The sequence below is a fragment of the Lotus japonicus genome, chromosome 2, assembly GCF_012489685.1.
Source record: "Lotus japonicus ecotype B-129 chromosome 2, LjGifu_v1.2".
NCBI classification, from domain to species: Eukaryota; Viridiplantae; Streptophyta; class Magnoliopsida; order Fabales; family Fabaceae; genus Lotus; species Lotus japonicus.
The window spans coordinates 53,857,468-53,929,556 of NC_080042.1; the positions used below are offsets into that span (position 1 = coordinate 53,857,468).

Here is a 72,089-nt window from a genome sequence, read left to right on the forward strand (position 1 = left end):
GGGCAGGTAGTGCAGATGATAGAAAGAGCACATCTGGTGGATGTTTCTTCTTAGGGAATAATTTGATTTCTTGGTTTAGCAAGAAGCAGAATTGTGTCTTATTGTCTACAGCTGAAGCAGAGTATATTGCAGCAGGAAGTAGATGTACTCAACTCATGTGGATGAAGCAAATGCTGAAGATGTATGATGTTGAACAGGATGTCATGACATTGTACTGCGACAATCTCAGTGCAATCAATATTTCCAAGAATCTCATACAGCATAGCAGGACCAAGCATATTGATATTAGACATCATTTTATTAGAGACTTGGTGGAGGATAAAATAGTCAATTTGGAGCATGTTACAACTGACAAGCAATTGGCTGATATTTTCACAAAACCTCTTGATGCAATCACATTTGAAAAATTAAGAGGAAATCTAGGGATTTGCCTTTTTGAGGCATAGAAATTAGCATGCCACATTGTGTTAACGACTAGTTTATCCTTGATCATCATCATCAACTGCCGTTGTGAAATCAGCAGAGAGAAGGTTACTTTATGGTTTACTCATCCTATAACTACCTCCAACGGAAAATTGTGTTTCCTCAACCGCTTGTGCATCTATTTTCTTCTAGTCTCATTGTCTCTAATTTTCAATTCTTCTTCATCGTTCTGTGCTGTGGTTGTGTTTGCTCTCATTTCATCATGTCTCAAAGTTCAAGAAAGAATGATTATGTCAAGGCAAAGATTGAAAGAACTGCTAAAGGAGTTAAATGCATGGGTTTGAAGAGTGGGTCTTCTCAACCATCTTCTGTGTCAAAGAAAGCTCCTGGGAAGACGAAGACAAGAAACCCAGCAAGAAAGACCTACATGTCCAAGGTTCATAACAAAGAACCCACCAATGTCCCTCTCTGTGAGGATGTTACTGATGAAGAGGAAATCAATGCTGAAGACTCTCCTGTGAAATCGCCTTCTGATGTTGTGCCCGATGTTTAGACATCTGTGTCTCAGGAAATTTCTGATCAAGAAAACACTGGAAATGATTCCACTTCTCTTGAAGATTCAGTCAATACTACCCAGCCTGATGTCTCTGCCGTCTTCTTCGAAGGATGCTGATCCAAAGAATGGTAATTCTTAGGATACCAATTCTGCAGAGCCAACCCAGGCTCCAGCCCCTGTTCAGGATATCTCTGATGATGATTCTGATGATGTGCCCCTGGTTAAGTCCATTCCTGATAGCGTTGGTGCCAGGATGAAAAGAAAAAGAAGGGTCTCTACTCCTGAAGTCACTCCTACTCCACCAAAGAGATCCAAGTCATCTCATGTAACCTACAAGTCTAGACAAGCAAATGTGAAGGATACGGGAAAGCAAAAGGCTATCAAGACTCCGAGTGAGAAGAAGAAAAGGAAGATTCCAGTTGATGTTGAAGACTCTGAGTCAGATGCTGAAGCCGATGTCCAGGACATTCGACCCTCTGAGAAAAAGAAGTTTTCTGGTAAGCGTATTCCTCAAAATGTTCCTGTTATTCCTATTGATAGAGTGTCTTTTCATTTAGAAGAGAGTGTTCAGAATGTTGGAATGTGCTATGAGAAGCTTGTGAGAGAGTTCTTGGTGAATCTCTTTGTGGATGTTGGACTTCCTGAAAGTGTTGAATTCATGAAAGTATTTGTGAGGGTTGAATGTGTTGTGTTCTCACCTGCTGTGATCAATCAAGCACTTGGAAGAAGTGCTATTGAATTTTCTGATGAAGAAGTGTCCATGGATGATGTTGCCAAGGAACTTACTGCTGGTTTTGTGAAGAAGTGGCTCAACAAGAAATTATTGTCCACAGGAAATCTCAGTGTGAAGTATGCATTCCTTAACAGGATTGGTGCTGTGAATTGGGTTCTTACTCAGCATACCTCTGGTGTTTCTGCAACCCTTCCCAAATTGATCTATAGGATTGGCAAGTTTATTGTATTTGATTTTGGTGCTTTTGTTTTTTAGCAGACATTGAAGCATGCTGATACTTGTGCTGTGAAGCTGCCTGTTTCATTTCCCTAACTTCTTACTAAGATTATTCTCAAGCAGCATCCTCAGATTCTCAGGGCTAATGAAGTGGTTATGTCTCGTGGAGGTCCAATCACCTTGGATCAACGTTTGTTTATGGAGCCACATGTCCTTGACATTGCCATGCCAACCCGCAGGACATCTGCCCCTCCTCTGACTGAATCTGGCACTCAGGCCATCATTGCTGAATTACACGAAGTCTCCAAGGCTTTGCAGGAGACAATTAGGGTGAGAACTGCCAGGAAGCTCAAGGTTGATGCTTTGCTTCTCAAGCGTCAAGAAGAAGAACGCCAAGGAGGTGAGCAAAGTGTTGCTGCTAGTGCTGCTCAGGCTGGGAGCAATGAAGAGGAGGAAGGGTCTGATGAGAGTGCAGAGGAAAGTGCAGAAGTGTCTGGAGAGGAATCCAGTTCTGAAGACTAGATTGCTATGTTCTTTTGTTATTTTCTTTTGTTATTGGATGTATTTGTGCCTCTTTGCCAAATTTGTGCTAAAAAGGGGGAGTAGTTTGAAGTTTGAAGATTCTATCTGCTATGGTTTGTAATAATCTATGTTGCTACTGTGAAGACCTATATTGCTACTGTGAAGACTATGTGTTTTGTTAGTATTAGCTTTCAAGACAATGGCTATGTTTTGTTTCAAGTTGCATCTTCTGGTTTTATGTGGATAGCTTATGTGCAAGTAGCTTCTGATAGTACTTCTGATATGTTGATGTTGATGTTCAAGCTGATCTACTGTGAAGTCATCATATGCTAAGGTCTGATAGTACTTCTGTTTGTGTGTTTTTGCTGCTAAGTGTTTTGTCTCAATTATGCTAGTTGTTGATATGGATGCATCTTTTGAGGGGGAGTTCTGACTAAGGGGGAGAATTGATTCTCTATTTTTATCCTCTCTGGTTTGTGTGTTATTTTAGACCAAATTTGACAAAGGGGGAGATTCTTGGTACATGTTGCCTTGAATTTTGTCAAAACAACCGATTGTCGAAGCATATGCCAAGGCATCTGATTCTATGAAGTTAGGGCATCAATCCTCAGCTTGAGTTTCTGTTGTGGGCCCTTTGAAGATTAATTGAAGATTTTTTTTTTCGTGTTACTTGAGGAACAAGTAGCTATTCCATAAGGGTTTTATTTATGGGTTGTTATTTGTTGAAAAGATTGGTTTTTATCTTTACTTGTGCAATAAGTAACAAGATCTATCAAGATTGCGTTTTGAATTGCTGCTGCTGCAATCTGTTACTTCAGCCCATGCTAACCCTAGAGCTCATGCCACCGCTGCTAAAGTCTATAAAAGGATGAAGACCTAAAACTTGAAGACTATCGAAGTTATAGAGAGAGATCAAGTGTTTTAGGATTGTCCATTGTGCTTTGTCCTTTGTTAGTTGTGATCTTTGCTCACTGATTTTATAAAGCAAAGAAGGGTTTTGTGTGTTTGATTGCTTTCAAACTCTGATTGTTGATTGTGTTCACCAATCACTATGGTCGTGATTGATAGAAAGTGGGAGGGGCTCTCATACTTAGGTTGAGATTCTGAGTAGAAATACACTGGGTAGATTAGGAAGTGAACTATGAACTGCTGTGTTCATGAGTGTCTGTAATTTCTGAATCTTGAGATAGTGGATTTCCTTTCTTTGGGTGCAAACCCTCCAGACGTAGGTGAAAGTTTTTCACTGAACTGGATTAACAATTTTAGTGTTTTGTTGTTTCTGTTTTAAGTTCTGTTTTACTGTCAAGTGTTTGTCGAACCTATTGTCCCAGCGTCGTGCAGGACATTCGTACTATAGGGAACCTGAATTACAATTGGCATCAGAGCAAGCACCCTGTTCTGGTTGGGTGAGCTCCAGGGAGTTTGATTCAAGTTCTCATGGACAACAAGGAGGGAGGATTAGTCAATAGGCCACCCATTCTGGATGGTACTAACTATGACTACTGGAAGGTTCGCATGACAGCCTTTCTCAAGTCAATTGACAACAAGACTTGGAAAGCTATTGTCAAGGGTTGGAAGCACCCCACTAAGCCTGAGGTTGAAGGCACCTCTACCACTGTTGTGGAGAAACCTGAAGAGGAATGGACCAGTGTTGAAGATGAAGCTGCTCTTGGAAACTCAAAGGCTTTAAATGCTATCTTCAATAGAGTTGACAAGAATATGTTTAGGATGATCAATACGTGTACTGTGGCAAAAGATGCTTGGAAAATTCTGAAAACTGCACATGAAGGAACTACTCGAGTAAGAATGTCAAGGCTTCAGGTGCTTACTACTCAATTTGAAAATTTGATGATCACTGAAGAAGAGACTATCTCAGAATTCCTCATGCGTGTTCGTGACTTGTCTAATGCTTCATTTGCTTTGGGAGAACCTATGTCAGATGAGAAGCTTGTAAGGAAGATCTTGAGATCTCTTCCTCAGAAATTTGCTATGAAAGTCACTGTAATTGAGAAGGCTCAAGACATTGAGAACATGAAGGTTGATGAACTTATTGGCTCTTTGCAGACATTTGAGTTGAAACTGAGTGGAAAGTCTGAAAAGAAGAATAAGAGTATTACTTTTGTGTCTAACACTGATGAAGGACTGTGTTATTCTGAAAGTGACTTATGGATTTTGAAACTTAAGGATAATTGAACCGATTTTTGAAAGTGTTTCAAAATGATATTGAAAACCCCATTGGAGTTCAAGTAAGGACTGTGTTATTCTGTCTAAGGCAAGAAGGGCTTTTAATGAGGCATTGTGCCCGGCCAGCTAACATGGGAACCTCTCGAGCCATTGCTTGGGTGATGATGGGTCTTTGTTTTCGAAATATCACCTTTTGGAAAGAAAGAAAAAAACCCAAGTTAGTCCTCACATTTGTCGAGTTACTAATGTGATCCCTAATTTAGAAATTGAGGCGTTACAGGATTAGAGCTAGGTATTGAAGCTGAGAGTTCTTGAGAAAATTGGCGTGCTTGTTTTGTGTAAGCTGCATAATGTTTTGTGGGTGAATGCAAACATATTTAAGTTTAATTTGGTGTCGTCGACTTCTTGTTCTAGATGTTATGCAGTGTTGGAGGATGAGAGCTTCATTGTTTTAGAGATTGTCGGCATTCTGTGGAGATTTGGCTGAAGCTGGGAGCTCCGTCTTAGCCAAACTTCCATCTCACAGATATAACACCGTAATACATATTTACAGTAAAAGAACATATACAACAGGCAATTCATCTCATTAGTCATCTACCCTAGTGCCTCATGCCACATTAAATATTTACAGTAAAATAGTGACTATATACAGAAGAGTGAATAAATATGAAGCGAAAAGAGAGGGGTGAAACAAATATAGAGAAAGCTAGCAATTTTGCACAATCAATTAGTTAGGCTTGACTCTCGAAATTGCCCCCAGCAGAGTCGCCATCTGTCGCAACCGGGGTCGCGGCGGGACGGCGAATAACAGTTTTGAAATCAGAAGTGTCGCCACCAATATTTATTAACATGGAAAACATTGGAAAATCCATAGAAAATGGTTTTTGAAACCAAATCCAGATCCGGGAGTCGATTACGTGAGGGGAAGGTATTAGCATCCCACAACGCCCATTTATAAAACGGCACCTCTAATTAATTGTGCAAGATATTATAGCTTTAAAAATATTTGTTTCACCCCAAAATGAAATTTCCTTTTATTATTTAAGTAATATTCTAATTAACTATTTCACCAACTGAATACCTTTTTTATTGTTTTAATTATTTTATTATCATTTTGAAAAATGAAGATTGTAGCTTAAAAAAAAACAAAATGCCTACTTATTAGTCACGTCTGCTACCACTTGGGATTTTGTTTTACTTCTAATAATATATAATATAATAATAAAAACAACATCTAACGAAGTTAACAATTAAAAAAAAAAACTTATCCTAAGAAAGAAAAAAAAAGAAACTGACTGAAAGAGTAGTGGCGAAGTGCAGCGGCGGAGACAATGAAAACAGGGGAAGAGGTGCGAACTTAATTTGACAAAAATTTGAATTCAATTGGAGTGGTTCATACACACTTAATCATTTTGTTCTTCCTTTCTCTATCTATAGTACTGTAAAATTCGGTTTTTCATTCGGATTGTATTTGATTTTATTATCCATGCTCAACAATTTGATTACAAAGTTTGATCACTATGAACATATAGGGGTTGAAAATCACAGAGATACATGTGAGTTTGCAGTGTTACAATAATTTGTGCAAAGGTGAGATAAGAAAATGAAGAAAGACAACAATTACTTGGTGATAGAACCAGTTGCAATTAATTTCCTTTCCACTGCTCAGTGACCAAGCTCTCCTCCTCAGCCCTATCTATCTCAACACTCTGTTCTGATTTTTTCTTCAATATTCTGGTCGTGTTTCCTCCTCCCCCCCCTTTTACACTGCCAATTCTCTCCCTTTATATAGAAGATGGGACTTTGAACATTGGCAAAATAGCAAACGGTGCATTTATTTCTCCACTTGATATCCTTGACTTTGGTTTCTTGATCTGGTATGCTGCAAAGCTTTGACAATGGAGCTGCTTGAAGCAGCAAACTTGGACCTTTTGAACAATGGGATTGGACTCCTTGGATTCTATGCCAACTTGAAATTTTGCTGCTCCTCCATTCCCACGTATTTTTCATTCTATTCTTTTCTTCAAATGCTTCCAGGATATGCTTACTAGTGGTTGCAAGTAGTTTGGAAAGCATTTGATGAGATCCAAACTTTCAACAGCAAATCTTCAACTTCACCAGCATATCTTTAGGCCTCAAGGCTAGGACATAGCATGCAAGACAAGTGATGCGCATGCACCTAAAAGCTTTTTTCTTTTTTTTTTTTATAAAATTGAAATAAGAGAAATTTGAACAAAATTATAATTAGAAAAAGATAAAAAGGGTAGGATAAAATTAGGCGTTCACAGTTGCCCCTCTTTACTTATTATTTTACATAGAAAATATGAGAAATAAATGTTTCCATATAGCTATGGTAAAATAAAAGTAAAGACATGAACTCTAATTTTATCCAATAGCAAAGAAGGAATATATGTCCAAAAGAAGATTAAACCTCGAAGGGGCACGAGGTCCTGTTGCCAAACCTGTAGGGGCACGAGGCCCAGCTGAAAAAAAAAAAAAAACTGTAGGGACACGAGGCCAAACTGCCGAAACATAATCTTGGAGGGGCACGGAGCCCTGCTGGAAATTAAACTCAGAGGGGCCCCGAGCCCAGCTGGAAATTAAACCTGGAGGGGCACGAAGCCCTGCTGAAAAATAAACCTGGAGGGGCACAGAGACCTGCGCGAAATTAAACCTGGAGGGGCACGGGGCCCAGCTGGAAATTAAACCTGGTGAGGGCATGGAACCCAACTGAAAAATAAACCTGGAGGGGCACAGAGCCCTGCTGAAAAATAAACCTGGAGGGACACAGAGCCCTGCTGGAAATTAAACCTGGAGGGGCACGGGGCCCAGCTGGAAATTAAACCTGGTGAGGGCATGGAACCCAACTGAAAAATAAACCTGGAGGGGCACGGGGCCTGCTGAAAAATAAACTTGGAGGGGCGTGGAGCCCTGCTGAAAAATAAACCTGGAGGGGCACGAGGCCCTGCTGAAAAATAAACCTGGAGAGGCGTGGAGCCCTGCTGAAAAATAAACCTGGAGGGGCGTGGAGCCCTGCTGAAAAATAAACCTGGAGGGGCACGGGGCCCTACTGGAAAATAAACCTGGAGGGGCGTGGAGCCCTACTTAAAAATAAACCTGGAGGGGCACTGAGCCTTGCTGGAAATTAAACCTGGAGGGGCGCGGAGCCCTACTGGAAAATAAACCTGGAGGGGCGTGGAGCCCTACTGAAAAAAAAACCTGGAGGGGCACTGAGCCCTACTGGAAAATAAACTTGGAGGGGCACGGGGCCCTGCTGAACATTAAACCTGGAGGGGCATGGAGCCCTACTGAAAAATAAACCTGGAGGGGCACTGAGCCCTACTGGAAAAATAAACCTGGAGGGGCGTGGAGCCCTACTGAAAAATAAACCTGGAAGGGCACTGAGCCCTACTGGAAAATAAACCTGGAGGGGCACGGGGCCCTGCTGAAAATTAAACCAGGAGGGGCATGGAGCCCTACTGAAAAATAAACCTGGAGGGGCATGGAGCCCTGCTGAAAAATAAACCTGGAGGGGCACTGAGCCCTACTGGAAAATAAACCTTGAGGGGCGTGGAGCCCTACTGAAAAATAAACCTGGAGGGGCACTGAGCCCTACTGGAAAATAAACCTGGAGGGGCACGGGGCCCTGCTGAAAATTAAACCTGGAGGGGCATGGAGCCCTACTGAAAAATAAACCTAGAGGGGCACGGAGCCCTGCTGGAAATTAAACTTGGAGGGGCGCGGAGCCCAACTGGAAATTAAACCTGGTGAGGGCATGGAGTCCTGCTGAGATAATCCTGGTGGGGCACAAAGCCTTGCTAAAAATTAAACCTGGTGGGGCATGAAGCCCTGTTGAAAAATAAGCCTAGAAGGGCACGAGGCTCTGTGGAAAAATGAGACAGACCGGACTCGAGGCTCTGAATTTGAGGATGATTTGTTGATGCAAAATGGTTGATGGGTTAATGGATGTAATGACATGGAGATGTAATGATGCAAATGATGCAAAACTTTATAAATTTGGGATGATCTGTTTTTGTTTTTGTTTTTGTTTTTTTTTTTGTGTGAATTGTGATTCTTGTGACATCGGATGCCCCAGGATCCAAGGATGAGCTAGAACACGTCTTGATCAGTCTTCTGCTTTGTCTTGTAAGATATGCACTCCAAGTTAGGGTACCTTTTTAGCATGGTGCAGGTGACTCGTCATGAGATATAGCAGTGATCTTGACCATATTCATTAGGTGCTTTGCCAAATTTACCAGGATTAGTGGGTCAACATGCCAAAAGTAATTGTAAAAGAATTTTCAAATAAAAACAAGCTTCCCTTTAACGCATGCTCTCAATAAGATGCAAAATGAAACCAATGGTATCAAGAAGAACACACGACATCGTATTAAAAAGGGGTCATATTTACATACACAACTCGCTTATGAAGAAAATGTGTTCATATAGAGCGGAATGTAGTGGATATATAGAAAGTGTACAAAAGGATCAGCATAAGAAAAAGGATGGTCAAGCGTTCAAAGGGATGCCCTCTTAGATGAACAATGCTAGCTTCACTTAATCATGATTTTGAATACCCATTAACCAGCAAGATTTCCCCCATTTCATTTGATCCTCTGAAGCTTGAAGTTACTATGCAGAGACCTCATTTAACGACTTGAGAATTCAACAACCTCAAATTGCCCAAGTCTGAGCATTAATTTTCCATGAGTTCTTCCTTGAGCAGACTCAAATTCCACCTAGGCCGCCTTCTCAGGTTTTCAACCTAGTGTACTTGTGTGCCTTTTGTTTGACCTTAATTTTTGCCTGGGTCGCTCGTTCGAGTTTTCAACCCACCAGGTCGCTCTAATTTTTTCCTAAACCGCCTTTTCAGGTTTTCGATCTAGCAAGCTTTTTATTTTTTTCAAATTTTTTTTCTAGGCATAGTACTTCTTGACCGAATCAGAGTTTATGGGGTGAGATAGGTCTTCGCCGTCCATGTTAGTGAGGACCAGAGCGCCTCCTGAGAATGCCCTTTTTACAACATAAGGCCCTTCATAGTTTGGGGTCCATTTTCCACGATGATCCTTTTGAGTGGGCAAGATCTTCTTGAGGACTAAGTCTCCTTCTTGAAATTCTCGGGGGCGGACCTTCTTCTCAAAGGCTCACTTCATCCTCTGTTGGTATAGCTGACCATGGCACAATGCATTTAGTCTCTTGCCTTCGATGAGATTTAGCTGATCATACCGAGCTCGGACCCATTCCGCTTCTTCCAACTTAGCCTCCATTAACACTCTCAATGAAGGGATTTCAATTTCAACTGGGAGGACGGCTTCCATTCCATACACCAAGGAGAACGGGGTTGCTCCGGTTGAAGTGCGCACTGAGGTACGATATCCGTGCAAGGCAAAGGGGAGCATGTCATGCCAATCCTTGTAGGTAACCACCATTTTCTGGATGATCTTTTTGATGTTCTTATTAGCAGCCTCAACTGCCCCATTCATCTTTGGGCGATATGGGGAGGAATTATGATGTTGGATTTTGAAATTGTCGCACAACTCTTTCATCAAATTGTTGTTCAGATTAGTGCCATTATCAGTGATGATCTTACTTGGGAGCCCATATCGACAAATCAACTCTTTCTTAATGAATCTCACCACCACATTCCTTGTAACACTTGCATATGAGGCTGCTTCGACCCATTTGGTGAAATAGTCGATTGCCACCAAGATAAAACGATGCCCATTTGATGCTTTAGGTTCAATGGGTCCAATCACGTCCATGCCCCACATTGAGAATGGCCAAGGTGCTGTTAGGACATTCAGAGGCACCGGCGGAGCATTAATATTGTCGGCGTATGCCTGACATTTATAACACTTCTTCACATGATTAAAGCAATCTGTTTCCATAGTCAACCAGTAGTAGCCAGCTCTTAAGATCTTCTTTGCCATTGCATGCCCGTTCATGTGGGTTCCAAAAGAGCCTTCATGAATTTCATTGATAATTCTTTGTGCTTCTACTGCATCAACGCACCGGAGGAGAACAAGATCAAGATTTTTCTTATAGAGAACATCTCCATCAAGAAAGAAACTCGTTGCCAATCTCCTTAGGGTTCTTTTATCGTTTTCTGAAGCGCCTGGAGGATATTCCCTGCTTTGGATATAGCTTTTGATGTCCTGATACCAAGGCTTTCCATCGGGTTCTTCCTCTATAGCTTGACAATATGCCGGTTGATCTCGACTTTGGATTTTTATGAGTGGTACTTCCCCTTCCCGACTTATCTTAAACATTGAGGACAAGGTGGCTAGGGCATCAGCCAATTGATTCTCCTCACGATGGACATGGTGGAGAGTAACTTCGTCGAACCACTCCAACAATTCTTTGATGTGGGCTTGATAAGGGACTAACTTGGCATCACGAGTCTCCCATTCTCCCTTTAATTGATGGATAACTAGGGCTGAGTCACCATAAACCTCGAGAATCTTTACCTTAGATTCTATGGCTGCTTTGATTCCCATAGCACATGCTTCATACTCTGCTATGTTGTTGGTACAGTTGAAACACAACCTGGCAGTCATTGGAATGTATTGGTTCTCAGGAGAAAATAGGATGGCTCCAATTCCGTGCCCCATTGTGTTGGAAGCACCATCAAACCATAGGATCCATTTATCTTGTTCTGAAGGATTTTTCCCTTGAAAGAGTGCCATTATGTCTTCATCTGGGAAGTCGCATTGCATTGACTGATAATCATCCACAGGCAGGTGAGCCAAGAAATCTGCGAGAGCACTGCCTTTGATTGCTTTTTGTGTGACATACACGATGTCGTATTCAGACAACAAAACTTGCCACCGGGCAATCCTTCCAGTAAGAGCGGGCTTTTCGAAAATGTACTTGATCGGGTCCATTTTAGACACCAACCAAGTAGTGTGACTGAGCATGTATTGTCTCAAACGGCGGGCAGCCCAAGCTAGAGCACAACATGTTCGCTCTAACAGTGAGTATCTTGATTCACAGTCAGTTAACTTTTTGCTCAAGTAGTAGATAGCATGCTCTTTCCTTCCGGAACTATCATGTTGGCCTAGAACACAACCCATGGATTCGTCAAGTACTGTGAGATACATGATGAGAGGCCTACCTGCGACTGGTGGTACCAAGATTGGCGGATCTTGCAGGTACTGCTTTATTCTATCGAAAGCTTTTTGACACTTGTCGTTCCATTCTGTGGGTTGACTTTTGCGCAATAGCTTGAAGATTGGCTCACATATGGCAGTTAATTGGGCTATGAATCGAGCTATGTAGTTTAATCTCCCAAGAAATCCACGAACTTCTTTTTCTGTGCGAGGAACTGGCATCTCTTGAATGCCTCGAACTTTGTTAGGGTCAACCTCTATCCCCTTCTGACTGACTATAAAGCCTAACAAATTTCCAGATTTCACGCCGAAAGTACATTTTGCAGGGTTTATTCTCAGCCTGAACTTCCGCAAGCGTTCAAAGAGCTTCTGTAGATTAACGACATGGTCTTCTTCTGTCTTTGATTTTGCAATTATATCGTCTACATAAACTTCAATCTCCTTGTGCATCATATCATGAAACAAAGCCACCATGGCCCTTTGGTAGGTTGCACCAGCATTCTTTAACCCGAATGACATTACCTTATAGCAAAAGGTTCCCCACGGTGTAATGAATGTGGTCTTTTCTACATCTTCAGCAGCCATCTTGATTTGGTTGTACCCAGAGAAACCGTCCATAAAGGAGAAGAATTGGTGTTGAGCTGTGTTGTCCACCAGGACATCAATGTGAGGTAGTGGAAAGTCATCCTTAGGGCTGGCTCGATTCAGATCCCGGTAGTCGACACACATCCGCACCTTCCCATCTTTCTTAGGGACTGGGACGACATTGGCAACCCACTGAGGGTATTTGGCCACAGCGAGGAAACCTGCATCAAACTGCTTTTTCACCTCGTCTCTGATTTTCAATGATACCTCTGGCTTCATCCGTCTTAACTTTTGCTTGATTGGGGGACATTCAGGCTTTAGTGGCAATTTGTGTTCCACTATACTGGTGTCTAGACCGGGCATGTCTTGGTACGTCCATGCGAATACGTCATTGTAGTCGTGCAGGAGCCTGATCAGCTTGTTACGCTCACCTTCTTTCATAGAAGTTCCCACCTTGACTTCTTTTCTATCTACTTCGGTGCCCAGGTTAATCATCTCAATTTGTTTCTCGTGAGGCTGAATCTTTTTAGCTTCTTGCTCCATTAATCTTAAAAGCTCTGGGGGGACTTCATCATGGTCTTCCAAATCGTCATCAGCTTGATTAATGGTACAGCCAAAATCAGGCGTTGCAATACTAGCATTGTCATTTTCAAGGACATCACTATCCACTCTGCATGATTTTCAAATGTAAACAAAAGAGGATAGGAAATAAATAAATGATCAATAGTAGTTGGGTAGCATGACAAAAGAAGAGGTTGATAGAGAATTCAAAATGCATTTTATTGATGACATTCATTAAAAGGGAAACATATTAGCCCGACATACAAAAAGACATTTAAAGTTTTGCAAATCCATTTTACATAAAACATCCTAAGCCTTGGGCAGAGCAATAGGATAAACACTTATGCAATTACTTTGGCGTAGACTTGTAAACCATGGGAAGTTCAACAGCCTCCCAATTACTGAGCTCTACATCTGGTGCGCAAAGATGGATCAGATCAATATGTTGGCCTTCCGGAACATCTTCTTCTGCGACAGCCACTGGACTTAGAAATTCAAAACCAGCACTCCGAAGGATCTCCAATAGATCGCAAATAGAGACCCCCTCAGTCCTTGATTCCCTGTTTTCCAACCTGGCTAGTCTTCTTTCCTTTTTTTCCAAGGTGATTCTCATTTTATCTGCTTTTGTGGGTTTGTACCCGAGCCCATATCGGTCCTTATTTCCAATCAGCATTGGGAATTCAGTAATACCTTGCCCATATTTTCCAAGCCCACGACCGTGTTGGTATCCTCCTTCTAGCATCACTTTAGCGACCATCAAAGAAGCATCTGATGGATGTGCCTTTATGACCGGCATTTCCTCGCCCACATATGTTGCATTGACAATTTCGAGGGCCTGAAATGAGGTTTCCAGAGCCTCTTCCGCTGCTTCAATGTATGGGGTTGATGACGGCTTGCTCACCAATAAGTCCTCTTCTGCTGAAACAACAACCAACTTATCATTGATGACGAACTTGATCTTTTGGTGAAGTGTTGATGGCACAGCCCTAGCAGCATGAATCCACGGCCTTCCCAACAAACAACTGTAGGCAGGTGTGATATCCATCACTTGAAAGTTCACTTGAAATGTAGTGGGACCGATTTGAATTGGCAAGTCAATTTCTCCCATCACTTCCCTCCGGGTTCCATCAAAGGCTCTGACTACGGTGTTGCTTGGCCTCATGTAAGATGCATCAAAGGGTAGCTTAACAAGTGTAGATTTTGGTATCACATTGAGTGAGGAGCCATTATCAACCAACACCTTTGCTAGAATGTATTGCTTACACTTCACTGAAATGTATAAGGCTCTGTTGTGTCCTGCCCCTTCCACAGGTATTTCATCATCAGTAAAGGTTAAGTAGTTATTGGCTGTAATATTTCCAACAATGCCTTCGAATTTGTCAACCGAGATGTTGTGGATGACATAGGCTTCATTCAAAACTTTGATCAAAGCCTGTCTGTGAGGTTCTGAATTCATTAACAGCGCCAACAGTGAGATCTTTGCGGGGAGGCGGTTCAACTGATCAACCACCATGTATTCGCTTTGCTTGACAAACTTCAAGAATTCACTGGCTTCCTCATCAGAGACTGTTTTTCTCGGCTCCTTCTCACGGATCATTTCCTCGATGATACCCTCATCCTTTTTGCTTTTCCCTTTTTCAAACTTCTCAGGTTCAGTTGCATGCTTTTTTCCAAGTTCCTCGGGGGTGTAAATACGACCGCTTCGTGTCATTCCCCCGACACCAACTATGTTTGTGACTGATGAGGTCTCAGAGCTAGGTTCTTTGGGAGGACTTCCGCCAATGACCTTGGCATTGTAATTCCATGGTATAGCTTTAGTATCTTTGAAAGGGAATGGAGCAGGTAACTGGATGACGACCGGTTTAGGACCAGTAGGAGTCGGAGCAGTCAAATAGCTGCCGACAAACAGTTCTTCATGCCCTTGTGATGTTTCTTTTCTTTTCAGCATCGTTGGTACTTGTACCGTAATGGGCTTTAGGTCATTTAAAATAGAAGTAGTCACACTTTTGGTGTAGTGGACTACCAACGGCGTTGGGAAAATGGGTATCTGCGCATCATTCATTGCCACCTCATGCTCTGCCTCAGATTTCCCTACTTGCACAAGCCTACAATCCATGAGATCTTGCAAGATTTGTTTGAACTCACTACATTTTTCTATTGGATGGCCGGCGTCAGGATGCAACCCACAAATTTGCCTCTCATCAAGGTCACCATTGATAATGCCCCTCTTGAACATCTCAGCAAATATAACTCTCAACGGAGTTTTGACTTCCTCTACCTTTCTGATTAGATACCTTTCAGAGTTTTCGCTTATTGCATTGACATTAGAGCTCCCATGGCCGGGCAATGGATTAGTCCCAATGTTAGGTTTTTTCAGAAAAATTCAATAGCTTGGCATCAATCAACTTCTGCACTCTATATTTCAACGACATGCAATTCTCAGTGGAATGGCCGATGTACCCAGCATGATAGTCACATCTGGTGTTTGCATCATGCCCCCTCGGGTATGGTGGTTGAGCTGGTTTTAATGGGTAAGGAGTTACAAGAGATCCTTGGATAAGCTGTGGCAAGAGCTCGGTGTAGGACATGGGTATTGGGTCAAAGCGGACCTGATTCCTTTCCCTATTCCTTTGGTTTGTGTTGGGTATGAAGTTTTGGTTTTGAGGTGGGTTTTGTTGAGGTGGTACAAAGTTGGGTGGTTGTGGTGGAGCTGGTTGGGTCACGGTGTATGGGGTTATTGGCTGATGAGGTTGCGGGTAAGTGGATTGTGTGGCTGCGATTATGTATTGGGAAGGGATCTGAGGTATGTTAGGTGCATGGTAGAAGTGGGTAGGTCTCTGGTCAGTTTTCCACTGAGAATATCCTCCTTGATGAGCCATAACAGCATTGGTGTCTCCTTCTTTCTTCTTTGCAAACCCCACAAAATGTTTCTTTACATTGCTTGTTGTGAGAGGACTTGTCGTAATCTTTCCAGTTCTCATGTCATTCTCCACTCTTTCCCCTATGATGACCATGTCAGAGAAGTTAGACGACACACTTCTGACCATTCTATCGTAAAAGGGTGACTGGAGAGTATCAATAAACATTGACACAATCTCCTTTTCAGACAGGGGAGGTTCAACTTGAGAGGCCAACTCTCTCCATCGCTGGGCATACTCTTTGAAAGTCTCGCTTTCCTTCTTCAGCATGTTCTGGAGTTGCATCCTATCAGGGGCCATGTCAGCATTGTACTTGTACTGTTTCAAGAATGCATCGGCCAAGTCTCCCCAACTACGAATGCGGGTACGCTCCAAATGCATGTACCAGTTCAAGGCTCCTCCGGCCAAACTATCCTGGAAGAAGTGAATCAATAACTTCTCATCATGGGCACATGCGGCCATTTTTCTGCAGTACATGGTTAGATGACTTTTTGGACATGTGGTGCCCCTGTATTTTTCAAACTCCGGAGCCTTAAACTTTGGTGGAATCACAACATCTGGGACCAGACATAAATCTGCTGCATCATTAAAACCATAATTTCCACCCTCCACAGCTCGCATCCTTTCTTCGAGTAACTGTAGCCTTTCTTTGGATTGACCATCTTCGGAAAAGTGGTTTGGCGGAAAAGCGGCATGAGGTGTTGGCGGATTTCCTTGGGCACTGAGGTTGAGGGTATGTGGTGGAAGGATGTTCAGTGAGTTGTGAGGGAGATATGCTTGGGATATATCTTGTTGATAAGTGGTTAGAGGTGGCAAGTGGCTTGGCATAGCAGCATGTGGAGGAGCAGATGGGAAAGGTATGTGAACTTGTGGCGCTTCGATGTTACTGACTGATGGGCCTTGAGATTGGGTAGGATTTACTTGAGTAGTGGTTGGTGGATTACCATCTGTTTGATTGACAACAACTGGGGGTGCATAACTAGGAGGGAGGCCGTAAGGCGGGAATTGGGCTGGGTGAGACTGGGAGGTTTGCTGGAAGGGCATGTTCGGGTGTACTGTTAGAGGCATAGCTATCCCTTGCGGATGGACCCCTTGAGCATGCACATGTAAAGGAAAGAAGCCAGGTGGAAACTCGGGAGTGGAGGACGGCCCTTCACTCCTTCCTTGGTGCTCCTCTTCTCTGTCTCTTCTGATAGCTTCCTTGATAGCTTCCATGAACTCAGACATTTGCTCCTTGATTTGAGTCATGTTGTCTCTTAGCTCTGTGTTGATTTGCTCTTGCTCATCCATGATCCTGGCTCGGGAACGAGTCCGATAAGGATGTCGGGGATACAGCCTGTTTAGATTTAATGTAAAAATTTCATAAGTTTTTGTTTTTATTAACTCATTCCCTTCCATATTTAAAACTTTATTTATTTTTATTGTTTGATTATTATGGCTAGTCATTTGAAGATTAACGTTGTTGCTTAGGCAGCGTGGAGATGGACCCACATCCAATCAGAGAGTAGTAGGCTCATAAGACCGTAATATGGTTGGCCGCTCATCCAGGAGAGGACAAATGTCTCTCCACAAGGAAAAGTACCCTGAGAACACTAGCAATGTCTCTGACACTCTTTTTATCACCATTGACATTGCTAGTGCACCCAATAAGTTCCATCTTCTTACTGCTAAAGCTCGACGCTAATCACCTAAGAAAAAGAATTAGTATAAGGCGCATGTTAAATGCTCATGTATGCAAGATGGTCATTTGGAACAAGAAAAAGGATCAATCCCCTTTTTTAAAACCACATTTTATAAAATTTGGGAACGATGCATAATGATGGATGGTTTCATGCGAATTTTTTTTTTTTTTTTTTTTTTTTTGCATAAGATGCAAGTGTGAAATATTCAACCACGGGGTAATGATCCTTTTCTTTAAAGAGTAATAGAAAGTTTAAAGATGAAAGGTTATGGTATATGAGTGAAATGCATGAATAGATGATAATCGGAGACCTCAAGGAATAGAGTTATGCTCCTTTTGTACCTAAACAGGGTGATACCCCTACGGTTGAGTACTTTCTAAGGCCATAAACCCTAATATAGGTGGCAAGCTAAGGTTGTACTAGAACAGTGAATTAAAGGATAGGTCTAGACTCCCTATAAAGGTCCCCAGATTGCCCCTATCTTAGAAGATAAGAGCCTAACATCAGGACCCACCACAGGAACCATTGAGAAATGGTCACAAGATAGCAGTATCATAATGCCAGTAACAATCTGAGTGGAGAATCAATGACTATCAGGGAAGCCCCATATAGGAACTCCACAAGACAACATCGAGACCCCTCTAATCCTAAGGTTTTTCAAGACTCGGGTATAGAGCCTAAAGTGTGTGCGAAGCATGTATTAGTGGAAGTGTGTGTAAGGAGCATACAAACCTTTAAGAATCATTCTAAAAACTAGAAAGAAAAAAAAAGGAAACTACCCCATCTGCAATAAAAAAAAAAGAACAAATACATATATACAACAGGCAATTCATCTCATTAGTCATCTACCCTAGTGCCTCATGCCACATTAAATATTTACAGTAAAATAGTGACTATATACAGAAGAGTGAATAAATATGAAGCGAAAAGAGAGGGGTGAAACAAATATAGAGAAAGCTAGCAATTTTGCACAATCAATTAGTTAGGCTTGACTCTCGAAATTGTCCCCAGCAGAGTCGCCATCTGTCGCAACCGGGGTCGCGGCGGGATGGCGAATAACAGTTTTGAAATCAGAAGAGTCGCCACCAATATTTATTAACATGGAAAACATTGGAAAATCCATAGAAAATGGTTTTTGAAACCAAATCCAGATCCGGGAGTCGATTACGTGAGGGGAAGGTATTAGCATCCCACAACGCCCGTTTATAAAACGGCACCTCTAATTAATTGTGCAAGATATTATAGCTTTAAAAATATTTGTTTCACCCCAAAATGAAATTTCCTTTTATTATTTAAGTAATATTCTAATTAACTATTTCACCAACTGAATACCTTTTTTATTGTTTTAATTATTTTATTATCATTTTGAAAAATGAAGATTGTAGCTTAAAAAAAACAAAATGCCTACTTATTAGTCACGTCTGCTACCACTTGGGATTTTGTTTTACTTCTAATAATATATAATATAATAATAATAACAACATCTAACGAAGTTAACAATTTAAAAAAAAACTTATCCTAAGAAAGAAAAAAAAAAGAAACTGACTGAAAGAGTAGTGGCGAAGTGCAGCGGCGGAGACAATGAAAACAGGGGAAGAGGTGCGAACTTAATTTGACAAAAATTTGAATTCAATTGGAGTGGTTCATACACACTTAATCATTTTGTTCTTCCTTTCTCTATCTATAGTTCTGTAAAATTCGGTTTTTCATTCGGATTGTATTTGATTTTATTATCCATGCTCAACAATTTGATTACAAAGTTTGATCACTATGAACATATAGGGGTTAAAAATCACAGAGATACATGTTACAATAATTTGTGCAAAGGTGAGATAAGAAAATGAAGAAAGACAACAATTACTTGGTGATAGAACCAGTTGCAATTAATTTCCTTTCCACTGCTCAGTGACCAAGCTCTCCTCCTCAGCACTATCTATCTCAACACTCTGTTCTGATTTTTTCTTCAATATTCTGGTCGTGTTTCCTCCTCCCCCCCCTTTTTACACTGCCAATTCTCTCCCTTTATATAGAAGATGGGACTTTGAACATTGGCAAAATAGCAAACGGTGCATTTATTTCTCCACTTGATATCCTTGACTTTGGTTTCTTGATCTGGTATGCTGCAAAGCTTTGACAATGGAGCTGCTTGAAGCAGCAAACTTGGACCTTTTGAACAATGGGATTGGACTCCTTGGATTCTATGCCAACTTGAAATTTTGCTGCTCCTCCATTCCCACGTATTTTTCATTCTATTCTTTTCTTCAAATGCTTCCAGGATATGCTTACTAGTGGTTGCAAGTAGTTTGGAAAGCATTTGATGAGATCCAAATTTTCAACAGCAAATCTTCAACTTCACCAGCATATCTTTAGGCCTCAAGGCTAGGACATAGCATGCAAGACAAGTGATGCGCATGCACCTAAAAGCTTTTTTCTTTTTTTTTTTATAAAATTGAAATAAGAGAAATTTGAACAAAATTATAATTAGAAAAAGATAAAAAGGGTAGGATAAAATTAGGCGTTCACAGGTGGGAATAATCTTCTATCGAAAGCAACTGCTATTTATGATAATCTTTTCCTGGCTTAAACTAGAGGCTAAAGACGCGTTGCAAAATTGTTAACGTCGTTAGAAAACCTAGACTCCTTAACTTTTTTCTTGTGCTTACTGAGATAAAGGACATGCTTGGGAGAAATTGGGATACTAAATTGAATCTAATCCACCCCGACAACAATACGTGTGTTTATTTCGTAGCCAAAGTTGGAACCTTCTTGTCTTCCCCTGGAATACAAGTCTTTGAGGATCCCCTTCATGATTTGGAGACTTTGTTGTTATCATTTATGAGTGTACCATTTTTTAATGCGGTCCACCATAGATCCGCCCAAATTATAATCGTATTTAATTTTTGTTGCTAATTGAAAACAATTTCAAAGTTAATTTGCAACATAGGTGGAAGTAAATGTGACGATAGTGATATATAGACATCCCATTTTACTAGACATCCAATAATCATATACATTAGTGGCGGTTTTTAAACTTTGCAAATATTAGTGGCTGTTAAAAACTGGTGTTGATTGGTGATCGACCAAAATTGTATGTCTCCTAAACGTTTCTGAAATGCGACGGACCTTAGGTTTACTGTTGTTCAATCATGAGGTCAAGAATGTGTAAAATATCGTGAGATATTTGTCGGTTTTATTCATTCACACTCATCTTTCGTTCTGCTTTCACCATATTTTTTTCGTTTTTTCGATTCATGTGATATTACCGATTATATTTCTCATGGGTCCAATTCCTTTAAAGTTAGCCAATTCACTAGCTTAGGGAGTAAAGTAAATCATCCAACAATTGATTAAATTGTTTTTATTAACTTTTAAAATTAAGTAATCACTATTAATGAGATTTATTTTACGTCTAATTAAAATGAGCCTGACTACACAAACTACCTAAAACATATATATCTCATGTATTTCTCTTGTTTTAATATGTCTCAAAGGTGGAGGTAAAATTCGGGTGTGTATTTATAAATCAAATACCGGATGTTTTGTATAAAAAAACTGGACCCATTTTCAAATGTGCAATGCATGTAAGCCATTCAAACGAACTGTGCATGCTTTCATCACTCAACAGATCAATTCCATGTTGAGATGCACGGAATATATGTCATGGGTGACCTAAGAAAATTATGTAAAAGCAGTTGCCTCACATTCTGAAGCGACCAAATTAATTAAACCTAAATATTTAATCTTTCCTTCTCTTGAGGGCATTAATTGATTGTAGACCAAATACGTTTGCATCCCAAGCCTAAATTTGTCTGCATGGAAGGGAGCCAGTACCTATGTTGTTGCCACTAACCCCGTAATGGGGTAACTTTATCATCAGTTTAATAGTGACATGATTACGAAATTCATGACGCTGATAGTAGATAATTTTAACTAGCTTTAATTAGTGAGATGACTATGAATACATTAGAATGTCGTTGATACCTTTTAGACTATTCTTTAGTTTTGTGAATGAGGTAGGCATCGACATATATATAAGTCAGGCTTGCACAGAAATCCATATCTGAGAAAAAAAATGATGTAGCATGTTTAGGAATAATTATTCTTTCACATCTCAAAAATGAGGTGAAGGGAGGTGGAAGAAGAGAGATAAGATCGATGAAAAGAAAAAGTAAGAGAGAGTAAGTATAAGATGTAATAGATGATAAGAGGGGAGAGATAAAAATAAAAATAGATGGAAATCAAGTGGAGAAAAAATGAGAAAATGTGAGTTGCCATGTTTAGATCTCCAAATTCAAATTCTAAATCCTGCTTTTATAAATATATGAGATATAATGAGATTCAACCAAAAGTAAAGTAAGAAACGGTGGTTTGAGTGAAATTTGCATAAGTTACTCATGAGTTGTTTAAATTTTATGTGGCGGCTTGGACTCACTAGAATACTGTTTAAACAATCTAACTAGCAACCCATGGTTAGAGATGTTCTAAGAGAATAAGATCATGATTTAGAGTTAGAATTTTGATTTGAATAAACTCCAGTAAAAAGAGATATATAGTTTCCCCATTCTGTAAATTTTCAAATTTGAGCAGAATTTTCGTGTGAAGGATTTATGTGTTTAAAAAATAAAAACTAACAATTCTCTTATGAAATGCAGGGCCGGCCCTGGGCCTGTGCAAGCAGGCCCACAACCCAGGCTCAAAAAGAATTCACATCAAATTTTTCCAAAAAAAAATAGTTATAATAATTAATGTTTAAGATGTTATTAATGACTTTAGCCGGTTTAGTGGTTAGTAATTGTTTATGTTACTTTGATGAAATTTCGAACATTAAATATATAACGGCATCTGACAGTTGTTTCTCTAAGAGATATTTCTCTTTATTAGGGGTCCATTTTTATTATTTGTCTAAGGCCTTCAAAATGTCGGGACCGGCCCAAATAAAATGAATTTGATGAATTGAACAAACTCTTGATACTTTTAATTACTGGGGTTTAGTGTGCTCCAGCCCCCACTCTCCGAGAACGACCATATAACTGGTTTGCAGGAATATGCTATTTCGTACAAATACGGATTGGTAAGATAAGTTATATATTTTGTTCATATAAAGGATCGATGTGCATATTGCTTCTAGTGTAAGTGTGAATCAACTTAGGACCTAGGGGCGTAGCTTCCACACATCTTATGTTAATGAATGAGGAATGTCAACCTCAGAATCAAATAATTAATTTGTTGATTCGTAATCGTGTACATATTTAGGTACCTTGTACGTACGACATAGCATGTGACATAGTTAAATTTGAAGCAAAACCACATCTATAGTGCACTATATATCAATTGCCTAGCTAGTACGACTTTCAATTGTTAGTAGTTTTGTTATATGTATACGCGCGTAAATTTTCATCAATAGTTTTTTTAATATTCTATTATTATTAAAAGAAAATTTTGTTATTATTATAATGAAAGAAGCATATATATAAAGTTAATATACTGGCTGCAGGCGTAAATGAACTTCGCATTCATAGTTGTCATTAATTACCACCAAATTTGCTTTCCACCAAGATCAAGGAACACATTGCATCAGTTTGCATCATATTACTCCAATGGTGTGTATCACTCTGAGGCGTATGGTTCTGATCACTCCCGGGGTGTGTCTACAGAGCAAAATCATGTAACATTCGGCTATATATATTTATCCTGTAAATACTCATTAGTGTGCAAAATAGATGAAATCACAAGCACCTTAGAAAGAGAGTATCTTAGCATTCACTTGTCTACTATCATCTCTGTTGAGAAAATTCAAGTAGAACCCCTTTCAACTTGCTAAGTTGATTAAGCATGAAAAGATTTGGAAAAAAATACTTGTAAGTCTGACGAGGCTTGGAGAAATAATACTTATTAGCTTGCAAGAGGTTGGGAGCTAGAAATAATACTTGGTCTAGCTTTTAGAGGTTGGGGAAAGAATACTTTTTTTTTTTGGTAGGCGGGGAATACTGTATAATACTTGTTAAGCTTGAAAAGATTGGGCAAATAATATTTGTGAGGGGAGAAGTACTCCTCCTAATAATTATTATAGTGAAAATGTTGGCAGAAGGTCTAGGATTGGTTGTATCCCAAGGTTTGGGGTGAAAACCCAGGATAATTCTATCTCTCTATGCATCTTGCTTATATCATCTATACACTACATCAATCAAAGAGATAATTCAAGAAGAAACTTTGAAACAAGTTAAAGTTTTAAATTTGCCAACCTTAAAAAGTTTTTTAATTAATGACACAATTCAACCTTCCTTTCTCGTGTCTCTGTGATTTACTTCACCACTCCCCCTGTGTTGTTGTATACTCATGTTCTGTGGTTTTTGGAGCTTGATGACAAATCAAGCAGATAAAATCATTCATAAGTGTCTTTGTGCAAATTCTCCTTCAAGGCCAAATTGTTGTAGCAAGCCCTCAACATTCACTTCATTTTTCCATAGTAGACATAGTCCTCCCGACAAACCTTCAAGTTATACAAGGAAAAAGATCGATATTTTATGGTGAAAGCTAGTTGGACAGTTCCAGTCTCTAGATCTACTCTTCGATGGGAGACATCTTTCGGGAATCGATGTCCAAACTTAGCCTTTATGGAAAGACATGGTTGGGTTGTTGATATGGGTCCATTCTCGAGTTAGCTAGGCAACTTACGCGATGGGGGTTGTGTTGGGGATTCGAGAATTTATTTTTCACCCGATCGATATGCAGATTTTTGGATTCTCATTCAGCATGTTGGGCATGTTAGAGGTTACAAAGTCATAGGGATATGGGCCATGAATGTTAACTGTGTCGAGAATCCAAAGTCCCTCTAAGATAACTCATTTTGTTATCTCTAGTATATCCTATGAAGCTTTAGTGATGGATAGTATTCCTTGCGCTATGATTTTCCCCTTCGAGCCATAATGTCCCTCACCATTTGTTATGCCTGGGAATGACTTTCTTGTGCCCCTAGCTTCTTCCTCCAAAACCGCACTTCCATATTATAAGGTTGAGGGAAGAATTTTTTTTGTGTTTGTGTTGACTGCACATCTGGTTCATGTCATCCTCCCCTCTTGGTATGGCCTGAAGCAAGGCTTGCAAGTGACTTTTCATGCAGAACTCCCACTAATGAGTGGTACTTTGGTACGGAAGCTCTGCAAATGGCCATAGCTTTAGTTCCTTTACACGTTTTTGTTCGTGACCTATAATATCCCATTTAAAGGTCCTGCTGTTTTTCATACTTGATGATAACCCATACTTTTTCCAAGTGATGGACAGAAGAGGGGAGGAACATGGGGGAGAAAGGTGATATCTGAAGCGAATACAAATACATATCAGAGATTTAGAGTGGAGAAAGGCGGATGAGCAAGGTGGAGAAGGAACGAGAGTCAATCAGACAAACAACCAAGAGGTTGTTCGAATTTTGTAGATGGTATATGTGATATGAGGTCTGAGAAGAATATTCAACAAAGCAGGCAGGGTAAGCGACTTACATCTGCAACAATTTCAAAGGAAATGAAGAAGATCTTCATTCAGGTTCATCAAATACGAAAGCAAGGAGGAGGCATGGAGAGTAATTCGACGTTTTCATGGACTAAAATTTCTGAACAGATTTTTTATGGTAAAAAAAGAAAAATATTCAAGGAAATTCACGCCACGCACCCAGAGGAAGTTTTTTTTTTTTGGTCAGTGATGACCCTAGTTTAGTGGTGTTTTTAGGGTCATTCCTTTGTTAGTTTTGCGTCTTTTTGTTGAGTCTCATGTAGTGTTTCATGCATTATCATGCATTTTTATCTTTCTTTGTGTTTTTATTTTGTTTTGGTATTTTTGTAGTTTTATAGGGATCTTTCGTGCATTTTAAATAGCTAGAGGACTTGCATATCTTTTCTATTTTAATTTAAGGTTCTCTTTGCTAATTAACTCTTGAAGCTTCTAGATATCTCCTTTACTTTGTGCCTAAGTTACCAGGTCTGAAACTAATGAATGACGAAGGTCAAGTGGCTTGGTGTATTGAAGAAAGGGTTAAAGAGGCTTGAAAAGGAGTTAAGAGGAAGTTCTAAAGGTTTTCCAGCGAAGTCAGAGCGCCTAGGCGTGCTCCATTGGCACCTAGGCGCCAATTGCTAGATTCCAGGTTTTGGAATTGGCGCCTAGGCATGCTCAATTGGTGCCTAGGCGCCAATTACCTTCCAGAGAGCTGGTTTTGAGCTGGAATTGGCGCTCAGGCGCTCTGAATTGGCGCCTTAGCGCCCAATCTCGCCTGTTTTTCCTATAAATTTGTTTTTAGACATTTCTCTTGGAACCTTTTTTGTCATTTTATCATATTTTCATAAGTTAGAAGAGAGGGTTTGAGTTATCGACATTGAGGAGCTTTCTCTAAGTCCTATGTTCCAGGTTTCATCTTTGCTTTCTTGTGTGGATTTCATAGCCATGCTTGGCTAAAACCCATTTTGCTTGGGGTTCTTTGTAAGACTTTGAATGTTTTACCTTTCATTCCTTTTCTATTCATGTTGTTCTGAGTAAACCCTTGAATCTCACTCCTATGCTTAATCTTTCAAGCTTGAATGCATGCTTGCTTTTTACTTTTCTATAATTATAACGATAGTTTGTTATAGAATTGAGACTTGTGAGATTACCTCTACTATACTTGCTGCTAGGAATAGAGGAAGGGTTGGGGTTTGTTGGCCTGAAATGTATGCTTAGTGCTTCTAGCAAATGTTTAGGTTATCAAGGAATTGAACCTATCTTTTGATTGGAAAGGGTTTTCTTTACGAGGCATCGATAGATGACTATCTAGGCTAGAACATCAAGGAGAGACTCAGGATTTATTGAATAGGAAGGTTTGCTAAAACTGAATTAGTTGAACAAGAACCCAAGGCAATCTCATTTCTGAATTTCAATCGCTTTATTACTCGTTCACTTGTCTTTTACATAACCAAAGAAACAATCAACCTTTAAAACTGAATTTTACTTGCTTTCCAACCTTGAACTTGAATCTTGAACTTACTTTGCAATCTAATTCCCTGAGGTTCGATAATTTAAAACCGGGTAGATTCTGTAAACTTGCAGATTGACCAACAAGTTTTTGGCGCCGTTGCCGGGGAATTGTTTTGCGATTTTTGGTTTAAGTTTTGAGTTTGTGGTTTTGTTTTAAGTTTTTAACTTGTCTAGAATTGGTGCTACTAATCTTTCTCTGTTTAGTGTCATACTTTCAAGTTGCTCTCAAGAGAGACACCGTCATGGGTGGCCGTATGACGGAGGAGGAAATGCAAGCCCATATTGAGGCAAGAGTCCAAGAGGGTAGAACCCTCCGATTGCGAGAGCAAGAAGTTGAGAATGCCAACCGAACTCTTCGGGAACTTACTTCGGGGTCAATGAGCTTTGACTATCCCGGAAGTATTGTTATCCCCGAAGGAGTGGGGAACTTTTGAGTTAAGACTAGCATTCATCAACATGGTGAGCCAAAGCCAATATGGTGGAGGTTCCTCGAAAGATCCTCATGCTCACATGGAAAGGTTCATCCGTAATTGCAACACTTATCGGGTGATCAATGTTCCTTCTGATGCAATTCGGTTGAGCCTATTTCCATTCTCTTTGAAGGACGCAGTAGAGGATTGGCTAAATTCACAACCTCAAGGGAGTCTCACTACTTGGGAAGACCTTGCAGAAAAGTTCACAATGAGGTTCTTCCCAAGGTCCCTTTTGAGGAAATTGAAGAATGACATCATGACTTTCGCACAATCTGCAGATGAAAATCTTTATGAGGCTTGGGAGCATTTCAAGAAGCTTTTGAGGAAATGTCCTCAACACAATCTCACCCAAGCTGAGTGTGTTGCGAAGTTCTATGATGGTTTGTTATACTCATCAAGGTTTGGCTTGGATGCAGCTTCAAACGGGGAGTTCGATGCTCTTCCCCCACAAGCGGGGTATGACTTGATAGAAAGAATGTCGGTGAGAGCCATGAACTCCGAGAATGAACGCCAAATCCGAAGAAGTGCTTTTGAAGTTGAAACTTATGATAAGCTCATAGCCTCCAACAAGCAACTCTCCGAGGAAGTAGCGGAAATCCAAAAGCATATAAAGGAGACCAAGTCAATCGGAGCAAGAATAATTTGTTCGGAGTGTGAGTTTTGTGGTGGATCTCGTGCTAGTAACCAGTGTACTGTTAATGATGGTGATAGCGAGACCAGAGCATTAACTCAAGGAGGAAAAGCTCCAACCACAGAACATGGGCCTTTTGTCCAGCCGCAAGTTGTTGGGAAGACGGTTGGCAAGAGGAGTCTAGAGGAGCTGATCGAGAGATTCATTGATCATTTAGCAAGCAATTACAAAATCCAAGAGATGGCTATAAAGAGCTTGGAGAGTCAATTGGGACAGCTAGCAAAGCAAATGTCCGATAATCACCAAGGTAAGTTCTCTTCTGAAACTTTAGCTTTGACTGAGCAAGAAAATACTACTGTTGTTTCTACTAGGAGTGGAAGAGTGTTGTATGAGGCAGAGAAAAAAGATGAGGGAGAGAAAAATGAGGAAGCTGAGGAAGAGAGAGATGAGGGTGTCATGGAGAAAAAAGCGAGAGAGCCCATTAGAACTAGAGTTGTAAACACTCATACTCCTGAACACCGCAAGATTCCATTTCCCAAGGCTTTGGTGAAGAAAAATTTGGATAAACAATTTTCTAAGTTCTTGGAAGTTTTTAAGAAACTCCATATTAATATTCCTTTTTTCCGAAGCCTTGGAGAAAATGCCAATCTATGCTAAGTTCAGGAAAGATATCCTCAGTAAGAGAAGAAATTTGAGTGAGGTTGATGAAATTATCATGATGACTGAAGAGTGTAGTGCCATTTTGCAAAGAAAGATGCCTAAGAAGAGAAGAAATCCCGAGAGTTTTACTATTCCGATGGAGATTGAGGGGTTAACTGTGGTAGAAGCCTTGTGTGATTTAGGAGCGAGTATCAACTTGATGCCGCTTAGTATGTTTGAAAGGTTGAAGTTAGGTGAGGTTACCCGAACTATGATTTCTTTGCAAATGGCGGATAGGTCTTTAAAAACCCCTTACAGGATCATTGAAGATGTTGTGGTTAAGGTGGATAAGTTTGTCTTTCTAGTGGATTTTGTCATTCTAGACATGGAAGAGGACTCAAAAGTCCTTCTCATACTGGGGAGACCGTTCTTAGCCACTGGTGAGGCTGAGATTAAAGTGGCTAAGGGAACTCTAACTTTGAAAGTGGGTGAAGATGAGGTCCTCTTCAATATTTTTGACTCTTTGAAACACCGAGCGGATGAGGAAGTTTTCCGATGTGAAGTGGTGGATGAGCTCGTGTGTGAAGATTTTGCTAGGATATCTATTAAGGACCCCTTGGAAACAACAATCATGGAGGGGATAGAGATAGAGGACCAAAATCTTGAGAGAGAACTTGATTCTTTGTACCATGAGGTGAATGCTTCTCTATCTCAATTAGAATATGTCTCATCCCTTTCCACCAAAAGGATTTGGAAAGAAGAATTAATTAGGGATGAGGAGATTCTGATTGAGGAGAAGAGTGAGCTCAAGCCACTCCCTTCCTATCTTAAGTATGCTTTTCTTGAGGAAGGTGAGAATAAACCTGCTATTTTGAGTAGTGCTCTCACTCCCTTGGAAGAGGAGAAACTTCTCAGAGTTTTGAGGGATCATAAGTCAGCTTTGGGTTGGACTATTGATGATATCAAAGGTATTAGCCCTGCGATATGCATGCATAAAATTTTGCTGGAAGAAAACTACAAACCTATAGTCCAACCTCAAAGGAGACTTAACCCTTCCATGAAGGATGTGGTGAGGAAAGAGATAATTAAATTGCTTGATGCAGGTGTTATTTATCCAATTTCGGACAGTGAATGGGTAAGTCCTGTTCAAGTGGTTCCCAAGAAAGGAGGCATCACTGTAGTTTCCAATGAGAACAATGAATTGATTCCCACTCGTCAAGTGACGAAGTGGAGGGTTTGTATTGACTACCGAAGGCTGAATTCGGTAACTAGAAAGGATCACTTTCCTTTGCCTTTCATAGATCAAATGCTTGATAAGTTGGCTGGGCATCAATACTACTGTTTTCTTGATGGCTATTCCGGGTACAACCAAATTTGTGTTGCACCGGAAGACCAAGAGAAGACGGCATTCACTTGCCCTTACGGCGTGTTTGCTTATAAGAGAATGCCAATTGGGCTTTGCAATGCCCCAGGCACTTTCCAAAGGTGTATGTTTGCTATTTTCTCTGACTTGATAGAGACTTGCATCGAGATTTTTATGGACGAATTCTCTGTTTTTGGTCCAAATTTTGATGCTTGTCTAGGGAATCTAGCTTTGGTTTTGAAGAGATGTCAAGAGACCAACTTGGTCTTAAATTGGGAGAAGTGCCATTTCATTGTTAGGGATGACATAGTGCTTGGACACAAGGTGTCCGAAAAGAGGATTGAGGTTGATAAAGCTAAGATTGAAGTTATTGAAAAGCTCCCTCCCCCAACTAACATCAAGGGTATTAGGAGTTTTCTCGGGCATGCTGGTTTCTATAGGCGGTTTATTAAAGACTTTTCCAAATTAGCTAAGCCTATGACCAACTTGCTTGAAAAGGAAGCACCTTTTACTTTTGATGAAAATTGTTTGAAAGCTTTTGAGTCTATTAAAGAGAGTTTGGCGACAGCCCCTATTATTGTTGCTCCGGATTGGTCTCTACCATTTGAGATCATGTGTGACGCTAGTGATCTAGCTTTAGGGGTTGTCTTGTGTCAAAAGAAAGAAAGAGTGTTGTATGTGATATACTATGCAAGTAGAGTATTGAATGAGGCCCAAAGGAACTACACTACAACTGAAAAAGAGTTGTTGGGTGTAGTCTTTGCTTGCGAGAAGTTTAGGCCTTACATCTTGGGTTTTAAAGTTATTGTTCATACTGACATTGCTGCTTTGAGACATTTGTTTTCTAAACAGGACTCTAAGCCAAGGTTGATTCGATGGGTCTTACTCCTTCAAGAGTTCGACCTTGAGATCATTGACCGGAGAGGCAAGGACAATGGAGTGGCAGACCATTTGTCGAGATTAGAAGGTGGGGCATGCAACCCAATACCTATTCAAGAGGAGTTCCCGGATGAGAAACTCCTAGTTGTTTCCACCGAGGAACCCCTACCCTGGTATGTACATTTTGCTAATTTCCGTGTTGCTGGACTTATTCCCCATGACTTGACCTGGCAGCAGAAGAAGAAATTTCTGCATGATGCAAAATCATACCTCTGGGATGATCCTTTCCTTTTCAAAATCTATTCTGATGGAGTCATAAGAAGGTGCATCCCAGATGTTGATTTTGAGAAAATTCTTTGGCATTACCATGGATCAAGTTATGGTGGACATTTTAGTGGGGAGAGGACCGCTGCTAAGGTTCTCCAAAGTGGTTTATATTGGCCCACTCTGCATAAAGATAGTAGAGCTTTTGTTGAGAGTTGTGATAGATGTCAGCGGACTGGCAACATTTCAAGGAGAAATGAGATGCCCATGAAAAATATTTTGGAAATTGAGTTGTTTGATGTTTGGGGCATCGATTTCATGGGACCTTTCCCACCTTCTTTTGGTTGCCAGTATATTTTAGTGGCTGTTGATTATGTTTCTAAGTGGGTTGAAGCCGCTGCACTCTCAACAAATGACTCTAAGGTGGTGGTTGCTTTTCTGAAAAAGAACATTTTCACTAGGTTTGGTGTTCCTAGGGCGATTATAAGTGATGGAGGCACTCACTTTTGTAACAGAGCTTTCGAGTCTCTCTTGGAAAAATACGGTCTTAAGCACAAAGTGTCTACCCCCTATCACCCCCAAACTAGTGGGCAAGTTAAGATTTCTAATCGGGAGTTAAAACCTATTCTTGAAAAGGTGGTAGAGTCTTCCATAAAGGATTGGTCAAGGAAACTTGACGATGCTTTATGGGCCTACCGAACCGCTTTTAAAACTCCGATTGGTACCTCTCCTTTCAACCTAGTTTTTGGGAAAGCGTGTCACTTACCTGTCGAATTAGAACACAAGGCCTATTGGGCCATAAGGAAATTGAATTTTGATTGGAAAGTTGCTAGCGAAAAGAGACTCTTGCAATTGAATGAGCTTGATGAGTTTCAACTCCGAGCTTATGAGAGTGCTAGCATCTACAAGGAAAGGACAAAGAAGTGGCATGATAGAAAGATTCTGAATAGGGAATTTGTCTCAGGGCAATTAGTGCTACTCTTCAATTCTAGATTGAGACTATTCCTTGGGAAACTTAAGTCTAGATGATCTAGACCCTTTGTGATCAAGAGAGTGTACCCTCATGGTGTTGTTGAGGTTGAAAACCTAGAGACCAAGAATACTTTTACTGTGAATGGGCAGAGGTTGAAAGTGTACCTAGGTGGTGAGGTATTGAAGTTGGAAACCATGTTTTTCAGACCTTCAACTTGACAAGGAGGATAGTCTACATAAGACTATAACAATGGGCTGCTTGGGAGACAATCCAAGTCTTGTTTTATTTTGCATGTTTGGTTGTTGCATTTTGCAGGGAATGGGAGCCTGAAGTTTAGAAATAAGAGGTGGATCTGAGGCCTCCGTTGTGTTTGGTAAAAGAGGTTATCCCTACTCTCTTAGCAAAATTCATGCATTGTTAGCATATTTTTCCTTTGTAGTGTTTCTTTATCTTCTCAATCATGCATTTTTTGTAAATAGAGTCTTTTGTGTCTGGGTTGTTATTTCCCTATACATAGATGACATGCTTCAGAGTTTTGCTCTCTCACATGATGCTTGTTTTGAAAATATTTTTAAGAGGATACTTTGTGTTGTTTTTTGGGGAGTGCTTGTATGTTGGGAAAGAGAGGATGAGACTTCGGTCTTCTAAATGTGTCTTGATGATTGAGTTGATGTGAGTCCACAGGGGTTCATCTTTGACCCTTCACTATAAATCTTCCTGGAGGATCCTGACTCACTTGCACTTCTTGGTTCTGTGTTGAATTCATTCTCTGCTTGCTTTAAGAGACTTGCATTCCTGAGACTTGTAGGTTTTCTTGGACTTCAGAGCTTGTACTGTACATCTTTATCCCTAGTCAACCCTATTGACCCTTTTGGAGAATTCTTTGTTATCCTAGTTGTGTGGGCTGGCTGTTTGGTTGGAGAATGGGGAGTTGTGGTCTTTAAATTGTTTTGGAGCTAAATAAAGTTTGAAATGTCTCTTGCCCCAAGAGTAAAAAAAAACACAGAAGAAGAAAAAGGAAAAAGCTCCTAATCAAGTTGGAGTTGCAAAAAGAAAAAAAAAAGTTGAAAAAGGGGGGGGTCAAGAGACTTGTGTTAGAAAAGTCTGTGTTGAAAGCTCCGGGTGTCTAATAAGACCACACTCAAACTTGTGTAATCATAGTTTTCCTTAGGGACCACCTACCTTGTGCTTCACCTAGCCAACATTGCAACTCTTTTGAAGTCTCATTGTTAATGCATTGTCAACTTTAGTTGCTCTTGAGTGAATGATTCCCAGAACCTGTGAACTTGCTTGTGTGCTCAGTGTACTAAACAATTGTCTCATGCTAAGATGTTAGTTCTAAATGTGTCTCATAGTGGACTCTAATTCTTCTTTATCTAAGTGTAGCATGAAGTTGATTGTTGTATCTTCCTCTTGGAACTAACTGCATTCACTTGATCTCCCGGTTTTCTGATAGTGTATCCCTCTTTTGGCGTGTGTGTTGGGAGTAATTCTTGGAGCTTGAGGGCAAGCTAATCTTAGTGACGCTCGAGGGCGAGCTGTCGTTGAGTATAGTGGTGTGATGACCCTAGTTTAGTGGTGTTTTTAGGGTCATTCCTTTGTTAGTTTTGCGTCTTTTTCTTGAGTCTCATGTAGTGTTTCATGCATTATCATGCATTTTTTTTCTTTCTTTGTGCTTTTATTTTATTTTGGTATTTTTGTAGTTTTATAGGGACCTTTCGTGCATTTTGAATAGCTAGAGGACTTGCATATCTTTTCTATTTTAATTTAAGGTTCTCTTTGCTAATTAACTCTTGAAGCTTCTAGATCTCCTTTACTTCGTGCCTAAGTTACCAGGTCTGAAACTGATGAATGACGAAGGTCAAGTGGCTTGGTGTATTGAAGAAAGGGTTAAAGAGGCTTGAAAAGGAGTTAAGAGGAAGTTCTAAAGGTTTTCCAATGAAGTCAGAGCGCCTAGGCGTGCTCCATTGGCGCCTAGGCGCCAATTGCTATATTCCAGGTTTTGGAATTGGCGCCTAGGCGCCAATTACCTTCCAGAGAGCTGGTTTTGAGCTGGAATTGGCGCTCATGCGCTCTGAATTGGCGCCTGAGCGCCCAATCTCGCTTGTTTTGCCTATAAATTGGTTTTTAGACATTTCTCTTGGAACCTTTTTTGTCATTTTATCATATTTTCATAAGTTAGAAGAGAGGGTTTGAGTTCTGGAGCTTGAGGAGCTTTCTCTAAGTCCTATGTTCCAGGTTTCATCTTTGCTTTCTTGTGTGGATTTCATAGCCATGCTTGGCTAAAACCCCTTTTGCTTTGGGTTCTTTGTAAGACTTTGAATGTTTTAGCTTTCATTCCTTTTCTATTCATGTTGTTCTGAGTAAACCCTTGAATCTCACTCCTATGCTTAATCTTTCAAGCTTGAATGCATGCTAGTTTTTTACTTTTCTATAATTATAACGATAGTTTGTTATAGAATTGAGACTTGTTGTGAGATTACCTCTACTATACTTGCTGCTAGGAATAGAGGAAGGGTTGGGGTTTGTTGGCCTGAAATGTATGCTTAGTGCTTCTAGCAAATGTTTAGGTTATCAAAGAATTGAACCTATCTTTTGATTGGAAAGGGTTTTCTTTACGAGGCATCGATAGATGGCTATCTAGGCTAGAACATCAAGGAGAGACTCAGGATTTATTGAATAGGAAGGTTTGCTAAAACTGAATTAGTTGAACAAGAACCCAAGGCAATCTCATTTCTGAATTTCAATCGCTTTATTACTCGTTCACTTGTCTTTTACATAACCAAAGAAACAATCAACCTTTAAAACTGAATTTTACTTGCTTTCCAACCTTGAACTTGAATCTTGAACTGACTTTGCAATCTAATTCCCTGAGGTTCGATAATTTAAAATCGGGTAGATTATGTACACTTGCAGATTGACCAACAGTCAGCAAGAGTGAAAATAGATTAATAAGGGGAGTACTAGGGGTACTCCAAGCCCACTACAACAGACCAATACAAAAACTCATAATTTGTACAAGAAACTAGCACCCACAACTCAGCCAAAACCAACTATAGAACAAACTAAGGCTATGGTTTCAGACTTTGTTTTAATAGGCAGAGACTTCAACCTTCAAGCATACATAGCCACGAAACCGACTCGCATAGTCTCAAAATAAGAAAATAACAAGACTTAAGACTTCAATTAGTAATACAACATACAACTGCTCTTTGCAACATGATAGCAACCCCACAACTTGTATTCAATTTCTCCCACTTCACCAGCGACATTCGGCATAATAGCAGCCTGTTTCCAGACCTCCTGTCACCGACTCTCAAAGCAAGTTCTTACATTTGTTATCCAATCACAAACTGAGTATTGAGAATTCTTGTTTCTCACCCACAGCCAATTCCAAACTCTCAGTTGGGCAATCTCCAGCACTCTCGCTACTTCCATTTGGTCATTCTTGAAGATGATTGTGTTCCATTGCAACCATAATGACCACACTACAGCAAGCCAAATCGGATTTCCCCTCGCAGCTAGAGGGAGGTAACAGGGTGAAGCTATAGGGATGACAACAAGATATGGATAATCAAAGGAAAAATGGGTGGTAAAAGGAAAATCTCTTACATCGGAGGAAGAGCATTACAACTTCACCTACATTTCAAGCGAAGAAGATAGAAACTGGACAAGGAGAAAAATCGTTGAAACCCTTGGGAGTGTTAAGAGCATAGAAAGCATACAATCCTACATGTGGGACAATGGCCTTGTATCCATTGGAGTCAAGCAATTGGGGACCAAGTAAGTTTTACTTGAGTTTGAAAGTTAAGAAGAAAAGTTGGAGTTGGCGCAAAAAAAGTACAAGTGTCTTGGTATGGATCAAGGTCCAAAGAGTTCCACTTCATGTGTGGAATCCTAGTTTTTTCTCAAAGGTGGCAATGGGCTTTGAGAGCCTTGTGTGTAGGGATATGGATACTTTGATGAACTGAAGACTTGATGAAGCACGCTTACAGGTGAATAGTTCAGTCCCCATTATCAATGACTAAGTAATGGATGTGAAGGTGGATGATGATGTGTTTAGACTATATATAGAAAAGGACCACTGCACCAGTATGCATTTACAGCAAAGAATCGAGGTAGTAGGCCCATAATCAATGTTGGAAGAGGAGGAAACACAAGAAGAATCTAAAGAAGCATAAGGTGACACATAGGTGAAAGGGGACGACTCGACGAGACAAGGTGATGACCAAAGAATGACACTAGAAGCAGAGGCAAAGGAAGATGGTAGTCCTCATAACAAATCCGAAGATGATGGAGGAATAAGCATAGGCAAGGGGGAGGATATTCTCGTTGTTGCAACATAGGTCTTGCCTCAAAGGGATGGAGACGATGATGATATGGCTGGGGTTGACCTGTCCCTCGTTAAAATGGCATCGAATATTTGGGGCGTAATTATGATAAAGCACCTGATGTAAGCCCTAGCCAGCTCTGTGACAGAAATAGAGAACCGCTTGAAGTCGACACAACTAAGGAAAGGAATCGAATCTTAAAAAGTTCAAATTTATGTGTGGGGCCTTGCAACCTGGTAACAATAAACCACAGGGACATTAATGGTGATGGGATCGAGGAAGTATTAAAAGTGGCGTTAGAAATTGTGTCAACGACGGCAAATTTAAATTTTAAAAAGGGGATACAGAAGGTCGCGAATGTGGTTTTATCATAAAGGGACCCACGAAAGATAAAAGCACTGAAATTAGAAGGTAAATTATCATCTAAGTGCCAAGATAGGCCCCAAGCCCAACCAACAGAGACAGCAAAAATTGAAGAAAATGAGGCCCACTACGAGGATGTGGTAAACCCAATTGAAGATCCAGAGAAGGGAGTTGGAGGCTGGTCGGTAAAATGGTCAAGTTGGATAGAAAATCGTGGAGCAATAAATAAGGAGGAGATTTTATAGAGCATAAATATACAGAATCAAGAGAGAAAAAGGAAAAAAAGGGACACAAGTCAAACAGGAAAAGCTCAAAATACACAAAGGGGTTGTAGGTGGATGTGGAAGTCAAAGAAGGTGAAGGCTCTACGGAGGATGAATTAATCAATGCCAGAAATAAAACAATCAGAAACGGAGGGGTGACACAAGCGAACGTACTTGCAAAGGCGTCCAGAGTATCAAGTTTGAGCAAGTCACTTGGTTGTTTCTTTTGGTGGATCAGATAAAGAAGTCGTCTCTGAATTAGCAAACCACTTTCAGGGTCAGTAGGGCGGACGATAGCAAAAAGAGATGGGGGAAATTGGCTTTCCTAGAATGTTAGGGGACTTGGCAGGGCAACAAAAAGTATAGAAAATAATCAGATTCATGCTTGCAAAGCAAATGTAATTTTCCTCCAAGAAACTAAATTGAATGAGTACATATAAAAAATATTGAAAGTATGGATCAGAATCAACAGATGGGGATACCATACACTGAGACAAAAGAGATTGTTGGTGGTCATTTGACAGGTGACTAGTAAGTGATGCGTTTTCTAATTTCAATAAGAGGATTATCTCAGGTGGTGGCTAACTGGAGTGTCTCAGATCATAAACTTGTGTTATTAAAATGGGGTGGTGTTAATGGTGGCGTCAAGCCTTTTCTCTTTTTTCAACTACTGCAGGTTGGCTGATGAGGTTTATATGGATTTGGTTAATCAATGGTGCAGTTCTGATTTTGCTCAAGGCTGGTCTGATTTTTTGTGATTGTAAACAAACTTAAAAATTCTAAAATCAGAGATAACAATTTGGATTTATTGAGTACTTAATGGCAAGGAGTTAAGCGTTTTGGGCCTGCTTTTTTTTCATATGCATTTGAACATTTGTACTGTAGCAATATATCCCCCTTTTTATCTTGTGTTGTGGGCTATTTAGTTAGGGTGGTACTTTTAAATTTGTTGCTGGTGCAAGAAAGGGTTTGTAATTTTTAATCATTTGAGAGAGTCTTGTTCTCAAGATATTTTGATAATAATCAATTTTGTTGTTCGAAAAAGATAGCCCATACTTTTGGAAGGTTCTTCTTAAAACCCAAAAGCAAGTGGGTAGTGGATGTCTTATATTAACTTCAACTCTGGCCCTTACAAAAGCCCTTAATAACTGACCATCAACTTTGGGATTTACTATTTCCACACCTCTCCCAATCATATGAGCAATCATGGTAACATTTGTTGTGGTCATCAAGTCGAGAGGTAAACCATACAATTAAACCTTGTGCAATCACACTCAACCGATCACATTGTGCACAGAGCACATCAAGCACGACTAACATCAGCTAGAGATAAGATCTGAAACACCTCACCCATCCCATCTTTGACCCTAGACTCTAGCTGCAGAGGGCTAGGAACGAGGCTTGAGGTTTACCCTCTGGTTAATAGGAACCCCTAGCCATCAGATCTCTATGGACAACAAGAGCCCCAAAGAGATCTCAGGGCGAAGAGTTACCTAGGACCTAGGCACTCATGGCTTTCTTTTCCTAGGGCTACCTTAGCCTCTCGAACAAGTATACAAGGCTCTCTCAATAAGGGCCTCTCTCAAGTATTCTAACTCCAACACTTAGAGATTTTTCATCTATGGTTTCAAAACTAACTTAGGCATCGAAGTAGCTTTGCCATACCCTCTCCCAAGCTCAACTGCGGTGCTCGGACGCAACTCTCCATCCTTCCCAGCTCTAAGTGCTGCACCTTCACTCTCCTCAGCTCAACGTCCCACTGCTCCCCTTTCCTTTCACCCCTCCCAGGGTGTTATTGTCACTTCCCCCGATCAATTGGCATCATATGTGGGTGCACAAGGGAGCGTAACTCCATGCGCACACTCAGAAAGCTTCAGGGAACGCGAAGCGGCATCACCAACCGTGAGGAGACACGTGCCTTTAGCGTTGCAAGGCGTGTTAAAGATGCTTACAACTCCCACCCTCCCGCGTCTTTTCACCTTTCACATCTTTTCAAATTCAGACCCCTCCATTTTTCAAAGTTGTAATCATTTTACCTCGTGAAACCAACTCTCCAGTCCACGCGGACAATCGGTCCAATTCCCTATCGGGCTCAAGCATGCTACGTGGTCGGACCACTTTCTCCTCGGACCAGAGCTAGGGAAATACTGTTTTGGGAGTCGGAAAGACCGACTACCACCTTGTGGACCAAAGTTAGGGGACTAGTGTCAAAACTAGTGTCAAAGTTGAATGCACACTAGATGAATCTGTCATGCACCAGAATCCTTGTGGACCAAAGTAGGGGACTACTGCTCTGAGAGTCGGTAAGACCGATTATCACCTTTGCTCAAGCCCCACAATCCTTGTGGACCAGAGTTAGGGGACTAATGTTTTGGGAGTCGGTAAGATCGAGCATCCCCTCCACTCGACTTGTCCATACCTCCTACTAGCGACCCGAGGCGATCTCGCTCGACCGATCATACTATGCACCGAGTGCATCAAGCGCGACTATGTCTGTTGGCGATAAGATCCGAATCACCTCACCTATTCCATCGTTGACCTTAGACTCCAGCTGCAAAGGGCTAGGAACAAGGCTTGAGGTTTAGCCCTTGGTTACTAGGAACCTCTGGCCATCTTATCTCTGAGGACAACAGGAGCCCTAGAGATATCTAATGAAGAAGAGTCAGCAAGGACCTATGCACTCATGGCTTTTCCTAGGGCTACCCTTACCTCTCGAACAAGTATATAACACTCTCTCACTGAGGGTCTCTATCAGGTATTCTAACTCCAACACTTAGAGATTTCTCATCTATGGTTCCTGAACTAACTTAGGCATCAGAGTGCCTTTGCAGGACCCCCCTGCCCCTGCCCCCGCCCCCGAGCTCAACTACGGTGCTCGGATACAACTCTCCATCCTTCCTAGCTCCAGGTGCTGCACCCCCACTCTCCTCAGCTCAGTATCCCACTGTTCCCCTCTCCTTTCATCCCTCTCCGAGTGTTCTTGGTCGCTTTCCCTTACAAGGAAGCACTTTGACTTAAACATCCTCAAAAGCAATCCTTTTTTTAATAGTCTGTTCGTGATTTGAAACTCCAGTCAAATATTGAAGTCTACTCTCTTAAAGTGTCTACTTCACAACCTTCGAAATGGTTTTTTGATGAAGAATAAAATTTAAGATAAAAAAAAATGATTAGGACTGCTGTGCGATGCAAGAAAGCTCTGTATTATGTCAAAGAAAAATTGACATAAATGAATCATGACAACCGTACACTTTTGGCATATATTCTTTGTCCATTGACCTCTATCATTAACTAATTCACCAATGAAGATGGGGAAAAACTAATGAAAACTTTAAAAAGTGAGAGAAAAATTATATCCATATAAATATGATAGTCTCTGATGAACAACAAAAAAAAGGGGGAAGTATCAAATCTAAGTGATCAAAACTCAAACAAGTCAATTTATTGAAAGTATATACTTGACCTTTTTAATGTAAGCTAGGTAGTAAAGAAACATGAGGAATTGAAGCAGAATAAGCCATCCAATATTTCCCCAGAATGTTAAAACCGAACCGGATTTGGTCTGTGCAACTGTAACTAAGACCTCGATCAGTTCGGTTCTCTTTTATAATTGGACTTGATGAAATCCGGTTGAATCGGTAAAATAATCAGTGAAAAAACGGTCTGAATAAGTTTAGTCAATTTGATATTTTTTTACACTATAATTTCATGCAGGAAAGACCATTTTATCTATAAATTAAAGATTAGAAATTTGATTTCGTTATACATTACTTATTGAAGGTTAAAAATAAAATTACGTCTAGTATAATTTCTTTGATCACTTCAATAAACGGTCTGTTTCATTCTTATTTCGAAAATATAATAGCTAGTGAGTTTATAAAAGGACAACTTTGATTCCCAAATTCCTAGATTGTACGTTGATGTCCAGGAAAAAAATAATGTCATCCTTATATATGTGTTTGGCACACCAATAAAACAGAACAGAATTGCGTTTATACACCACTTATTAACTTTTATCTTGTTATATTCCAGTAACCTGATTATTAATTCTTGTCAATTAGTAGTGAAAGCAGCCAAGCTAAGCAAAGAGGGTGAAGATTTTGTGCCACTCAAATAAAAAAGAAGCCTTGCAACTGACTCTTCATGAGAATCTGTTGCCCCATTTAATCAATTGCAACTTAAGCTGCAACTTGCATTACTCTTTTACTTTGAAAATTCGATTCTGCATAAATTCCCCTGCTTATCAACACAAAAGCACCCATCCCATCATATTCCCATTTTATTCTTAAGTAATGGTTTTTATTATTTATTGCATCTATTCTATTTAATAGTAAACACCACATAGCAACATGTGATTTGTCCAAATTATATATGCTTATATCTTTGATTCTTCTTAAAAAAATATCTCAGATTTGAATCTTCTGTCCCACCACAGTGTGGATCTCCTACATTTAAACAAAATTGTCTGCAAGAGAAAATACTTATTTCGAAAAAAAAAAATATTATATTGGTTATGTTTGGCATGTCATTTCAGCTAGCTTATACCTTATTTGACTAGCTTAAAGCTTATTTGATTAGCTTAAAAGCTTTTCAAAAGTGTTTGGTAAAGGACCTTATTTCAGTGGTTTAAAGATGTTTTTAATAAGCTACATCAGCTAGCTTAAAGCATATTGAATTTATTCTCTTTTTTATCCTTATTATTTTAATAAAATTCTATCATTGTCCTTTTTATATTTATAAAAATACTAAACTCTAATTATTTTTATTTTGAAATAATTAATATTCAATTGTTAATATAAATTTTTTTTTTTTGTTAATTTAGACAAATATAAACTTACTTAATTAAATTAAAATATAAAGTTATTTATTTTATTATATTTAAATTAATAAAAATAAAAAACGAAAATAAAAAAATTAATATTATATTTTTAAATGATAAATAATTTGAACTAAATTAAAATATTTAAAATGGTAATTATTTTAATATCATATATGTATTGATATGTAAATAAAGTAATGTTAAATGTAAAAAATAATTATACAAGTGTGCCCTTTTAAGTCATTTTACAATTTCAACTTGCTCAACAAAAAGTTTTATCAAACACTCTTTTTTAATGAGGTAGCTTTTCAGCTATGAGCTTTCAATTTTTAACTAATTTATCAGCTTTTAGCTTTCAGCTAGCTTATGAACTTTTAGCTGGCTTATCAGCTAGGCATGTCATGCCAAATATAGTCACAAGTGTTCATTGTGCCGAGGTTTCAAGCACAAATTCACACAAAAAGATCATGAAAAGATAAAATTATTTATAGTGCTCTATGGGGATCGAGTACATTGTACTTTATCCATACAAATCACGACACTAGAATCTAGATGTATGATTAGTTATGTTGAGAACTCAAATATGGGTAAAAATAAAAATGTGCACATTTGATAACAGCAAAAATTATATAAGTGAAAGAACTAATACATTCATTTTTTTGGTTCTTGTGTAAAAGATGTGATGTTTTCACCGTAGGTCTATCACTTATCGGTGTGCTGATATAAAACAACATAAAAGGTTGACAGCCAATTAAGCATTAACTATAAATCCAAGCATTCACTTTTGTGGCGGTTAAAAAAAAGTGTAAATTAATTTTGTTTCCCGCCATTTAAATTTTGAACATAAAAAACCGCCACAAAAGTGAATAGCTAAACTGCTAAAGTAATCACCGGTGTTTAGTGAACGATGAATCGTCACTATAATAAATAAGAAAAAAATTTAGATCAAGTTCCTTATATCAATTTTGTCAAATTCTCCACCAAAATGTGGATCTTCTAAATTTGAACAAAATTGTTTGCAGTGAAAAATACTTATTTTGAAAAAGAAAAAAAAAACCATAATGTGTCCATTTTGCCAAGATTTCAAGTACAAACAAAAATCAAGGAAGGAAAAAATTATTTATGGTCCTCTAGGGGATCGAGTACACCCTACTTCATCCATTCAAATAATGACACTACATGTATGATTAGTTATATTGAGAACTCAAATATAAATATAAATATAAATATTCACATTTGATAAAATTATAAAATATGTAAGTGAAATAACTCAGGCATTCATTATTTTAGAGTCTTGTGTGAAAGATATGATGTTTACACTGTAGTTCAATCACTTGTCAGTGTGGTGATATAAAACAACAAAAAAGATTGACAGACCATTAAACATTAACTACAAATCCAAACACTCACTTTTGTGGGGTTAAAAAAAGTGAAAATTAATTTTGTTTCCCACTTCTAAAAAACCGCCCCAAAAGTGAATATCTGAAGCAATCACCGGTGTTTAGTCGTCGATGAATCATCAAGGTAAAAAAGCATAGATTAAGTTCTTTATATCTATTTTACCATTGAAACAATGACAGATAGACTTTATTTCTAAAAATAAATTACATTTATTTTTTTTTTGAAAAGAGAATAATATATATATATATATATATATATATATATATATATATATATATATATATAATGTTGAGAAACAACCCCTCTCAACATGGGTAAAATAACCTAACTAGCAAAAGCTAGCAATCACGCAAAGGTGCTTTAAACCCCTAAAGTCATAGAATAAACCCCACTAGAAAAGACCCAATAAAGTTGAAAAACAGCAACAAGTCAAATGAAGTTGTTCGACACCTACAACAACGAGATTCATCCTAGACGATCAAAACAAACGAACTAGAAGCAAAACAATCAACCAACACCCACGCCACCAAGGTCTCAAGTCAAGGTCCAAAGCCGCGCTTAAAAATTACTTGGAATAAAACATAAACACAGCCAGAGCTCCTTCCATAACAAAATGTCTCGAAAGGCAGGCTGATCGACATACCAATATAGCAAAAGTCCAAGGCATCTTCAAGCAAGAAAAAACGCAAACAACCATCACTGCACAAAGAAAGCCACACTCTTCAAGCCAACCAGCCACAAAACAATCACCCACAACCCCTCGAACACCACTCCTGCCACCGACGCTGATGGAGACTGAGCCCAACGGTAACCCACAGGCCAAAAACCACGAGGAAACCCCATGGCGGCGCGCCAAAAGCACCGAAACAGATCTGAAAACCCACAGGGCCGCAAACCAACAACCTCATATCTGTCGGGAACGAGGTGGGTCACCGAAGAGACAAAAGGCACCGACGACGGGAACGGGAGGGGCGAGAACACACGAGGACGAGGAGAAGCCGAACAGGAAAAGGAGAAGCCGCCGGAACAAACCCAGAACTGGCCTCAACAGGCAATCACAGATCCGCGGCCGAGGAACGGCGAGGTTCCGGCGGAGGCAAAGTGAGCTCCAAAGAGACGGCAATAGAACTCCAAACCGAGCAGGGCCCTACGCCACCACACAACGCCGCAAGAATACCGAAACCCATCAACGAAGGGGTCGCCGAACTGAGATAGGAAGGCAAGGATCTGGGCAGATCTGGCCCAATAGGCAAGCACAGATCTGCCAAACAACTCACCGGCGACGACCACGAAAGCAAGGCGAGGCGGCGGCGGGGCAAAGACAAAGGCACTGAACTGAGAGGAGAGGTGACAGCGGGATAAGGGAGAGAGGAAGCTCAGTTATTCAGCCATGAAGAAGAAGAAAAACGAAAGGAAGAAAAGGGAGGGGTTACCGCCGCGCCGTAGGGAGGGGCACGGCGGCAACCGTAGCAGATGAAACTTGAGCGTGAACCAGAGAGAGAAAGTTAAAAGTGAAGGCCTATTACTCGTCCAAGAACACCTTTGTACATTTATTAAGATTTAATGGATAAATTTTAAATTGTTAAACACATATCATGACATGATTGACTAATTTGATGGAATATATATAAAGAACTTATACAAGTTTTATCCTAAAAAATATTCACTCACCCTCTCATGCTAATTTTACAAAAAATAAAGGAGTATGGAGTATTCAGTACTATAAGAGGGTGAAAATCTACTCAAAGCCATAAAGTCAGGAGAGAAGACCAAGTGAGGCCGGTTAAGCAGCCGGCGTCCGGCAATGGCAACCCAATTTTTATGCCTTCAATTAATACTCTGCTAATTCTTGTCCTACTCGAGAATTTGACTTCAAATTGAAGTTCTAATAAACCATTTTATACTCCAAAGTTCAATCTTCACACTCTTAATTCCTGAGCTACACTTATCTGGCACTAGTAACTTGACGACAAATTTCCATTACTCGTGCATTAAAACTTAGAATAATTTCCTCATATCCTTTATTAAATGTGATCCTTGAACAGTTAAACACTCCACATATATGTATCAATTGGTCAAACTCTACCCCATAAGTGATTATAGTGAATGATCTTGTGTGATCTGATTTTTTAGTCATTCCACGTTTGTTATGATCCACCTTCTTATTTTTGGCAAACCAGATTCGATTGTTGAGATCTTTATGTGTACAATGTCATCGAGCAAAGGTGTATTTGTGTTCCCATTCCTCCACATAACTATTGAATGAACATAACTAGTAAGTTTTGGTCAAGGTGAGGATTAAGTAATTAATAATTGATACGGTAATTAACCACAGTCTCTATCTTCATTCCAAAAGTAAAATGAAAAATTGATGGTCACTTGGAAACTGCTAAAAGGGACCTCTTTCAAATTATTGCCTAGTCAAATTCAGAAAATAACTCCAATCCTTTCATAAGAATTTCTTTGACTCAACACTAATTCCGAGTATATTTGGGTTCTAGCACCCCTTGTGCTTGAGTTAAATACAAATTTACTTATAAAAAAAACACTAATTCCGAAATTATTTGTCGATTGGCTATAGCTTGTTGAAGTGCCGTGGCTGTGCAGTGATAGGACCAAAGATCTTAGTTAATAGTGAGACAAAAACAAAGACAGCTAGTAACTTCAATTTATGTGGGTAGATAATGCATTATTTAATCTCCTCCAACATGTAAAGTTACAAAAATGCGTAATTCATTCCCCAAATTAAATAAGCGGCAGGCTGGCTATTTTTTTTTTTAATATCACGGATACTAATATACACTAGGGATAGGTTATGTAAGAGGACATGTAAGTGATTCAAATATTGTGTCTATTTTTCTCTTTATAAATTTTGAAAGAGACTCATTCATTTCTATCTATTTATATTTATTGCTTATCAAAAGAGTGATAAATACATGAGAATATGAGAGAATTTTCACGTGTGGGAATTTGAGAGCTAATCGTATTCTAACTCAGAAAAGTGACATCAGCCACGTCAACTATTTCCACGCCACTGCCAGGATCTAGCTCCGTGACACAGAAGCATGGAACGAATACCATCACCGTCCTTGCAGATGGTACTCGCTCGATTCTACCCTTACAACATCAGGGAGGTAGTTGTTACAGGCTCTTGGATAGTGAGAAGCAAGGGCAACAATCTACTATTGTTCAAGGGCAATACAGTGGAGTGCCTCCAGGGCAACAAAGAACGTGAGGCTTTGAGCCTGATAAACCACAGCAACAACTGTTCTATGGATAGTGACAACCTAAGCATAATTTCTTGGAACATACGTGGAGCGGTTGGGGCTCGTGGGAAGCGACGGGTGAAGGATTTAATTCGAACCTTTCGTCCTTCTATTTTTGCAGTGTTTGAAACACACTGTCAGTTTGATAGAGTTGCATCCTTTTGGAGGGATGCTGGTTATGGTCTCCTTGGTGCCTCTGAGGCAGTGGGACACAGTGGGGGTATTTGGATACTTACCCCGGTGTCAGGAACCCAGGTTATCGAGGTGGTTGATATCAATCCCCAGGTGGTTACGGTGGCGGTCCATAGAGGTCGGGGAAGGTGGCTATGCTCCATGGTATACGCCAGCCCCATTCCAACTAGGAGAGACTCCCTCTGGGCTCATCTACGTTCACTCCGCCTCCGTTTCTTGGAACCATGGGTTGCCATGGGGGACTTCAATGAAATCTGCTCTCCCGCTGAAGTTGTAGGGGGCGATTTCTCAGAGGCTCGAGCTATGCGAATGCTGGGGATGATGGAGGACTGCGAGTTTATTGATTTAGGCTACACAGGACCCAAATTCACGTGGCAAAGGACAGTGGATGGTCGACGAACAATGGCCAAGCGTTTGGACCGTGCGATAGGTGATATATCTTGGAGGCACCAGTTCCCTGAAGCATACATTGAACACTTATCGCGTGTATATTCGGATCATAATCCTGTACTGTTACGATGCTCGCCTACTATCGGTGATAGAGGAACGCGTCCATTCCGCTTCCAGGCAGCGTGGGCAACCCATCCTCTATATGAACCTCTGGTACGTGATGTGTGGGAGCAACCACCAAGTTCCTTGCTGGGAAAACTCCATAAGGTGAGGGAGGCATCTCTAACCTTCAATAAAGAAACTTTTGGCAGCGTTTCTCTGAGAAAGAACAAGGTGGAGAGGCTCTTACAAGGACTCCAAGCAGAACTTGATGTGCGGCAAATGGAATCAACCCTGCGTCTTGAGAAAGAGCTCCGCAAGGAGTATGAACAAATCCTTCTCCAGGAAGAATTGATATGGTTCCAAAAGTCAAGAGAGAAGTGGGTCAAGTTTGGTGATCGAAACACTAAATTCTTCCATACACAAACAATCATAAGAAGGAAGCGCAACAAAATCCATGGCATGTTTGTGGGGGAGAATGAGTGGTGCATTGATGCGGAAAGGCTACAGGGCGAAGCACAACAATTTTTTACTAATTTGTTTGCTAATGATTCGCAGGTACAGAGAAACTTTATCATGGAGAACCAAACTCCTACTCTTTCCTTGGAGAACCGAACAGATCTTGTAGAGCCAGTTTCGTTGGAGGAGGTTCGTCTTGCTGTCATGGCTATGAGCCCCTTTATAGCGCCTGGTACTGATGGATTTCAAGCTTTTTTCTACAAGCAATACTGGCATTTCCTAGGTGCTGATGTCCATCATATGGTGCAGCAAGCTTTCACGAATGGAAGATTGGATGACAACCTTCTAGAGACACTGATTGTTCTCATCCCAAAGGTGGACGAGCCGTTGCGCTTCAAAGATCTAAGGCCTATCAGTCTCTGTAATGTTGCTTACAAGATAATCACCAAGGTCTTAGTGAATAGATTCCGTCCACTTCTAGCTGATTTGGTCGGACCCTTGCAGGGAAGCTTTATTCCAGGGAGGGGCACAAAGGATAATATTATTTTAGCACAGGAGGTCATGCATACTCTCCATACTCATAAGAGAGGGGGTGGTCTTGTTGCTTTGAAGATAGAGTTGGAGAAGGCTTACGATAGAGTCAATTGGGACTTCCTTCGAGCAACTCTTTATGATTTTGGGTTTCCCCCGTCTATTGTTGATTTGATCATGTGGGGGTGCAATCAGCATCTATTTCCATTCTTTGGAACGGCTCCAGGCTACCCCATTTTACCCCGCAACGTGGTCTTCGCCAGGGTGATCCACTCTCTCCTTACCTTTTTGTCCTTTGCATGGAGCGTCTGGCGATTCAGATTCAGAAGTCCGTGACTGAAGGCGCATGGAAACCAATCAGAATCACAAAAGAAGGTATTGGAATTTCACATTTGTTCTTTGCTGATGATGTACTACTATTCTGCCAGGCTTCACAGACACAGATGCAGATAGTGGCTGACACCCTTAAAGGTTTCTGTGAAGCTTCCGGGATGAAGGTCAACTTGGAGAAGTCTCGCATGTTTTGCTCCACCAACATTGCTCGACGAGACCAACAAAGATTTTCTGAAATTCTGGGAATCCGGCAAGCTGCAAATCTTGGAAAATATCTTGGACTACCCCTTCTGAAAGGCCGAGTTACAAAACGTGATTTTGCCCCAATCATTGATAAAGTGAATTCTAGATTGGCATCATGGAAGAACAAGCTTCTGAATAAAGCGGGGCGCATGTGCTTAGCCAAATCTGTGCTGACCGCACTACCGGTGTATTCTATGCAGGCACTTTGGCTCCCAGAATCAGTATGTGAGACTATTGATAGGAGAATTCGAAACTTCATTTGGGCCAAGGGGGAAGGTAATCGAAGTTGGAACTTAGTACCGTGGGGGGATATCACTCGTCCAAAGGAGAATGGTGGCCTTGGTCTACGTAGCACACGCCTTAACAACATTGCTATGCTAGGCAAACTTGTGGAAAATCTTTTACATGATAGAGGGAAGCCGTGGGTACTGGCCCTAACACAGAAGTATTTAGGGAATGATATTGTGTTAGATGGAGAATATAGACAAGGAAATTCTTATATCTGGCGAGGCATCATCAAAGCAAAGGATCATGTTAAGTGTTGGTTTCTCCCAAAAATTGGTGGCGGCTCAACATCATTCTGGTACCATAATTGGCTCGGTTCTGGAAAACTTTGCAATAGAATCCCCTTTGTCAACATCTCAGATACTCTCTTCAGCATAGCCGATGTTTGGACTGCAGGTAGATGGAATTTTGACAAGTTAAATACTATTCTGCCTGAGGATATCCGAGCGGAAATCCTTGCCGTGCATATCCCTGACGTGCCTAATGGAGGGGATAGTATTAGATGGAGCCTCACTAATGATGGCTGGTACACTAAAGAATCAACATATTCAGCTCTTACTGCAGTTGATGCTCATAATAATGGTGATTGGAAGAGGATTTGGAGGATGCCTGTCCCAGAGAAAATTCGTTTCTTTCTTTGGTTGATACATAAAAATGCCTTGCCCACAAATGAGAAACGCTTGCGGAATCATCTGAGCTCCACCGCGAGATGCCCGAGATGTGAAGCGGAAATAGAGAATTTGGACCACTTGTTCCGGAGATGTCCACAAGGTCGTAGCATTTGGAACCAATTTGTAGGAATTCTGCCCAGCATAGATGCGAACACCTTTTTCAATGCTTGGTTCGTTAGTCTCCTGTCTGCGCGGGAAGGAATGCTAGCGGTAGCAGTTCTTTGGTGGAACTGGAAGTGGCGCAATAACACTGTCTTTGAGGGGGAAGAGTGGCACCTGGCTCTTGTTCTTCGTAAGGTTCTCCTAGATGTTAACGCTTGGCACAGTGGCGAGGTATTCTTGGGGCAGCAACAGCTAGTGCATGGACCAAGCAGCAATACCGTGCGGACCAACCGTTACAAATTAGCGATCGATGGAAGTTGGGATCCCATTACTCAGCGGATGGGTGGAGCGGCGATTCTTCTTGCATCGGATGGAGGGTGGCACGCAGCTGTGTCAGCGAGCAGGTCTCACGGTTCTGCTTTCAAATCGGAGCTCTGGGATTTGGAGATGGGCCTTGCTTATGCTTGGGACTCGGGTATCCGATCACTTGACTGTGTTTCAGATTGCTTAGAGGTCATTCGGGTGATTGGAACGCCAGTTGATGTTGCAAGCTTCTGGGAGAGGGAAAAGATTGTGGAAGTAAGGGAATGGATGACTAAGGACTGGAGTATATCTCTGGATTATGTGCCTCGGGAGAAGAACAACTCCGCTGACTTCCTTGCCAAGAAGGCTTGTAGAGAGGGATCGCCTCACCGGATCTAGGGTCAACCACCTCCTGATTTATCTGCGTCCTTGTATTTAGACGCTAGTCGCTAGTTTCGTTTGCGTGTTTAATTTTCCTACTGTAACCAAAAAAAAAAGAACACCCCCCCTCTCCTTAATCTTTAATTCGGCTATCTCAGTCTCACAGTGAAGACCTTTTTTCCAAAACTAACAACTCTAATTCAATACATTATTTAAGGTGGATCAAATATGGACTATTTAAACTAATATTATTATGTTGTGAATGAATAGAATCTCCAAAATCATAAAGTCAATTTCACTAATTAACAAAATCAGGTTTCAATTTAGTTTTTTTCTCATAGATAATTTGTCTATCTCCCTCCCCTTTTCTATTATTCTCCCAGTTTGTCAAAATAAAACTTCAAAACAGAGAAAGTGTATTTGGATTCTCATTGGAAACCCAGAATCAATTTTGGTAAAATAAAATCAATCTCATAGTCAACTCAGATATTTTATAAGTGTATTTCGTAATATTACCTAATTAAAATTACATTTTCATAAATATCTACCGACATAAATCAATTTACTTTCAACTTAATTAATTGTGACAAATGCTAATCAATATGTAGATTAAGCTTATGTAATCTGCCTGTAGCTTTAGAAGGGCCTCTTTAGGAACACAAGCAAGGGAAAAAGGAAAAAACATAAGAATCAAAAGAAAGAATTTATGAAATGAGTGTCTCTTCTTCTGAGTAAAGCTGGAAAAAATGTTGAAAAATAAAATTACATTAGAGAAATAATGGTTACTCCTCCTTGCCTTGGCATGCTCTGCAAAATGCAATTGAAGCCCTTAGAGAGAAATAATGGTTACTCCTCCTTGCCTTGGCATGCTCTGCAAAATGCAATTGAAGCCCTTAGAGGAGGCATGCTCCATGTGATATTTTCATCTAAAAATCTTCAAATAAAAAAGTTATCCTCTGTCTCTACCTGCAACTCCCTGAAATATTTTTATCCCACTCTCTGTCCGTTTCTCTGTCTCCAATCTTTCTTTTTCAGTTTTCATTTTTCTCTAATTAAATACAGCAATGTTCATCTTCATCTGAATCAGCTAATAACAAAGAATCTTCCTTTATTTCAGTTTTGAGTGGCTTCTCTTCATCAACACCAACACTTGATCCTGTTAATTTCATTGCTCTCTCAGCCTCAAATTCCCAATCTGTCCTAACAAGAACAACCAACATGGTCACTGCACAAGAACCCTGAGCAGCAAGAAGCCCAAGCCAAAGCCCTTGAAAATCATACCCAGCAAAGAAAGCTAACCAAATAGACACAGGCATTCCCACAAGGTAGAAACACCCCAAATTGATATTAGCACCATCTTTAGGCCTTGCAGTTCCTCTCAACACACCACACCCTGTTGTCTGAGGACAGTTTCCAAGCTCACATAGCCCAATAATAGGTAACACCATTGATGTTAATGCTATGATCTCTTTGTCCTGTGTGAACATGCTGGCCCAAATGTTTCTCACCATGAGAGCAAAAATGAGAGCTAAAAAACCAGATAGGAAGCTGCAAGAGAGGCCTACAATTGCAGAGAGCCTCCCCTTCGCCGGCTTCTGCGCCCCGAGCTTGTTCCCGACTCGAGTCGACACGCTGAAGCTGAGGGAAGAAGGGAAAATGTAGAGCAGGGAAGTTGTTTGAATCAAGATTCCCATGGACGCGACCGTGGCTTTCGGGTTTATAAGCAACCCGCATAGCAAAATCATGATCTCATACCACCACCATTCTAGGCAAACCGAAATGCAGCTTGGAATTGCCAAATTGAGGAGGATTTTCCAATTTGTGAAGCATTCAAAGGAGAAACCACCCCATGTTTTCTTGTGTGTGCCAGAGAAAACGATGTAGATGATCAAAGAAGCAACAAGGTTGAAATTTGTCCACACCCCACTAAGCGCAACACCCTTGATTCCTAAATTGAGGTGAGAAACAAGGAAAAAATTGATGGGTATGTGCAGAATTATGGAAAGTGTGGCACAGAGAGTGAGAGGCAGAGTAATGGATTGAGTTCTGAGGTAAATTCGTAATGGGTGGAGAAAGGATTGAGCTATGAGGTCAGGAATGGAGTATAGAAGATATGATTGTGCTTGTGTGGCTATGGCTTCATCCTGGTTACAAAACAGAAGAATTTGCTTCATGTAAAGCCAGAGAAGTGAAATGGGGATAGAGGTAAAGAGGAGTAGAAGAATGGTTCTTTGTAGGCAGAGGCCAAGAGTGGTGAACTTTTTGGCACCAAAGGCCTGGCCACAAATGGGTTCCATTCCGACGGCGAGGCCGGAGAGGATGGAGTAGCCGGTGATGTTGGCGAAGCCGACGGCGAGAGAGCCGCCGGCTAAGGCCAGGTCCCCGAGGCGGCCGAGGAAGAGCATGGAGATCATGGAGCGGCAGTAGAGGAGGAGGCCGGTGAGGATCATTGGGAAGGCGATCTTGGAAATGGAAACCACTTCCTTGAAGGCTTCTGGGAAATCATGGTGGGTTTTACTTTTGTTGTTTTTGGTTGTGGTGGGTTTGGAGATTAACGGGTTGGTGAGCACATTGGAAATAGAATTTGGTTGCTCTGTTTTCTTGATTGGGATTGGAGAATCGGGACTTGAATTGCATTTGCAGGTGACATCTTGAGAACTTGGATGACACATTTCCTTTGTGTTTTTGTGAAGGGAGAAAAAATGTGTTTGAACAGAGAGAGGGGAACAGAGAGAGAGAGAGAGAGAGAGAGAGAGAGAGAGAGAGAGAGTTGAAGAATGAGGAAGAGGGGGTTTGTAAGGGATTGTGTGTGGGGTTTTTATAGGGAACTTGTTAAGGGAGTCTTTTTGGTGGGAGAGAATAGACTTTGAATCTGCTGACTCGGAGGCACTTTGGTAAGAGCAGTAGTCTTGGGATTGATTTCATCATTTATGCACATCAAGAATATATTATTGACGATGATATCGGTTCTTGTTTTTGGGGTTTAATTGTATATTTCGATTTAGATGAGGATTACATTGAACAATTGGGTGTTAGAGCATCTCTAATGTAAGGTTCTTAATTCTTATTTTTGAGTTAATCACTCGAGAGGATGACATGGAATTCTTAGTTCTTAAACTAAGAACTAGGTTCTTATGTAAAAAGTTTTACTTTTTGAGTTCTTAGCATAAAAATTAAATTTTTCGCTCTATTTCATTTAATTTAGGTATTGAATTAACATTTAAATTTAAATAAAAAATATACGGAAATAAAAAATATTAATATAATGGTATTGTGGTACCGGATGAATAGTGCTAAGAACTAAAAACTAAGAACTCATGGTTGGAGCAAAATTTGCAAATAGTTGCTTAAGTACATGTAGCAGTACGGGCCCACATAAATAATGTTAAGAACTAAAATCTAAGAACTAACATTGAAGATGCTATTAGTCTGATCGTACATAAATGAGACTTTCTGTAAAGATAATAATACAAATTCAAATCTTATAAAAGTTACTCCCTCCTTCTCATAAAGTTTGTAATTTAAGGTTGTGCCACAAAAAGTAAAAAAGAAGTTACTGATAGTATAATTTGACTAAATTGCCCTTATTTAATTTTACTAGTATGATATGCAACTGTTAAATTATACTTAAATAAAAAAGAATGTAATTAATAGAGAATAGTTGTGGTTTTTTTTTTTGATAGGTACAGAATAATATGAAAGATGATAAGTGAGAGAACATGTATTAAATGGGAGTGTAAGTGGTAAAAATAAGTAAAAAATGCACTAACTTTCTAAAACAACAAACATTTTAAAATATTGAAAGAAGGTTCAAAACAATAAATTTATGGAATAGAGAAAGTATTTGTAAAGAATGATTAAAGTCATTTGTTAAAAAGATATCACAATTTTATATTGGTCGACTAATTGTGCTACAATGGAGAAAATACATCAAGCAATAAATACAGATTAAGTGTGACACACATTAGAGATAATTGCTCCATGAATCAGAGGTATATTATGGCGACCATAATCAGGATATTTGAAAATGAATAATTGCATACCTTCTTTATTATGTAATTAATGTCTCATACTATTTCCTCTGTTTTTTTTATAATTCACTTTTTAAAAAAAAAAAATTGATTCTAAATATAAGTCTATATGGAATATCTTTGAAGCATTAAATAATTTTTTAAAAAAATTAACCTCATACTTAATATGAAAGAGTTGATGAAATTTTAAAGTATTATCTCTGATCCTATTTATAAGAAACAAATGAGGTGTTGATCTTGGTTTTTTTTTTTTTAAATTGAGCTTGGTTTTTTTTATGGGTTATCTCAGGAGGAGACGACCGCTAAGGATGACGAAGCTGAGGGGTCGAGGGGAAAGCAGCGTGGACGAAGGGGTCACATCAATCTGGGTGCTTCTCTCTGTTCATAGATGGAATTTCAGACTTGGTGGGCTATACCCAAATCAGAGCACTGTTCGCTAAGGTTGGGAGGTTTGGGAAGCTCTTTGTGCAGCGAAATCGGAAGGCGGGAAGGAGGTTTAGGTTTGGTTTTGTTCACTTCTTATCCAGGGCTCTAGTAGAGGCGGTGGTGACTCAGCTCAACGGGACAAAGCTCGGCGGCGTCCATATATCGGTGTCGGTGGCTAGGTTCCCTCAGTGGAGCACTTCAAAGGCATTGAACAAAGCCTCAGCTAGCTTGGGTCTTAATCAGATGAAGGTTCCCTTTGTTTCGCGATTGGGAAAGATAAATAGTGGCGGTTTCTCGTGGCGTGATGTTGTTGCAGGGAAGGTGGGAGTGAATCGAAAGGAGGTTCTAGCTTTAGAAGATGAGTGTATGTTCTCTGCTTCTTGGAGGTTCAATAGGCTCTCAGTGGATGCCCTATTCCCAGAGTGGCGGTTTGAGACTAGGCTAGAGGGTGGTGAAGCCCAGGTTATCAAAGACAGGTTATGCGGTGAGACGGGGCTTTGCCGCCAGGTTTTAGCTCATGGTGGTCCTTCGGGGAATCAAGTTAATCATGAGGTAGCAGCTCCCTTCCACGTTGACCTTCTTATTTCTAAACGTTGGTTAGCCCACGTGCACCCTCTTGTTGTCCTTCTTTGCTCCGATCAGCAGAGGCTTTCCTTGGTGAAGCTCTTATCTACTGGCCTTGACCGTTCCTAGAAATTGGAGATTCCTTCCCTGTGGGATTGGTTTCAGCAGTCTTTGTCACTCGACAAACGAATTTTCTCCCTTTGCTGGTCGTGCTATTACTTCCTCTTCTACTGAGTGCTCTAACCCAGTGCCCTGTGAGGGTTTTGGACAAGATTCTTTTGGTGGTGATGAAGGGACTTTGCGGCTTCCTAAACACCGGGGTCGCCCAAAAATATCTCTTAGTGGAGTTTCTTCATGTTCTGCTGTCATTGATCCAGGAGAAGGGGTGATTAATGGAAGGTGCCCTATTGTGAAGGTTGCTCGCCCCCGTGGGCGTCCAAGAAAAGGAAAGAACCTGCCTCTATCCGTAGAGCTTGAGGTTCCCTCATCTCTTGACCTCGGGGATATTGTTATGGGTACTTTGGATAATCAATTGGTGGTTTTTGATTCTCAGAGCTCCAAGGGACCTGCGGAAGTTATAACACGGGCAAGAGTGGTGTTGGCCTTAGGGATTCGACTTGGTTTGTCTTTCGATTGCCCTGGTCAAGTTTCCATTCAAGGCAATGCAACTAATATTAGCTCTCGGAGGTTGTAGTAAATTTGATTAGGTGGCTTGAGGTGGGAGGCTTGTATTTTTGTTAACTTTTCTTGGGCTTATCGTATTGTTTTGGGTTTTTTGATTTGGATAGGTGTTGCTTTGGGTCTCTTTAGATTTTGTTTCCTTTGGGGTTGTTTCATTTTGAGAGTTTATTAGCTTTTGTTCGCTCTAATCATCCTTTCCCTCTTGTATTTTTTTAACTCAAGTCTCAACTATGAATATATATATATATATATATATATATATATATATATAAACTAGATATCGAAATTTGACCTGCTACTACCTGCAAATTTAGATAGGAAGTCAATAAATAATTTTTTATTAGAAACGACAAAATAGAAATCTCGAAGTAATTCGGATAATTCAATAAATATTCTTGTCTTTTGCTTTCTAAAAAAAACTTGTGTCTTATGAATTACTTTTTGAAACTAGTATATTTTGCAGCTTATTAATTATAGTCTCTCTTAAGTCTCATCATTCTCATCAAGACTATTTACACTTTCATATGCCACTTACTGGTAATATGATAAAGGTAATTTTGAAAGTTTAACATTAATTTATAACAAGTTCATTGCATTTAACTACTTTAACTTCTTTTCTTAAGTTGTGTGTCATAGTTTTCTTTACCTCTTATAAATAGGACCGGGCGTAGGGTAATATAGGAAAGTCAATACTTTCCATTACAAATTTATAGCAAATAATTACTACCTTCATTCCATATTAACTGTACACACTACACCAGAAAAGGGCTTTTACAGCGCCCCTATTAGAGCGGTTCACCTAGCAGCCGCTGTAAAAACAAAAACACGGAGCGGATAATAGGATTTTATAGCGCTTAAAGAGTAAACCGCTGTAAAATCGTTAACTATTAACAGCGGTTAATTATGCAACCGCTGTAAACACAAAAACGCGGAGCGGATAATAGGCTTTTATAGGGGTTAAGTTTTAAACCGCTGTAAATAATTGGGTTCCACTATTTACAGCGTGTATCTACTAACCGCTGTTAATAATAGATCGTGAATATTAAAAAGTGTTTCATATGGGATTCGAACCCGGGTACCTCAAAAAATTGTATGACTTCTTATCCTCTTTTACTCCCTGAACCTCGACCTAACCATTACCCTTCTTCAACCTTTCTCTCATTTCTCAATTGTAACCTTTCTCTTAGAAACCCTAATCAGAAGCCCATCGATATGGCTCCAGTCCTCGCCTTCGATGTTACTCTTGTCCTCGCCGCCGATGTTGCTCTCGTCCTCGCCGCTGGCGTTGCTCTTGTCCTCGCCGCCTGGACTCCAGCGATCTTCGCCACCTCCGCCATTGAATCAACTCAAGCAACCTCCAACTCAAGGTGTTTGTCCTCTTCTCGATCTCTCTCTTGCTTAAATACTCTCCAAACATTAAACTCACTGCGCTTCTCCTCGTCTTCGAAGTTTCAGGTGTTTTGGTTCGTAATTCAGTGGTGGTCTCTGGTTGATTGGTAAAACTCTCCCATAACCACTTCATTTTTTAATTTTTCCTGAGTTTGAATCCGTTCTGTTGCCATCATTTTTTCCAGGAACTATAAGCAGTGTTGTGGCTCAAGATTCCTAGTTTGGTATGTTTTCCAGTTCAGTAACTTCATTTTCCAATCCTTTTTAATTGCGTACTTTCTTATAGAAGATAATTAAATGTTTCATGTGAAAAGAAAAATGTTATAGAATATAAATTTGTTGACATTCAACTCTTAGAATTTGTCTATATAGGTTGTATTTGACTATAAGATACTTATGACACTAAGGAATTGAAGTAAATCCTGAAAATAGTAAGCTTGATAAGAACCAGATGGATGATTTAAGGTTTTGGTTTCCTTTCTAATTGATTTAGTTTTAAAAAAGATGTCTACACAGAAGGATAGGTAGTTTTATAAAAGTCATTCAAATACAATTTTGTGTTAATGGAAATGGTAATCTCGCTTAAGAATTTATGTAAGGTTGGGTTGTATGATATGAAATGAACAGGCTTCAGGACTTGAGGATTAACATGTGGAAGTTTGTGGGCTTTGGTGAACCATCTCTATAGTGAAATGGATGTGGGCTAACCACTTATCCAATGAAGTATGACTCTCTCTACATTGCGAGTAATTCTTAGTTCCTTCTTGGATTTCAATGTGGAGAGAAGTTACGTTAGTCCAACTATCAAGAATTCATATAAAACTAAAGCTTTAGATGGGGTAGTTCAGTCACTGATGTGTGAAAAGGTTCTTTGTTACTTCACTTAATTTTAGTCATGTTGTGTATCCTCTTATACGGTAATAATTTGGTTTAATTTTGTCTCAATTTAGTATATTACTAGTTGCATTTGGTTAGAGTTGAATTTTGAGGCATAAAGTATACACTTAGTGAAACAAGATTTACTTTGAAAAATCAATCCATGCATATGTGTTAGGAATTTTAGTTGCAGGTGCAGATTCTAACTCATAAACTAGACACAATGACTGGGTCTTCACATACTTGGCATAGCATCTCCAATCTGTCAAGTTTAATCTATAGCAATTTTAGACATGTCACTTGTAAACAGAATTAGATTTTTTTGTTGCAGATGCAGATTCTAACTGTTTTATTCCTCTGTTCTTTAGCACTTGGACTAACAGTGGCTCTTGGTTTAGCAATTGCATATCCTATACTATTTTCCTAGCCCTTATCCTTACTATCTATGCTCTAATTTTTTGATCTTTTCTGACTTGTTTGCAGATATGGTCAGGCATTTAGGTGAGTTGGGCATATGCCAAGAGCAGTAGGGAGGATACCTCAGGTTACTTTTTTGCATGCCATTTATTGTTTATTTTGATTATTTTTCTTCTTGGGGGCATCTCTTTTGCATGTTGATTATGTGGTGTAATATAATAGTTTATGCCTTAAGTTTATCATTCTCTGTTTTCTTTATCATTCTCTGTTAAATTCAGGTTGTTAGTCATGCTATAGGGAAAAAAAAAGCATAGGACTCTATCTTTTGAGTTACTTTATGTAAGTTTTGCTATCTGGTTTTGTTTAATAAAGTAGGATTAATTTTCTGCAATCTGTTTATTGATTCATGATATTTGTTTGTAGTAGAGATTCTTATTCATTGCATGCTGAATCACTGATGCAGTAGTTCTTGAAACTTCCTATCCGATCTAAGTTCCCTATACTATATCTTTAAGTTGAGTCCTCATACACAGACTAGAATATAAGCTGTCATTATTGTAATTCTTACTGCCCACTTAGGTACCTTGAGTTATTTCTGAAGCCTCTCAAAAGCATTACTTTGGTATCTCAATAATTATGGTATTAAATACACTTTCTAGGGGGTAAAAATACAACTTCTAGGTGATAAAAAATATATTGTGCTTCCTAGTGCCATTTATGAATTTCTTCCTACCTCTTTTCTCTCTCTTTCTGTTTGCTACATAAAACTAAGCTTAACCACTTCTGCAGTGGTTGTTGTGTGTTGGTTGTTGTGTGTGGAGCAATTTACTTGGTCTGTCTTCTGGTTGGATATGATTCCTTCACTGAGATATGGTTCTTGCCTTCTGCTGTTGTGTCACGGTTTCAAGGTATATCCTTTTTCTTTCCAACTTCATTACTATTGTTCAGTCAATGTAGATAATTGTTTGGGAAAGGGCATTGCAGGAGCAAAACAACAAGCTAGCAAAGGTATAAGTTTCATTCCTCATTAACATTTCAATCTAAGTCTTCTAACCAATAAATGATTCAAAATTTATATTTTATTGCATTTAGACTAGACTAAGGAGAAAGCGAAGAAACTAACAGAACATCCACCTACCCAGCTCCCCAGAAAACACTTGCAAATGTTCTTCCACCTCCAACTTATATTCTTCAAAGCTAATGACACCAAAAAGACAATTTCCTTCTCTAACTCACAGGTACTTATCTTGTTTCTCTCTTCTAAGTAAGTATTGTAGACAAGGGACGTCTCAGTGTCACTTTTCTTTTCTTAGGGGTTCACTCTTTGTTTATATATGTTTGGGCATGGTTGCTTAGAATACAATGTCTTGCCAACTTTATATGTGGATCCTAATACAAGGACTATGGGGGTGAAGATTTAGTGCTTTGTAATTAATTTACTATTGAGCTGTTTTTTTTCCTTTCTCATCTCTTCAATTGCCAATGGAGATTGATTTTTGCAACTAACAATTACCTTCTAAGTTTGAGGTCACCATTTTCTATTGTCATGACTGGTGACATTTACTTATGTTTGTTTCCAAACTGTGCTTTTGTAGGAATGCAGGTTTTTGAGAACTTATCATGCATAATCTGAATGCTATTGGAAGGTATAACCTGTTCCTCAATGGTAACCTATTAATTATATTTTTATCATTTGCTTAATTTCTTAATGGCATAGTTATGCTAAATTATACTTGGTAGAGAAGTCTAGTAAGATACATAATCAAATATGCTGTTTCAGGTTGCCATTCATTTTTGGATTAGTGGAGTTATTATGCTCTAGCATACATTAGAATTTAAATTATGTTAGTGCTTATTGTATTTTTAAGCTTTTGATGATATCTTATTTTAGAAAAATGACGTACATTAGATACCTAGACAAAAACTCTCATGTTTAGGTTAATTATTGATATGTTGAAGTTTAGGAAATGTTGATTCTATATATGGCTGAATGTTGATATGCTGTAATTTAGAAAAATGTTGATCTTATGGCTGAACAGGGGGTAATTCAGGGGCTGAAAAAATTGTAATGGACATCACTCAATTATAGCGGTTAAACATAAAAACCGCTGTAAAAAGTAAGACAAGTACAGCGGTTAAGCTACATATCCGCTGTTGTAGGTGCGTATTTACAGCGTTTATTCTGAATAAACCGCTGTAATAAGGAACATTTACAGCGGTTCGAACCGCTGTAGAGTCTTTTACAGCGGCGAGATCTACAGCGGTTCGGAACCGCTGTAAAAGGCCTTTTTTAAGCGCTGTAAAAGGCTATTTCCGGTGTAGTGACACTTTGAAGAAAAAAATTGTTCTTATATATATCTGCTCCTATTAAATGATGTTTTTCCAAATAATACCCTTGTGTGAGTAATAAATGAGGAAAGATAAAATACATTTACGAGAGTAAAATAGGAAAACAAATAATACTTTTATGAAAATTAACAACATTAATTTACTCCTTAATATGTGTGTTTCTTCTCTCTCTAGATAGTTAAATAAGAACGGAGGTAGTACTTTTCTTAAATTAAGAGAATTAAGTATTTTGTGACTTATATATAGAAACGAAGGGAGTAGAAAAGAGACATTTGACTAATGAAATGGCAGAGGTGTATATTATGAGAATGGTGTTTTTATGTGAACATGCATGAAAATAAATCACGACCATTAGATATGATCATGAATGATGAAGATTAAAACATTAAGACACATGTCGTTTTTTAGTAGTTACATGATAATTAAATTATTTTAAGAGTTTAATTTTGATGCACCGACGGTGTAAAGTTTTTTACACCGTCAACCAATCAGATTTCAAGGATGTGACATGTCAATTAAAGAAATTAAATGAAAAGAGAGATTTTCTCACATCCTTGAAATCTGATTGGTTGACGGTGTAAAAAAACTTTACACCGTCGGTGCATCAAACTTTTTCTCTTATTTTAATCTTGACCGTTTATGATCAGATTTAATGGTCGTGATTTATTCTCATCTTCTCACATAAAAACCTCATTCTTATAAGATACATCCCCTAACATGATCATTGTTTGTACTGTAGGGCTGAGTTAGGATTCGTTGGACATAACTTTTACCTAAAATTCATTGTGCGAATAATAATGATGTGCAATTGGAAAGCTTTTTTTGTTTTTTTTTTATACACATTCGGTACTCAATCACCCCTTGGATTGCGTCAGATTTGAGATTTAGTGGGGATCGAACTCGAGAGTTCTTCCATACAATCAGCCTGTGCTGTCAACTGAGCTACCCCTCTTAATTTTTTTTTCCGCTTTCGGAAAATGTAATTTGAAAGTTTTTAATTGAAAAGGAAATATTTATTAAATTTTTTTAATTTTCATATAATAAATAATCTTTCAATAAATGCTTTTTCACTTTGTAATTTTATTGTTATCCTATAGGTTAGAATAAGTGTTATATAAACTCTTCCTAATTAACTAATAAAAATGATCTGTTGAGAACAACATATATAATTTATAGGGGAGAATAAACTTAGAAATTTAGTTATTTTTAAAAGAATGGACTTTGATTTAATACACTTATTAAAATGCCTCAATTGCTGTGAATGTTACACTTTTCCTTTTGGATACGCTAAAACGTCCAGCGTGACTCGCCTAAAATACATATATAAGAGGGCCTTTCAAAAAAAAAAAAAAATATAGTGAAGAGGTGCAATATATTTGCATTTTGGAATTTGAAGAGTAAGATTTAAAGGTTAATTAAAATCCGTTAGTTTAATCGTTCTTTGGACTTTATGTCCAACCAAAGTACAAGTGGATTATTTAAGAGAGATTAATTTAAGTGGTATATCCGATGTTTGATTTTTGATTTGCTGGGTTTGAGTTCTGGTGATATGAAAATAACAACACTGGGAGAGTTTAGTTTCATTGGAATGTGAATGTTCTTGCTTTGTACATGATTATTATTGATTATGAAAAATATGTGTAAGAAAAAGTATAAAGAGACTAATTGCTATTCCCAAAATCGTTAGATTTATATCACAAGATCAAGCAGCCAATTGACACATATCTCAAGGGGACCAATTTTTCCCAGGAGTCTCGGATTAATGTTTGGATAGCCGTTAAACAACACTTACATAAAGCAAATAGGAAACACAAAGATAGCGTTTGGTAGATAGGTGAGAAGGGAACGGAACAGGACACATGGGTTTCGTTCTGTGTTTGTCATGTGTTTAAGATGGAACGGAACATGACAAAAGGCTTCAGGAACGGGACACTTTGGTTCCCTGAAAAAGGGTGAAACGGAAGGGAACGGAACGAAACACTATCTTAAAACTTTTGCAAGTTTAAAAATACCCCTAATTTATATTAGAAATTTTATGTATCTAAACATTTTAAAATCACTTCTAAAATTGAAAGCACTTATTATATTTGTAGACAAAGTTAATGAAAATCTACTTTTTCAAAAAAATCACTTAAAATAAAATCAATTATTTTTTCAAAAGTAAAATCACTTTTTGTAAGCAATGATAAATGAGTCAATTAGAGTGCGTTTGATTCAACTTATTTTGGAAAAAAATCACTTTTAAAATCAAAAAATCACTTTTTAATCAAAATATCACTTTTTGTGTTTCTTTCAGCAAAATAGATCATTTGAAACGTTTACTTTAGATTATCATGAAAATCTACGATAATAGATGAGAGGAGATAAAAAAAAAGTGATCTTAATTAAAGTAGTCAAATACTAATCAACTTAATTAAAATAAAATCAATTATTTTTTTAAAAGTAAAATCAGTTTTTGTAAGCAATGATAAACGAGCCAATTATAGTGCGTTTGATTCAACTTATTTTGGAAAAATCATTTTTTAATCAAAAAATAACTTTTAAAATAAAAAAAAATTACTTTTTGTGTTTACTTTAGCTTATAATGAAAATCTATGATGATAGATGAGAGAAGATGAAAAAAAAGTAATTTTAATTAGAGTAGTCAAACACGAATCAACTTATGCTTTTCTCAAAATCTCTAAAAAAAATATAGTTAAAAATTCCAATATTTTTTAATCTAAACAAACACCCTTAAAATAAGTTAAATAAATAATTAGGTTTCTGTTTTTTTTCAATTGCATACTGAAACAACTTAAACAATATATAAGTGATTATTTTAAAGAAATAAGTGATTATTTCATGAAGTAAGCAATAACAAACGGTTTTTTTGCAAAATGTTCAATTTGTTTTCATCAATCAAATATTAAACATGCAGGGTTATATATGTAATTAAAATCATGGTTCTATTCTATTGACTCGGTGTTACCAAACGTACACAACACACAGAACATTATTGTCCTGTTCCATCCTGTTCTGTCCCGTTCCGTTCCGTTCTATCCAGTTCTGTTCCGTCACCAAACGCTACTAAAGGATTCGACATAAAACATTACAATACAATAACATGTATACTCATAAAATAACAAACTAACATGACAAAAAACAAAAAGATGAAGAAAGAAAATGAAAATCTCATAAGGGGACCGTTTTAACTTATTAAGAAAGTAAAAGACAAATTGAGAGAGAGAGAGAGGATAAACCAAAAGTATACTGTACTCTGTAGACAAGAGTCAGTTGCTGGTGTTAAGGGCCAAGATTACATCCAGACAAAGGTTGTCCTTGGATTTTATACAATGACCCAATTTTGTAAGCTAACCAAAAGCCAAGAGCCCATTAGAATACATCAATGTTCACCATAGATATATAAGGAATTATGCATCAAAGGTTGTCCTTGGATATTATGAACTTAATTAATGTATTACTTAATGCAACCCACAATTGTCTGCTTCATCGCTGGGCAGCATGAGACAAGATACTTAAGAGTTTGTTAAACTTAGTAGCAGCTTCAGAGGCATCCAATCCATAGATACCTTTGTGTTTTATTGTTTGTACTTCACTATGAGATAACCTCCAACCAACCCTCTTGACTCTTCAGCCTTGCCCGCAACACTCTTAATTACCTGCTTTGTCTCCTTAAAACTACAAAAAGTCACATGTTTGATTTCCCATGAATCATTATAAAAAAGTTATTGGAGTTGATTAACTAGCAGAGTATTAGGAGAAAAAATTATTTTATTTGATCTTTATTTATAAAATTAATAGGTAATTTTTTTTAACCACAACTAATTTTATTTTTAATACTTTTGAATTGGTTTAAATTACCTTCATGTGCTCTGCTCGGGTATTCTAGTAAAGCCATGTAAGGGTTTGTTTCGACCCAATTCTATCTTGGTTTTGTCGTAACATGGTTTATGTTGAGGGAGACTGAGAAGTCTATGGGCCGAAAAGCAGGACACCAAAAGATATCGACGTCACATCTTAACCCAAAACCTTAAGGCATTAGGTTTATGGGTCACATCTGTTAGAAAGTCTTCTCCTCACCCACTCTTAACTAATGTGAGACTCCAACTCCGCACTTGAATTCTCAACAATCTCCCCCTCAAATGCGAGTCACGACACAAGAAGCCGTTACCATGGTACCACGAACCATCGACTCTGAAACCACTTGTTTGGGGAGACAGGGAAGCCCATGGGTTGAGCAACAAGACACCAAGAGATATCGACGCCACATCTTAATCCAAAACTTTAAGGCACTAGGTTTATGAGTCACATCTCTTATAAAGTCTTATCCTCACCCAAACTTAACCAATGTGGGACTCCAACTCCCGCACTTGAATTGTCAACAGTTTATGTGATTCCCCTAGTTTAATGTAAGACTATTGTTACCCCACAACTCTTTTGACAGAGCCATTTTCTTTAGTCGTGGTCAAATCCTTTTTATTTATTTATTTCAAGATTTTCTATTTACTGCAAGTAGTTTTGTCCATTTAAGTCAAAATGTATTTAATTGAACCGTACTGAACTATTAAAGTGGTTCATTAAAACCGAAGTGAACCAATTACCAAACGACAATCGTTTCACGTGTTGGTACCTATACTAACCTTGGTTTGCATCTAATTGGCGACTGGGCTTGGAGAGTAAAGGCTTCATTATGCCGCGGGAGGAGCACGAAATCATTAACTTGGTGTATGAGGAAAGAGCTAATACTGCTAAGGAAAATGATGGAGTATGGCTAGTAGGGAGAGTTCTGACTGACGATTAGTATAATGTGAGCTCTGTCTTAGTGATGTTGTAAGCTTTGACGGAAAATGATGGGGTAGAAGGGCTGGACATGGTAGCCGCCGAAGCAAGTTAATCGTCAAAGGAACAATCGAAGACCTAAAACTAGTCATTTAAACAGTAGGGTGAGACAATAGAGCTAGGAGGAGTATTCACTTCGCCAAGAGGAAAATACCAAAGCTTGGGCACGAAGCTAGGAATATTTAGTAAGCTTCTAGAATCTCTTCACACGCGGAAATCAGCAACGAGATAGTCTTGTGAAAATACTGAACCAACCGATGTAAGGAAGATCAGCTCAAAGTAAACCTTTGAGCCTGACTATGAGAGATATATAAGACACCATCACTCCACGTTTTATGGGTGCTTTTAAGAAATGATAACATGAGTTAGTAGTAGGAGATTATCAACTGCTTTAAGTTAGCCGAATTTTGTCTCTATAAATAGAGGAAGACTCATTTGTACAAACACAACTCATCAATCAATCAAACTTAAAATGTCTGGCGTACTCTTTGACATTTCACTTTCAAAACTAACTTTTTCAGTACGTTACTTTGTTTATAGCCTTTCAACCCTTTTTCGTTTCTGCACTTTACTTATCTAGATTTCAGCTTTTACTTTGAGTTATTTTAAATTTTATTCGTTCATTTTAATCGTTACCTTAGTTTAGTAGTCTTATTCTATACATAACTTCTCAATATCGATCACTAAGAGCTTTTTAAAATGTCTTAAGAACCCGCATTGGAGAATATAGTTCCTTACTCGAGTAATCACTTGATTGACCAATCATTATATTGATTTTTTAGCCGACCTACACAGTTATTCCAATCTCAACCTATTTCTAAGATAACATAATCTTAAAGTGACATTTATTAGGAACAACATCAACAATTTTCGAACTTATTTACATTTGCTGAAGATAAAAGTAAAAGAGCTTCTTTACAGTGGCGGATCTACACTGTGATGACAGGGTTCATTTGAACACCCTGAAAAAAAAATTACACCTACCCATTATATAATTTTTTTTAACCCCCTGAAAATTTTAAATTGTACTAGTAGTTTAAATTTTGCACCTATTTGCACCAAAGAGCCAAACTCACTTACCCCACTCTCTCACACGTGTGTCGGTGTGTGTTTTAGTATCTTTATTGCAGGACGTGTGTTTGTTAGTACTAGGCAGTCACGACATCAAATCCATAGCATTACAACAGAGGATTATTATCGTGTTGAGTTATTTTATACCGTGATAGACATTCATCTTCATCAAGAACTTAATGATCGTCTTGGTGAGATTAGTACTCAATTGCTCATTTGTTTGGCTTCCTTGGACCCATCTAATTTGTTCTTTGCTTTTGATAAGACAAATGTGTTTTGCAAGTTTTTATCCAAATGAGTTCACTCCACTTAATTTAGTGGTGCTTGGTGTGTGGTGATGCACTAGATTCTTACATTATCAGTATGCGTAGGAATGACGCATTTACCTCTTTGAAAGGACTCCAACAACTTTCGGAGAAGTTGGTTGAAAAAGGAAAACATGTTTATCTACATGTTTTTAATTATATTTTTATCGATGTGTTCGTTTGAAAAGTTTGAACCCCTGACCCGGGTCTGAATTTGCCGATGCTTCTTTATGCTCTTTGTTTCATTTGATGATATTGATATTTTAATCTTAAAAATAAATTACTTGTAGGACAATGTAACGTTGATGTTAAAAGAAATGTAGAAATATATAAAAATTCGTTGTTGCCTAAAGAAATGAAGGTCGCAATTCAAGACCATTAAGTGGAATAGTCCTTTTAAGGCTAAGTTTTATGAACCACCATAAAGTGTGGCAGGAGCCCACAGAAAAGGAGCCTTTTTTATTAGTAATATTGACGGTAGATATTGTCAAAATTAGGCTACAAGGAACAAAATAAATTAACCCATGCATAAATTAAAGAAAATGCGATGGTCGTCATTACTCAGACAACGTGTGCATATTATTTTCTAGTTTTATATTACTGGTGTCCGGTGAAGAACATCATTTTGTATGCTTAAATAAACTGACAACGACTCAAGTTTTTCAGTTTCCACACTGCTTTTTTAGTTGAAATACTTTCCCCATGACGCTCTTAGGCCATGCCCGGTATAATACGAACCCACTTGCAGAAATAGCCGATCATACATATTAGTAATAAGTCTGGTCTTCTCAACATGTTATTATTGTCCTGTTAACTGATAGTTCATTTAATTAAAAAAATTAATTGACCCATATATTTTAATGTCATTGTCTTCGTGGCAGTTCTTATATTGGCCATATTATTTAATTTCCTCTTATTTTTTCCTTTTTTAATTTTTTTGAAGGAATTTGTTATCTGATCTCAAGAAAAACTTTCGGTGCTACCCCTTTTTGACGATTTGGAAAACTCCCTAATTCACAAGGAAACAAAGACTTCCAAGGTTTGAAATTGGAACAGCACTTTATCACACAGTTTAGATTGAGAGAGAAATTAATTAGTGAACTAAGAGAGAACATGAAAGATATTAAGCTAATTATATATAAATTCCAGTTTAGACTAACTAAACCTATCTCTAGATAACTATATCCTGACACCCATGTAAATAGATGTTAATTAATGAAAACCAATGAAAACTATACACATTAGAAAAAAAAGCAGGAGTTGATCAAACTCAACTATATATATATATATGACAAATTAATGGAGACCCAAAGTGACTTTTAATGTCAGAGGCTTCATACCAAAACAAGATACCCCCTGCAAAAGAAGCACCAATCACGACATGCAATGACAGAGGACAAATTCAGTGATAGAGCAAGTTCAATGCGCTAATAGGTACTGAGTACGAAGCAAATGTTAATGTTAGGATGAAAGAGAATAAAAATATATTTCGATATGCATGCATCATGTACCTTCCAAAACAATGGGCATAATCTTTACGTAACCATTTGACCTGCAGTAGCAGGTTTAGCAGGTTTTAAAAAAAAAATCAAAAAACATATATATTAGTAAATTAGTTAATGAATAATTAGGTTAATTAGTGAATAAATTATCCTCCTCCTTCCTCAACCCATCATCTTCCTACATCACTCCAGAAGGTTTTCATCAAAGATTGCAAGAAGCAAACAACACACAAATTAACAAAACCCAGATGCCAAAAAAGAAAAAGCAAGGAAATTTGGAAGAAACAACACATACGCATTAAAGTTTGTTGTTCTCCAATGACACCAGAGTTGTTACCATTCCCCAAGCTCCTTCCTTTCCTCACGCTTGTTACCGTCGCCGCCTGCAACCGATCAACGAGAAAAAGGAACAACCAACCTTGATCTGGGTTCGTCACCGTCAGAACAACCACCACCAACCTCAAGAAAACACCAAAATGGCAACCCAGAAGAGGAAGCAACCTAGATCTATGAGAAGAGGAAGCAACAAACCTCGATTTGGGTTCGTCGCCGTCATCATCAACGCTCTCGGAATCTGGGTTCATCGCCGTCACCGAGCGATTTTTGTGATCTGGGTTCTTTTGATAAAAGAGGGTTTCGATGCAGGTAGGTGAACGGGAAAGGATGGGCTTTGTAGAGATGGTGGAGACGAGAGCTTTTTCTTTCCCCAGTCTCCTTCCTCACTTTAACAGTGCTGATTCAATACTCCTGCTGTTGGTATCAATTTTTGGGGGTTTGATTTCCGTCAATTTGGAACTTGAGAGTCTCGGATCTTGAAGGAAATGGAATTCAAGGTTAGAGAAAATGGTGTTTTTTTTCTATGATTGAGTTGTGTGCTTCGTTTGAAGCATTTTGGTTCCTGTACAGATCTGGTGGTGGTGTTAGGTGGAGAGAGGAGATGAAGATTGAGAGAGAAGAGGAACAGATTAAGATTAAGGATACAATTTTTTTTGAAATTAATTAAAGATAAATGTTTAATTAAGAAAATATCTATTTTAATTTTTTTTAAAACCTGATATAGTGGGTCAAAATGGTTTGTCGTAACTATGCACAAGTTTTTAGATGATCATAATAAATTTTTCCCCATTTTTCATTGTCTCATGTTCCGCGTTACTTATCCTCTTTGATAATAGTTTCTCGTGCTATAAGGTGAAATTATGAGAAAATGAAACTTATTGTGTGATTAAATAAGTATTCTCTATTGTTATACAGAGAACCCTTATTTAGTGTTGTTAAAGAATGTGTTGCCTAAAACGAACAAATTATGACAACATGCACAACTGATTCCCGATGCACTTTTAAACAACACTTTTCAGGTGAACAGGTTTGAGTAAGGGGATATCTGGACCTTGATACGATCTTTGCCCTTTATGAGAATGCGAAGGTGTTGCGAGTAAGGTACTTGGTTTTCCAAGTAGTGGCTTCCTACAACGTGATCATTGTCTGGAACACATTGAACCGCCTGTGTGCGGTGATTTCGACAGCTCACCTGGCGGTCAAATACCAGCTTAATACCGGAAAGGATGGAAAGATCACGGTCGACCAAATGCGAGCCCGATAATGCTATAACAACTATTTGAGCATGTACGGGAACAAAGGCGCTGCTACTGGGCATAAGTGTTATGAGGTTGAGGTTCGCCAGCCATGGCAGGATCTCCCCAGCTTAAAAAGGACGGGAAAAGATGGTCAGTTTACTGAGTCAAAAGTCGAGATCCGTTGGGCGAACATAATTGCCGATTTTGAAGAGCAAAAATTTAGCAGGGAAGTTCTGGCGATCGGAGCCAGGCTCACTACTCAGCAGGAATCGCGTCTGGAAAGACTTCCGGGTGATAATTTGGATCTTTTTGACTGGAGCGAGAGCGACCCAACTAAGTGGGGAATACCTAAGGCCAAGCCACCAGCGCCGCAAGGGCCCCGCCCGAAGGGCAAGGAAAAGGGGAAGGCGGTGCTGTAGGAGGTGGCAAAAGCAGCAACTAAGGCCATAAAGGCGAGAGGAAGATTCAAGGCTCCAAAGGCGGGTTGGCGGAAGAAAGATGGGGTCAAGAAGGTCAATAACAGGCGAGGCGGAGGATGGGCGAAGGTCAGTAACGCTTCTAAGCGGGGTGAAGGATTCTTCTAGGATGACGAGTGGAAGGCGAGCACTTCGGGGGCAAAGGATGTGGAACCGGGAGAGTTGGTCTAGCCAGGGGCACAAGAAGGCGACGTTGGGACATGGCGAGTAGGAAAACTTTGAAAACGCAAGGACGAAAAATAAAGACGCACTCTTTTTCTCCATCTCGGGTGTTTTTTAACGAGGCATCCAGAAAACATGTTAAAATACAAAAACTTGTATTTGCAAATCATATATATGATAGGGTATTTTCATAAATATTCCTACGATTGACTTTACCAATCGAAAAAACTAAATTACGACGATTACACTTGGGAAAATTTCTCTGAAGGTGGCGATTCCATTACGACCTTTAAAGTCTGGGAATTGCTCCGGAAAGGCCAGCGCAATCGCCGTTATCCGTTGGCGATGTGTGGGATAAGCCCCTTATCCAACAAGCCTCCCCGGAATAAGGGTGAGCATTTCTAACTAGGCAAAGCCTTAGGGACCCCAAATAGCCATTGGGACCTGAGCACCAAAGCCTTGGCAGACAAAGCCCTTGACCAATCACGCTTGGCGAGGCAACACCCTTTTTCTTTAGGAAGAAAGGTGTGATTTAAGCCTCGGTTGAAATACACCGAGCAAAAAGTCCTAGTTAAACCCTCACACATTGAAAATCGTTAAACGTAATTCAAAAATTAAGAGGAAAAGTGTACGAAATAGCACAAGTAGGATTGGCAATAAAAATAACATATGTTCCAATACAAAGCAGGCCCTAAGGGGGCAGCCAACACATTGATCAATTCACAAAAGGGGTAAGTAATATTACAATTAAACGTTAGCATTATTATTATAAATTGTCTTAATCCCGAGCGTTTAGAAAGTCGATATCGCCAACCCCCAGAGGATCATCAGGACCAACCAAGCCGGTGGTAGTGATCGACTTGAACATCCCTATTGGTCGCAGATCAAGATCATTGAAGAGATAACAGACTTGAGCTATGGTGAGGAAAAATCCATACTCACGCTGCATGGCAACGGCGAGGGCTACATCATTTTTCAACTTGCTCTTTAGATTTTCAGCGTCAACCTTAGCCTGGGCCTTAGTCGCAGCGATGATCCCATCCTTCACCGCCAAGGCGGTCTCCATTTGGGTCTTGAGGTCGGCGATCGCCTTGTTCTTTGCCGCCAACTCCAAGTCCCGTGCAACAATTATTCCCTCCTTGGCTGCCACCTCCAGCAGTGTCTTCTATATTGAGCCTCCAAATCGTTTTTGGCTTGGGTAGCTTCTTGCCCTAACTTAGTCAGCTTTTCATCAAAAGTGGCCTCTTGGGCTGCCAATTGGGTTTCCAGTTCCTTGCACCTTTCTTCACG

General features: G+C 39.2%; 1 protein-coding gene, 1 non-coding gene and 1 pseudogene across 2 annotated transcripts; all 3 read right to left on the minus strand.

Annotated features, from left to right (window-relative positions):
- Window positions 1-8,189: 8,189 nt before the first annotated feature.
- On the minus strand, window positions 8,190-17,168 carry LOC130736642 (uncharacterized; annotated as a pseudogene).
- Window positions 17,169-27,197: 10,029 nt separating this feature from the next.
- On the minus strand, window positions 27,198-27,304 carry LOC130741566 (small nucleolar RNA R71). Its single transcript, XR_009020458.1, has one exon. It is a non-coding gene; the product is annotated as a small nucleolar RNA R71 (small nucleolar RNA).
- A 23,517-nt stretch (window positions 27,305-50,821) lies between these two features.
- On the minus strand, window positions 50,822-52,944 carry LOC130738349 (protein DETOXIFICATION 49-like). The gene is made up of 2 exons (XM_057590320.1): window positions 51,104-52,944; window positions 50,822-51,008 (listed from the first exon to the last, which is right to left on the minus strand). Exon 1 carries the CDS (start codon window positions 52,807-52,809, stop codon window positions 51,190-51,192), a length of 1,620 nt encoding a protein of 539 aa, XP_057446303.1. The 5' UTR covers window positions 52,810-52,944; the 3' UTR covers window positions 50,822-51,008; window positions 51,104-51,189.
- Window positions 52,945-72,089: the final 19,145 nt, after the last annotated feature.

Bases quoted from the DNA above. Each gene is read 5' to 3' on its own strand.
- LOC130738349 (XM_057590320.1), bottom strand. From the start codon at position 52,809: ATGTGTCATCCAAGTTCTCAAGATGTCACCTGCAAATGCAATTCAAGT.